Consider the following 68,565-nt stretch of genomic DNA (forward strand, 5'->3'; position numbering starts at 1 on the left):
TGTCCATTCTGGCCTTCCTCACCTCCAGGGCTCCCCTGTGTCCACTCTGTGGCCAATTCTTATTTCCCTGGCTGAACAGCGCATTGCTCCTTCTGGCCTGGACCACCTTTTCAGTGAGGCCATCCTGATTGCTTGGAGCCTGTTTCCACCTATAGGCCATGGAGTCCCTCACCTGCTCCAGTGGGTCTCTATCCCAGAGCCTCAAACTTGAGCACACAGTTGCCTAAGGGATTTCTGAGCCAAGCACTCTATCCCCAAACTCCATGCTCCTGGGATCATCATTCTGAAGTGGGGCCAAGGTTCTGGGTCCATCACTAGTTCTGGGATGATGCTGCTGCAGCTCCAGCACTCAGAGTTCCTGTCCTCCATCTCTGCCCTCACTGATTCCTCTCAAAGGACCTGCAGCTATACTTACTTCTTATCTTTCTTACATCCCACGGAATAGGGATCTTGCTCTACACTGTGAGAAGTTTAACAACTCTGCCTACCTCCGCTGGTCTAGGTGTCCAAAGGGCTAATGCTGGGACTGGAGACATAACACAGTGGTAAGGCCTTGAACGCAGCTGACCTGGGACAGACCCGAGCATTGCATATAGTCCCAGATTACCAGCATTCCATATGGTCTCCTAAGCTTGCTAGGAGCTATTTCTTTTTCTTTTTTTTTTTTTTTAGGAGCTATTTCTAAGTGCAGAGGCAGGAGTAACCCCTGAACACTGCTGGGTGTGGCCCCCAAACCAAAAACAAACAAGGGCTATTGCTGACCGGCCATCCACCCACCCACATACCCACATAAACACACACCTGTCTCCTGGGTTTCATCACACTCAGTGGCTTGGCTCTCATTGATGTAGATGCTTCCATTGCGAATAAGCCACACGACCCCACTCAGCAGCTGGATAAAGGGGTTCTCAGTGTCCAGCACCTCCTCCTCAGACAAGTACCTGACATGGGCAAACGCCAAGCTCACTCATCTGCAGCACAGCTGTAGGAAGCAGGGCTCTGCCTTTCTCACTGACCCTGCCCACTCCTGTGCAAGTTAACATAAACAGCCACCTTGAGGCAGGCACCTCACGCTCCTCTGTGGCTTCCAACCTCCCAGGTAGAATCCTTGAACGAACTGTCCCTTAAAACCCAAAAAGCTGCTGAAACAATTTCACTTATTTATTACTGTGTTAGGAGCCACACATGGTACTACGTAGGCGCTACTCCCAGTTCTGTGCTCAGGTGTGTGTGTGTGTATAGAAGTCACATAGTGATTGAACCAGTTGTTGACCATAAGAAAGCAAGTGCTTTAACCCGTGTGTGTGTGTGTGTGACTTCTGGTGGCGCTGGGGGGACCAGTGTTACTTAGACGACTTGAACTTGGGCTCCCCCCATGGCAAAGATATGTGCCGGTTCACTCTTTCGTCTCTAGTGTTTGACATTCAACCTAGCACAGAGCAACAAAAACTCCACTGCGAAAAAACAAAGCAAGGAAAGCAATCTTGTCCCCACACCTGCAACTACAGGTACGAGAAGCTGGGCTTGAACCCCGCTTGCCTGGGTGGAACCCAGATTTCCAACCCTTGACAATGTCTGGCCTTCCCCGCGACCTCCTCACCCGGTGACCAGGGTCCCGTCGCGGCGGATCCCAAACTGCGCGTTCTGCAGCCCCCCGGAGCTGCTCACCATCCGCCCGTCGCTCACCACGTTCCCCAGGCACTCGCCCGTGTCCATGCGGAAGAAGCCGCCGTTTTGGGCGACCAGACAGCCAGCAGGCCGCGAGGTCTCCTCTACGGTGGCTCGGCGCTTGTTGGAGCAGCCGCCGGGCCCGCCGGGCTCCAGCACCGAGAAGGTGCGCGCGGGATCGGAGACCCATGTCAGGTGGCCGCTCACGGCGCGGAGCCCAAAATGAGACACGAAGGCATGCACATCCGGGTCGCTGGCACCGGGGGTCCCCGGCCAGGTTTCGTGCTCGAGCCGGCCGGTGTGCACGCGGGCGCAGTCCCGGGCGAAGCGCGCGCGCGTTAGGGAGTATGGCAGCAACACGTCATCCTCGCGGGAGGCCCTGCAGGGAACAGCCGAACGGCCGTGAGTCTCGGGTGCTGCACCCCGGGAAGAAGGGCCTCTAGGCCGACACTCTCTCCTCGCGCCACCCCGGGGAGTTCTACTCACCCCGAGTCCCCCGATGCCTCCCCGAGGAGGCTGAGCAGCGCGAGGAGTAAGCGAAGCCAGAGACCTATGGAGGCCGCCATGTTGGATGCGGACGTCCTGTCACGTGGGCGCGCCCCCACGTGACTCATCAGGCCCCAGGCCCCAGGCCCAGCTCGCAGGTTGGCCGCGGTGGGTGAGGCTCTTCTGATTGCTTAGTGGAGAGGAGCCGGGTAACATTGTATTTAATTCGAGACACTCAGGTCGGTTAAGAATAGGAAGAGAGGTCAAGATGGCGGCCTCCATGTTGAGTAGGCAACTGAGCCGCCTTTCTGTTATTTCGCCCTTCAAAGGGACCTACGGAGTTCAGGTTACCCACAAGAATCTCTGTACCAAAGCCCCTCCTGAGGAAGATACTTCACATGAGGTTCCCATTTCCCCTTATCAAGATGAACCCTGGAAATACCTGGATTCAGAAGAATACCAGGAACGCTATGGATCTAATCCAGTATGGGCCAACTACCGACGCAACCACAAAGGTGGAATACCTCAACAGAGGACCCGAAAGATGTGTATTCGAAAAAATAAGGTTGCTGGGAACCCTTGCCCCATCTGCAGGGATCACAAGCTGCACGTCGACTTTAGGAACGTGAAGCTCTTGGAACAATTCATCTGCGCCCACACTGGTATCATTTTCCATGCTCCTTATACAGGAGTCTGTATGAAGCAACACAAGAAGTTGACGCAGGCCATCCAGAAAGCCAGAGATCATGGTCTCCTCAGTTACCACATTCCTCAGGTTGAACCCCGGGACCTTGACTTCAGTACCTCTCATGGAGCTGTTAGTACTACTCCACCAGCACCCGCACTGGTTTCAGGTGACCCTTGGTACCCTTGGTATGCCTGGACACAGCCACCAGAGAGAGAGCTGTCCCGCCTTCGTCGGCTCTATCAGGGTCATCTCCGAGAGGAGAGTGGGCCCCCTCCTGAGAAAATGCCACAGTTGCCTGTCACACCCTCAGCTGAAGCTTCTACCCCTGAGCAGACAAGTTCCCAAAGTACTCCTTAAGCACAATAAAGTGAAAAGCAAGCCTACATGGTTAGGAGATCATGACTACAAATTCCTTGATGAAAATCACTCTGCAAAGTTGTGTTTGTGACTGTCACCTCTTGGCCAGAAAAAGTAAATGATTGTTAGTGAAAGGGAAAAATACACTGGGATGGAGGGAGAGAGCACAGATGTGTGGGAACCCCCAATTCTGATACGTTGTAAATAGATGGTCTAAATAAACACTTGGAGCATGTCATACTGTAAAAAAAAAAAAAAAAAAAAAGAATAGGAAGAGAGGGCCCGGAGAGATAGCACAGCGGCGTTTGCCTTGCAAGCAGCCGATCCAGGACCAAAGGTGGTTGGTTCGAATCCCAGTATCCCATATGGTCCCCCGTGCCTGCCAGGAGCTATTTCTGAGCAGACAGCCAGGAGTAACTTACCCCTGAGCACCGCACTGCCGGGTGTGGCCCCCCCAAAAAAAAGAGTAGGAAGAGAGGGGCCCGAGAGAAGCATGGAGGTAGGGCATTTGCCTTGCATGCAGAAGGATGATGGTTCGAATCCTGACGTCCCATATGATCCCCTGAGCCTGCCAGGAGCTGATGGGTGTGACACATAAACCAAAAACAAACAAACAAACAAACAAATAAATAAAGGAATAGGAAGAGACCAGTGCAACATTCCCACCACCCAGACCTCCCATTTCCCTCCACCCACACCCTCTGCCTGTATTTTGAGTCAGTCATTCTACTTCTCTCACTCATTAACATTGTCATGGTTGTTGTTAGTGTTCTAACTGCACTGGTGAAGGGGAAGTGGGGTTCTTTTTTGTGACTGAAACCCAATTACAGCCAAGTTTGTAATCACGGTGTTTAAATAAAGATTAGAAAATAAAGAATAGGAAGAGACAAAAATTGAATTTTTTGTTTTGTTTTGTTTTGTTTTTTTGTTTTTTGAGTCACACCCGGCAGCGCTCAGGGTTACTCCTGACTCTTCGCTCAGAAATCGCTCCTGGCAGGCTCGGGGGATCTTATGGGATGCTGGGATTCAAACCACCGTCCTTCTGCATGCAAGGCAAACACCCTACCTCCATGCTATCGCTCCAGCCCCATGAATTCTTTTTTTTTTAATTGATTCTTTCACTTAAGGTTTGGGTTGCCAGTTTAACTTTACACATTTACTTTTTGTTTGTTTGTTTGTTTGTTTTTGGCCCACACCCGAAGGTGCGCAAGGTATTTACTCTTGGCTCTGCACTCAGGGATAACTTTTGGCAGAGTTTGATGGAACCACAGTGCAATGAAAGTGACCCACCTCGGCTGGAGAGATAGCACAGCGATAGAGCGTTTTCCTTGCTTGCAGCCGACCCAGGAGGGACCCGGTTCGATTTCTGGCATCCCATAGGGTCCCCCAGCCTGCCAGAGGCGATTTCTGAGTGCAGAAGCCAGGTGTAACCCTTGAGCATCGCTGAGTGTGGCCCTCAAAACAATCAATCAATCAATTAAGTTAAAAAAATAAAGAACTTGACCCACCGATTGTCTAGCGCTTAGGCTCCAAATACACACATTTGTTTCTTCAGCATTTGCCACCACGTGCAGACGTCATACTCCATCATGTCAGTAGCTACATATCCTTTAGACTGAGGACATTTTCTTACTCCGCTGAGGCACTTGGCTTACTCAGATGGAATTCTAACCAAGGGGCATTGGCCTTTATTTATTTGTTAGTGGGACCACAGTCTGCAGTGTTCTGGTTATTTCTGGTTTTATGGTTCACACCCGGTGACGCTCAGGGGTTACTCCTGGCTATGCGTTCAGAAATCGCTCCTGGCTTGGGGACCACATGGGACGCTGGAGTAGGATTGAACTGCGGTCTGTCCTAGGCTAATGCTTGCAAGGCTGACACCTTATCTCTAGCACCACTGTTCCTGCCCTCTGGTTATTTCTGGCTCTTTGCTCAGGACTGACCCAGGGGCCACCTGGTGGTGCTCTTGGGCCCATAACTGGTACCAGGGATCCTCAGAATCTGGGTCTGTGGGCAGCTCCTGTGTTATTTCTCCAGCCTTCTACTCTAATGTTTATATTTAATATTTCCTCACTGGTAGATACCATCCAGCTGGGCCCCAACATGGAACAGTCACATCATTACTATGCCATTTTTAGGCTAGAAAACAAAGTAATTCTGGGACTAGTGTAAGATGAAAATTGGTGTTGAAGGAGCTGGAGAGATAGCATGGAGGTAAGGCATTTGCCTTCATGCAGAAGGTCGGTGGTTTGAATCCCAGCATCCCATATGGTCCCCTGAGCCTGCCAGGAGCGATTTTTGAGCATAGAGCCAGGAGTAACCTCTGAGTGCTGGCCGGGTATGATCCAAAAACAAAACAAACAAACAAACAAAAAAAAAAACAAAAAAAAAGAAAGAAAAAAAAAAGAAATTTGGTGTTGGGGAGTAGAAAGAGAGCTCAAAGGGCTGGTGTGCATGTGCTTGGGTTCTATTTCTGGCACTGCATATGGTCCCCTGAGCACTGCCAGGAATGACACCTGAAGCACCAAGCAGGCAAAAAGCCCTGTGCAACTACCAGGTGCTGGGAAGTTTGGGTTTAGGCTGGAGGTCACAGGTAATGATGCCAGAGTTCAGAGACCTGGGAACATGGTGAGAGTAAAGGTGCTGGAACTGTGAGGCGAACTGAGGCCACAGCTCTGCATGAGTTCAGAGCCAAGGTCACTGAGGAATTGGAGAAGGATTAGTGTGGTGCTGAGAGCATCTTGTGTCCCCCAGCTCTAGTGGGGAAATATCCTTCACGAAAGGGAAGGGGGTGAATATGAACGGCGAAGGAAATAATATTGAAGAAAACTATGACCACACACGAAGTATGGGGACAGCACGTTTCTGGCAGACATGTGACAAGTTTATTCTTCCAGGTTGGGTGTGTATATATAGGGCAAATCCACAGTAGGCATGAAACAGTAGGCATGAAAGGAATTTCCATGTTGACAAACGCAGGGGTTCAAGAAAAATAGAAACATTAACAGTAGGGCCTGTTGGTATTTACATGACAAAATGACAGGCTAGGCTGGGTTAGGCTGGTTTTTTTTTTTTTTTTTTATAATAAAAGAGGAAAAACTTATTTGACTGCTATTTGGGGCCTGGACCCGGATGGCAGTCTCTGTAGGCTAGCAGTGAAGGTAGAAACTCTGTTTACTACTTAGAAGCTGAAGCCAGAATAGCAGGTTTTGCAAGCTAGCTGGCTGACTTGGCTTTAAGATGTAAATACCGCTGGCAGAGAGGAAGCTAGTCTTAGTAATCATTGGTGCTGGGATTTCTCTGGGCAAAAGAGTTTGATTGAGGCCATATTTCGGTCTGTGATTTTACAAGGGAGAAAATAGGCCAATTAAATATGAAAGAAATGTAATGTCAGTACCATGGCATGAATCTTAGAAATATTGCCAGTAATCCACATAGGGGCAAAAACATCCACAAATGTTTGCTGGACAAATATTTTTGTTTGTTTGTTTGTGGTTTTTGGGTCACACCCGGCAGTGTTCAGGGGTTATTCCTGGCTCCAGGCTCAGAAATTGCTCCTGGCAGGCACGACACCAGGATTCGAACCGATGACCTCCTGCATGAAAGGCAAACGCCTTACCTCCATGCTATCTCTCCGGCCCCTGTTTGTTTGTTTGTTTTGTTTTTGGGTCACATCTGCAGCACTCAGGGGTTACTTCTGGCTCTACACTCAGAAATCGCTCCTGGTAGGCTCGGGGGACCATATGGGATGCAGGGATTCGAACCACTGTCCTTTTGCATGCAAGGGAAATGCCTTATCCCTAAGCTATCTCTCTGAGCCTGACAAATATTTCTTGGGATGAATAAGCTCTCCATATCAGGGGGTTCAAAACACTCGACTGCCAGGCCTGCTGTTTTCCCCTAAAAGCCTTATGCATGGTGTGACAGTGTAGAGAAGAGCAAATTGTGTTGGCGTGGTGGGGATTATCAGGCTGAAACTGGATGCCCACAGGGCTCCAGGAAGCCAGTGTGGATCCCAGCCTCAGTGAAAGGGGAAATCACCCCCAGTTTGATGTCCTGTTTGGAACCCGCCATTAGCCGTGAGTTGGACACGTGTAGGGAAGTTGTGCAATGATGCTAGAGAAGGTGTGATGACTTGGGAGAGCTCAGCAGATCCATGGTTTTCTGGGTCTGGGTGGGGATATTGCTAGCCTGTCGCTGACAGCAGACTGGCTTGTGAGCGCCCTCTTCAGCTTGGATCCTGCAGATGCAGCCTTTGTGGTCTCTTGGCCTTGTCATGCAGTTGACAGGCCCCAAGGTGCTCTCAGTAACATGATTCTGGGACAGAGCTAGTACCTTAGTGGTTCCTGCTGAGACATGTGAGCAAGTCAACACCTGATTACTTGATAGATGGAGGGAAGAAGGACTTTCTTTTTTTCCCCTTTCCTTTGCAGTGCCAGGCACAGAGCCCAGAGCTCACCCGTGCCAAACAAGTGCTTTATGAACCAGCCACATCCGGGTGTTGTGTGTGTTTTTTTTTTTTTTTTTTTTTTGAAAGTGACTTAAAGCTCAGGTTTCTCTGGAGTCAGTCCCTCCCAGATTTAAGCCCTTTCAGAATCATGACTGTCAAGTCTGAAAACTAATCCGCCCCAAATTCAGAAAGGGAGAAGGAAGGGCTTAATCCCCCCCTAATCCCCCCAAGGTTGATGGAGTTTCTTTAGGACTTGTCTTAGAAGCCCTTTCTGGGTGATGTGGAAGAAAATCCTTGAGACATCCAGAATGCCAGCTGGTTGTTAGTTAAGCTTTGTCTGCTGGACCCTCTCTGTAGAGCAAATTAAGTGCACACATGGGTTTTTGGATGGCTCAAGCTCTCAACCTGTCCCCATGGCCTGACCACCCCAGGGTTCCAGGCAGCAGCAGAGAAGATCAGATCTGCATGTGCAGGGAACTCCAGCCACTGGGGAATATGTAGATGACCTTCTTCCATTACTCAGCTGGGCAGAGGACACGGAGGGCACCTTAACAGATTTCCATAGGAAAATTGTCCTCCAGGATATCTGGAGTCTAGGTCCCACTTTGAAGCAGAGCAAGATGAGCGACTTAAGCTCTGGGGCATCAGTTTATTCATCATTTTCCACTGGATCTCCCTGTTCCCCTTCACTCAATCCCACCAAGGGAACAAGGGTCTGCATCTCTGCTCATGGGGCCTCCTCCTCGGGGTGGAGCTGGGCTTAAGGACAGAGGAACTGTGGCTGTTCTGCATAGCTTCTCAGTAGTCTTGGGTCGCTGTCCTTGGGTCTAGCCCCCCTAACTCTTGGGGATGGTCCACCAGGGCATAGAGGAAGCCCCCCAGGGCCGAGACGGCCACAGCTGTGTTGTGTGAGGAGCAGCCATCTGTGGAGAAAATGGAAAAGATGGGGCTGGCTCAGGGACCCCACCAACTCCCTCAGACCCTGAAGGATAGTGTCTGGTTGCTGTCCTTGTACTGTGGGGAGGGAGACTGAGGTCCAGTGACCCTCTCCACCTAGAGGGACCCCTAAACCTGCCTAGAAGTTTTTCCCCCCAAACAAGCTCTCAGATCTGACAATAGCCCCCAGACCCAGGACTCAATGCTGCTTGGTTTCCACTTTACAGACGAGGAAACTGAGACCTCAAAGTGGCACCATTTTTCTGATTCTCTCCCTGGCATCTGGAGTCTTATAAACCCCTGTGGCTGATGGGGTACCAGCACTCCCACCAGATCCCTTTTCACCAGCATATCCATCTCCCTCCCATCACCTGAGAATTGTTTGTCTCGCCGTTTCACTCTTCTCCGAAAATGGTGCTGGGTCTGGCTGTGCTGGGGGTCAGGCCCCTCTTCATCTGTGGGGAGAGTGGATGGTGCCTTGCACCACCCCAGCCCCCTTAAACCCCCCTTGCAGCCGCACTCTGCTCCATCTGCTGGCACTTGTCAGATCATGGCTTCCCTTGCCTCACTTGCTGGGGAGAGCACAGCATTGTGGGCATGTGCCTAGCATGGGCCAGACCCGAGTTTGAACCCTAGGTGAAGTCCTGGGAGCCCCAGAAACACAGGGAGTGATCGAGGGGATCTCCAACATCCTCTGGGTATTTTCACTGATTGACCAAGAATCACTGGTGGGGCCCCTAGGCCTGAGCATCGTTTGAGTCCCCCAAATGCTGCAGTTTCCTCAGCCCATTGTCAGCCTGGGAACTTTCATTCTACACATTGGTATTTCTTTTTTTGGTGGGAGGAACCTGGCGGTGCTCAGGGATCCCTCCTGGTCCTATGCTCAGGTATCATTCCTGGCAAGCACCTTTCCTGCTGTACTATCACTCTGGCCCCTATATGCCCCTCTGCTTTCTTTAGGTGCCACCGATAGTCCAGGAGCCTCACAGGCCCACATGCTCTGAGCCCGAGCCTCTGGTCCAACTCACTTCAGAGTGGTTTTCCCCTCCTGCAGAACTTGGGGGCTGCCTCCAGCAGACACTGGCCTAGTGGGTGCAGGGGGCCTTGCAATGCTCTCCCACCCAGGAAGGCAGTTGTATAGCTCAGTCCTTCCAGGCCCAGTGGGATCCTGCACAGAGAAGTACCATGCTCACCATCAGCCTCTCTCTCTGCCCGGCTTTGGGGTCACCTGCCTCTCACCCTTCTGCCCCAGATTCCAGTGCTGGAAGGAGGGGGCTCCTCAGGCACTACTCAAGGTTGGCATAGGTTAGAGAATGCAGGTGGGGGGCACGTCTTCCCAAACCGTCTCCTACCCTGCACAGTCTGAGCTCCCCAGAGCCATAAGCCTATTCTGCATGTGCATGTATGCTGTGCATGTGTGTACATGTGACTGTGCTGCTTGGTTCTCTGCATGGGCATTGTAGCACCTCCATTCTCCCCCCCCCCCATCCTCTCTGTATCCTTCACTGTCTGTCAGCCCGGAACAGCTCACCAGGCAATCCGAAGCATCCTTCCTGTGCCTTCTGCCAGCTGAGAATGGCCCGAAGCCACCTGGGCTTGTAGAAGTCCAGGAAGCCGCTGATCCCGCAGAACATGACTGGAAACAAAGGCAGGTGTAACCTCCAAAGGCAGGAGGATTCTTTCTCCCCAACCCCGGGACTAGGCTTTCTTTCTTTTCTTTCTTTCCTTCCTTCCTTCCTTCCTTCCTTCCTTCCTTCCTTCCTTCCTTCCTTCCTTCCTTCCTTCCTTCCTTCCTTCCTTCCTTCCTTCCTTCCTTCCTCCCTCCCTCCCTCCCTCCCTCCCTCCCTCCCTCCCTCCCTCCCTCCCTCCCTCCCTCCCTCCCTCCCTTCTTCTTTCTTTCTTTCTTTCTTTCTTTCTTTCTTTCTTTCTTTCTTTCTTTCTTTCTTTCTTTCTTTCTTTCTTTCTTTCTTTCTTTCTTTCTTTCTTTCTTTCTTTCTTCTTTCTTTCTTTCTTTCTTCTTCTTTCTCTTTTTGGTTGTTGGGCCACACCCGGCAGTGCTCAGGGGTTACTCATGGCTATCTGCTCAGAAATAGCTCCTCCTGGCAGGCACGGTGGACCATATGGGATGCCAGGATTCGAACCAACAAGCTTAGGTCCTGGGTTGGCTGCTTGCAAGGCAAACGCCGTTGTGCTATCTCTCCGGCCCGGTACTAGGCTTTCTGAAGGCTCTGCCTGAGCTAGGGGTTCCCAGACAAGAGTTGGGTCAGTGGTGGGATCTGAAAACCCAGACCAAGCAGGGTCCCCTCAGAACCCTCTCTTCTCTTTTAGACAGGTGGGTTTGTCTGTCTGTAGGCAGGCTAGTCATCCAGAACTGTCATAGCGGCTGTTTTGGGGGTGACCAGCGGATCACTAATGTCCAGTTAACTTTGAGGGTTTCTTTGGGGGTCACACCCAGCAGGGTTACTCAGGGGTTATTGGCTCTCCTTTCAGAAATCGTTCCTGGCTGGCTCAGGGGACCATATGTGGTGCCAGGATTTGAACCACCATCCATCCTACATTGCCTTCATGCAAGGCAAATGCCCTGCTGCTGTGCTATCTCTCTGGCCCTAAGTTTGTGTTTTGAGCCAACAGAGTCTAAAATGCCCCGTGTTGGTATAGCCTGAACAGTGCCCAGTGCACCCAAACACTACCATGTATTCCTGGTGGATCTGCAGTTCAGGTTTAACTGGGCTCCAAGTCCTTTTAGTTGCTAAGACTGGCACCCCTGCTGTTGTGCCCTGGGATGGGACACCTTGCTGTCTGCCCCTGGAGAAGAAGTGCTCACTATTTTCACAGAAGATGTCCCAGGCGATGTAGGGGTAACCCCCAGCCTCCACCCTGCGGTTCAGATACAGCATGTTGGCACAGAAGCGGTCCATGTAGTGCTGGCTCTGGTCCAGCAGCCCCTCTGTGCACCCCATCTGCAAACACGGGGTACAAAGCACTCAGGGGGGCTCAGGTAACAGCTCTCAGGGGCTGCAAGTTCTGAGTGTTTCCTACATTTCTTCCTAGCTGCCCGCCCAGCCTCCCTCACCTGCAGAGCACCCCGCATGCAGCAACATAAGAGCTTCCTCCTCTAGCTGAGCTAAAGTCCCCCTTCCTTAGGGGCTCATTGTGGCTCCAGATAACAGAGGTGCGCTCTGCAGCAGTCAGCTACTTTCTGGAGCTCACCAGCCCCAGATTGAACAGGTGATAGGAAAAGCCTTGGAGACTCTTGGCAAAGTGTCAGAGCTATTTTCTTTTCTTTTCTATCTTGCATGAAACAGACCAGGACTAAATCTTTGGCACCCAAAATACACCCCCCACCCCAGCTCTGCCAGGGATCACTCCTGAGCACAGAGTCAAGGGGTAAGCCCTAGGCCCTGAACCCAGCCTCCTTTTGGTCCAGGTTTAACTTGGAGGAGGAAAGCAAGTCCTCTCCTGATGCCAGCCTCGTGCACCCCGCACCTCGCACCCCACATCACTCACCATCCTGGCAAAAAGGAAGAAGAGCAGCTGGTGGGACAGGCCATAGCCCAGGCAGCCCGGCTTGGTCATGAGTGAGTCGCAAAAGCCGGAGAGTGCGCAGGGTCCGCTGCTGTTTATCCTGGGAATGGGGTCCAGGCGGGATCCAAACGGGGCCCTTCCAGGGCTGGCTCCCTCCTCCATTCCCCACTGAGCAAATGCAACCAGGAGGCACAGGTGCCATTGTCTCCCCTAAGTCCCACCCCAACATTGCAAAGGCAGTTGGGGAGGCGCCAGGGTCTGTGGTACCATAGAAACTCCAGGACTGATTCTCCCAACAGTGCGGAAGTGGGATTTAGGGGGTACCTAGTCTTTGACAGAGAGAAACACTCTGGGGTCTGGGGGTGGGAAATGGAGATATTAGACCCTGACAGAGAGAAACACTCTGGGGTACATGGAATGCAGGGGTGGAATTTTAAATTTAGCTAGTTTCCAACACAGAGAAGTACTGTGTATGGGTAGATTTGGGGGTACCTAGTCCTGACAGAAAGAAACATTCTGGGGTACGGGGGTGGGATGGTGCATACCCGGTCCCCAGCAGCTGCACCAGGCACATGTCGCTGTGCTCTTCTGAGAACGAGTCTTCCATCTCAAAAGTGGGGTACACCAGGGAGGCATTGGTGTGAGCCCAGATGCGTGGGAGCTTCCAGAACCCGGGCAGAATGGTGGGCTGGAAGTCTGGCAGAGAAGGGGCTTATGGGAGGCTGCACCCTGCCCCTTGGCCCTGGGGAAACTGTCCTTCCCTATAGCAGTTTCTGCATCTGTACGAGGAGTTGAGGGCCCTGGGCTGCTACCAGGGGTGCTCTTGCAGTGCTGGCTTGACTTGTGAGGTGCTATTAGGGATACCCAAATAATTCTGGGGATCAAACTCAGGGCCTCCCCTCACCCATTTTAATTTAGTTTGCTTGTTTGGGGCCACACTCGACGATGCTCAGGTCTCCTACTCTGCACTCAGGTATACTCAAGGCAGTGCTCTGGGGATCATATGGCATACCAGGTATTGAACCTGGGTCGACTTGTGCAAGGCCAGAGCAGTACCCACTGTCCTATCCTATCTCTCTGACTCCCCATTTTACTTTTTTAAACTCACACCATATTGAGGATAGACTCTGGGAAAACCCTCTGCAGCCCCAGGACCCTGAGAGGTCAAGAGTTTTGAGCTTGTGGCTGGGTGAGCCTGGAGTGTCCTCCAGACACCTGACCTCCAGACCTGACACTGACTTCTGTCTGGTATCAGGGGAGACTCAGAGTATTTGGGGACCTGCCCAGACAGGCATCCTTGCAGGCCTAGAGTGAAGCTCCCTCAGCTGCTGTGAGCAGGTTACATGAACATAGTCGGGGGTGAGGGGCCTGCTTCAGTGTTCCCCTCCCCTGCCTGGGTTGGGGCGTCCCCCCACTCCTACCTCTCAGGTACTGGGCATCACTGCGCTCCAGGTGGATGGTGACCTCATGCAGAAGGCCTGCCAGCTTCGCTGCCAGCTGCTCCACGCGCAGGCTCAGTGGCCGGGTCTTGGGGTCCCGCGCCCATTTCTCCTGGATGCCTTTGAGTTGTACTGGGGCATGGTTGGGGGCGAGGGGCCCCAAGTTAGCACTTCCCTACCCGTTTCATATTCCCTCATCAAAAAAATATGGTCGCTCAGGTGAGTGCCAAAACGGTGTTCAGAGGTTCAGACGTGTCCCCAGTTCTAAGCTGATTTGATACTTTATTATGGTCAGAGAAAGTCACTTTATTTCTCTGTGTCTTGGGCTGGATTATGGGGTTCCTAAGCACAATCCAGGGGGTTCAGAGGGTTGTACGTCTGGTTCTTGGGGGAGCGAGACAGCTTCAAAGTCCCCAAGAGCTCAGCAGGACTCAGTCCTGTGTTCTGTCTCCCACCCTGACTGAGCCACAGGTGAGTCTAGACTTCAAGGAAACCAAGGCCCGGGTCTGACCTTCCTTCCTTCCCTCTCTCTCCCTCTCTCTCCTCCCACATGGGGGGAATGCTTCCTGGAGCTGGGGCAGCTGGGAGTCCTCCCCTATCTGGGGTCAGTGTCCATGTGTCTCTCCTAGACAAAGGAACCAGGAGTTGGGCATTGGAATTCCCCGTCTGTATTCTCCCCCTCTAAAGGATGCCATTGTAGTGCTCCCTCCGGGAGTCATGCTGACTTGGACACCAGTGGGGACTAAGAATGTGTCCACCCCACTGGACCCAGGCCCAGCTCTGAACACCCACTGTGAAGGAGAGGAGAGACCCCTGTGGGGCTCAGGTCAGATCTCAGCTAGAGGGAACCATGGCTCCTGCGTGAATGACCAGGAATGCAGAGACACTATCTGGGGCCTGAGCAGGTACATGCTTGACCAGAGTGTTCATGTGTGTGATTGTCTATTTGTGAGCACATCTGTGTGTGGATATGGTATGTGTGTGTGTGTGTGTGTGTGTGTGTGTGTGTGTATATATATATATATATATGTCTATGTATGGGTGTGTGTTAATTTATGGGTGTTATGTATGTGTGTCCCTAAGGGTGTGTGTGAGTGTATATGGGGTGTGTATGTATGTAAGGGGTATGCCTGGTGAGTGTTTTTGTGTTCCTGTTTGCCTTGGCCTGTTTCCAGTGCTCCTCTGGGGAATCTCATATCCCAGAAAGCTGAACAAACACTCAACTCTTCTGGGGATAGGCTGCAGATCTGGAGTCAGTTTTGTCTCAGTTCCACCCCCTGCCCCAGGCATGACCCCTCCCATGGCTCCTCTGCCCATCTGTGGGGGTCAGTGGGCAGGTGGGACCACCATATGGCACTGACTTTTCCTTCCCCAGGAAATCCCACTTGGTCCTTCCCAGGTTCTCTCCAGGTCCTTTACAGCCTGGAGTAATTGATAAGGCACCCCCCCCCACCATCCCCCATCTTTTCCATCTAAGGCATCAAATGGGCACTGGTATGTGGCTGGCCCCATGTTCAGTGCAGGCAAGTGACCCTCTGAAGGTGGTCTCCTGGGGGGTTGTCCTGGGATGGCTGCACCCACCTTCTAGCACCCGGAAGCCAACTACGCCGTCCAGGTTGATTTCTGACAGCCGCTTCTGCAGAAAAGAGGTGGCCCTCTCCAGCGAAGTGAGGATGGTGTCAGCTGTGACGGTGTCTTCCGGAGCCCATGAGGCGGGGCACATTGGTGGCACTGCCAGCAGCCAGAGCAAAGTCAGGAGCCCTAGGCAGGACATGGCTGGTGTGGTTTGAGGCTGCTAGAACTGCCTCAGTTCAGGCCCTCCCCGCCCACTGCCGCCTCCTTTCCCTCCCCTGCAGTGCACAAGCAAGAGGCGGGTTCTGCAGCCCAGAGTGCCAGGGCCAGCGGAGTAAGGACCACCCCAGTGGTGAGGCCAGCCCTGATCACAGCTGCAGAGAAAGGCACCACCCTCTTCTGCCTGTCTCCCAACCCCCAAGCCATAGTTTTCATCAAGATCTGTAGCTAAAGTACAGGAATCCCAGCAAAGCAAAGTTGCTTTGCTAGCAAAAATCCTAGCAAAGCAAAGTTGTTGGAAAATAGGTTTTAGAACCTGGAGTTGACTCAAAAAGGGTTTGTGCACCAGCTTTGTGCACAGGACACAGGTTTGATCCTGCAAACAAAGAACACTGCTGGCATCACTCCAAAACCTCAAACATTGTAAGATGAGAGAATGTTGTAGAGAGTGGGGTCCCACTCTAATAACATTCTGCCCCATGGATCACCACATTGATCTAGTCAGATAATCAATCTTTTTTTTTTTTTTTTTGGTTTTTGGGCCACACCCGTTGACGCTCAGGGGTTACTCCTGGCTATGCGCTCAGAAGTTGCTCCTGGCTTGGGGGACCATATGGGACGCCGGGGGATCGAACCGCGGTCCGTCCAAGGCTAGCGCAGGCAAGGCAGGCACCTTACCTCTTGCGCCACCGCCCGGCCCCATCAATCTTTTCAAATTTAAAAAAGTGGATAATTCCACTTTTCTGCTACTGTGAATAATGCTCATAGCAACCTTAGCTACTAGTTTTCTGTTTAAGAACCTGACTCCAACTGCTACGGCAGCATTTTTCAACCACTGTGCTGCGGCACACTAGTGCTCCATGAGATATTGTCTGGTGTGCAGTGGGAAAAATTTCTATTTCATCCCATAACATGCGGCTTCAGTTCACAAATAGACCAATATAAAATACTTTATTATTTCATAACAAAGTAATTATAAAATGATTTATTTGTGTTTATTTGATTCCCATTCAAGGGAACTTATATACAGTCAATATAGGCAGAGTTAAATTTTTTTAACACTTTTTTTTTTTTTAACATTTTCTTTTCTTTTTTTCTTCATCAATTTTTGGGTCACACCCGGCAGCACTCAGGGGTTACTCCTGGCTCTACGCTCAGAAATCGCTCCTCACAGGCTCGGGGGGACCACATGGGATCCCGGGATTCGAACCACTGACCTTCAGCATGCAAGGTAAACGCCTTACCTCCATGCTATCTCTCCGGCCTCCCCTCTTTTTCTTTTCTTTTTTTTAACATTTTTTTGGGCCACACCCGGCGTTGCTCAGGGGTTACTCCTGGCTGTCTGCTCAGAAATAGCTCCTGGCAGGCACGGGGGACCATATGGGACACCGGGATTCGAACCAACCACCTTTGGTCCTGGATCGGCTGCTTGCAAGGCAAACGCCGCTGTGCTATATCTCCGGGCCCTTTTTAACATTTTCTAATGGTGGTGTGCTTCGTGATTTTTTTCATGGAAAAAAAATTTTTTTTTTTTTTTTGCACAAAAAAGGTTGAAAAACACTGCTCTAGAGATTCTAAATGGCTCCAGCTGGTAGCAGCTTCACTTTCATAACCCTAATTCCGCAGGCACCTGCCCTAGAAGCCAAGCCCCCTTGGCCCCGCCCACCCCGGAGATGCCTTCTGCGGCTGCGCAGAACGCGCTGACCTGATCACGTGACCGTTCTCGGCCTTTTCCAAGATGGCGGCCTCCAGCGTGGCCGTCCCGGCCATGATCCTCTTTCTGCCGCCGCTGCTGCTGCTACTGCTGCTGGTCGCCTGGAAGCGCTCGCGGCGGGGAAACGCGGCGCGGCACGTGGTGGTCGTGGTATTGGGCGACATAGGCCGCAGCCCCCGCATGCAGTATCACGCACTGTCCCTGGCCAAGTGCGGCTTCTCCGTGATCCTCCTAGGTTTCTGCAGTGAGTGCTGCAGGGTGTGAGAGTTAAACTAGTTCTCGCAGCGTCCCACCCTGGAGGGTCCCCCCTTTCTCATTCCTCCCTCGGGCAATGCTTACAGGTTGGGCAAGCCGGGTTCTGGCAGGGACAGTAGTTGCCAGGTCGTGCACAGCTCTATTTGCTGGAGATGGGTGAAGTCATTCATTGCATAGCCCTACAAGATACTCCTAGTAAGTGGGAAGACGGAATGGTATCCACGTATGTGTGACTGGGGTGCCTGCGACGTAGAACTAAGGAAAGCTTGATATGACCCAACCTTCGTGGGTGAATAGTTTTGTGGAATCTGGACCAGGATCCACTCCGTTTTTTCTGGCTACTGAGGAAGAGAGAGTTTTTGGGAAGGTCTTCTTTTCCAAACCCCTCTTCTCTCCAGCTGGGAGATCTTTGACTTTAGATCACCCTTTCTCGTGCCTTAAAAGGGGACATTCTTTTCAGGCTCAAAACCTCGCGATGACCTCTTGCACAATGACAGAATCCAGATTGTGTGTTTGACAGAACTCCAGAGACTCGCAGGTAGGATGCGGTGAACTTCTGTGATTCTTGAGTCTTGCACATGTGTTTGCATTTGGAGATGAGGTGGGTGGGGCTACAAGTTGCTGGAAGCTTCTTGGTAGTGACTGCTTGTTCTGACTTGCAGTTGGGCCCCGCCTTCTCCAGTATGGGGTCAAGGTTGTCTATCAGTCGGTGCATTTGATGTGGAAGTTGATGTGGACAGAGCCAGCTTCCTACATCTTTCTCCAGGTATATGTCTGCTCGTCTTCGTGACAACCACTGCTAACAATTTTCCTGACTTTTCCAAAACCTTTTGATAATGCACATTAGTAGGTAAATTGCATATGTCTGTGTGTGTAAGTTTTGATAACCTGAGTAGGTTTTATGACATTAGTTTTTCTGTCAATGATGCCTGTCCATTCATTTTACTTTTTTCAAAGACATTACAGATGGCCTCACTGTTTATCCTGGGTGTTTGACATGGAAGAATTTACTAATGTCTCACTGAGACCTTAAGAAGTAGGAGCTTCTATTATCTACATTCTAGGGTCTGGAGACCTGGAACTAGAGAGGATTTATAAGCAGCTCTTTGAGACACCTAAAAGTGTAAAGGGCAGGAATGGAGTCAGGTAGTCAGGTGCTGGGGTTTTCTCACTTTCTTCCCTTTACCATTTTTTTTTTTTTTTTTTTTTTTGGTTTTTGGGCCACACCCTGTGACGCTCAGGGGTTACTCCTGGCTATGCGCTCAGAAGTTGCTCCTGGCAACATATGGGGACCATATGGGACGCCGGGGGATCGAACCGCGGTCCGTCCTAGGCTAGCGCAGGCAAGGCAGGCACCTTACCTCCAGCGCCACCGCCCGGCCCCCCCTTTACCATTTTTTAACATACAGAGACACATTGAATCCTGATATAAGTAAGTGTTCTTTTTTTTTTTTTTTTGGTTTTTGGTTTTTGGGCCACACCCGTTTGACGCTCAGGGGTTACTCCTGGCTATGTGCTCAGAAATCGCCCCTGGCTTGGGGGGACCATATGGGACGTCGGGGGATCGAACCGCGGTCCTTCCTTGGCTAGCGCTTGCAAGGCAGACACCTTACCTCCAGCGCCACCTACCCGGCCCCTAAGTAAGTGTTCTTAATGTATTGATTTCGAGGGTGGAATGACAGCAGTGAGGGCTTGCATGCAATAGACCCAGGTTCAATCCTGAGCATCCTGTACAGTCATCTGATTACTGACAGTGGTGATTTCTGAGTGCAGAGCAAGGAGTAAACCCTGAACAATGCTGGGTGTGTGGCCCTAAAACAAAAACAAACAAAAACAGCAAGGTATTTAAATTTAGTCTGGTCTGAGTGTACACTTACATTCTGATGATTTTAGACTCTCCAGGCTGGTTCATTTTGTTTATTTTTTTCTGCAGTTTTGGTGAGAAGGGCTTACTGAAGAGAAGGGTCTGTAAAAACCAGTTGGTTCTCCACGTATGTGGTGCTTTTTTGCTGGTCTACCACAGTGTAGCCTCCCTTCTCTTCACACAAATCTTTCTTTTCCAGAACCCCCCGGGCCTGCCAGCCATTGCTGTTTGTCTGTTTGTGGGCTGTGTCTGTGGGAGCAAGCTTGTCATCGACTGGCACAACTATGGCTACTCCATCATGGGTCTGGTTCATGGCCCTCACCACCCTCTTGTTCTCCTGGCCAAGTGGTGAGCATGGGGGGTTAGGGTGCAGCTGAGGCTGACTCCAAATCCTAATGGGAAGAAGGGATGCCCTGTGTACTTTGAGAAATCTTAGAGAACTCTTGACATTGACAGAGCCAGAGTTGCCCCATCCCGCTTTCTCTGCATGAGAGTGAACAGTTAGCCGTGATTCATCTACGGCAGTTGGGACCTGAGTGGCTTACACTCTGCTCACTGTGCACCTAGCTTTTGAGCTCCCTTTGCAGCATGTGGTGCTCAAGCAGACCTCAGCCACAACTGGTCCTTGTGCTGTGGGGCCGTGAGTCCCACTCAGATCTTCTGCCTCCATGGAGACATGCAGAGTATACCCTGAGGAGCTAGTGCAGGAACATAGTGTAGGGCACTCTGGGGTGTGCAAACTCGGTGTGTTTGCCTCCAAGTGTGGGGCCCTCCAAGATGTAGGACTGATTGGGATATATCTTTGCAGGTATGAGAAGGTCTGCGGGCGCCTATCCCACTTGAATCTATGTGTGACCAATGCTATGCGCGAAGACCTGGCAGAGAACTGGGCCATCAGGTAGGGTGGGGTGGAGATTTAGCCACTGGATTGGGGATGCTGGGGAAAGCGGGGATGCAGACCTGGCCCCTCCAGATCTGCATCTGTAGTCATCAGTTACTCCCCAAGGCTTGGCCTCCTCAGTACCCTCTCTGCGTTTCTCATACCCTGCTAGGCCCTCCCTGCCCAGGGCCTCTTTGCAACCCCCATGGTCTCCCACTATAGAGCTGTGACCGTCTATGACAAGCCAGCCTCATTCTTCAGAGAGACACCCTTGGACCTACAGCACCTGCTCTTCATGAAGTTGGGCCGCACCTACCCTGCTTTCCGGGCCCCGTAGGTATCCTGGCCATGATGCCTATGGGCACCCTTGCTATGCCAGGCAAATCCCCTCCTTACTGCACTCCTGACACCCCACTCCTCATCTTTGACTGTTGTTCTCTCAGACACTCATGTTCATTCTCACACTGTCTCATTCTCATACATTCTCATATTCATTTTTTTCATATTCTCTCTTACTCTCACTCTCTCATTCTCATGCTCTCTTACACTCTTTATATTTTCTCTCACACAATGACACTTTCTCACACTGTCATTCTCACACCCACACATTTTCTCACTCACACACTTACATTGTCTCTCACACTCACTGTCGTTCTCTCACTTATATTCTTTTTTGGGGGGAGGAACATCTGGCAGTGCTCAGGGGTTACTCCTGGCTCTGCACTCAGAAATCACTCCTGGCAGGCTTAGGAGACCATATGGGATGCTGAGGATCAAACCTGGTCCATCCTGGGTCACCAGTATGCAAGGCAAATGTCCTACTATTGTGCTATCACACCAGCCCCAAACACACTCACATTCTTTTTTTTTTTTTTTTTTTTTTTTTTTTGGTTTTTGGGCCACACCCGTTTGATGCTCAGGGGTTACTCCTGGCTATGTGCTCAGAAATCGCCCCTGGCTTGGGGGGACCATATGGGACGCCGGGGGATCGAACCGCGGTCCGTTCCTTGGTAGCGCTTACAAGGCAGACACCTTATCTCTAGCGCCACCTTCCCGGCCCCACATTCTTTTTTTTTTTTTTTTTTTTTTTTTGTTTTTGGGCCACACCCGGCGGTGCTCAGGGATTACTCCTGGCTGTCTGCTCAGAAGTAGCTCCTGGCAGGCACGGGGGACCATATGGGACACCGGGATTCGAACCAACCACCTTTGGTCCTGGATCAGCTGCTTGCAAGGCAAACACCGCTGTGCCATCTCTCCGGGCCCACACACTCACATTCTTATATACTCTAACTTTGACCCTCTAAGGGGAAACTTCTGCCCCGGGGTATGATGGTAGCTGCACCAGGGTCACAGGGGACATAGGACCCCCCCCTTTCTCCAGCTGCTCATGTCCCCAGGGGATGGTTGGCAGTGTCTGAAGTGCCCTCTCATGACAGGCCTCTATAGGCTATTTGGTCCTTGTTGGAGTACCTATTGATCCTTGCCTGGTGGGCAGTGGGAGTTTGTGTCACCCTGTCGCTCTGGCTGAGGCGACCTGGAGCTAGCTCATGGCACCCTCTTGTTTCCAGTGCAGGCCCCTCGGACTCACGCATTGAGAGGTCAGCCTTCACGGAGCGGGATATGCAGAGTGGGGTGGTGACATGTTCGAGTGGTCGGCCGGCCTTGCTGGTCAGCAGTACCAGCTGGACAGGTGTGGCCTGGGCGCTGGGTGGGGTTGGTGAGTGGCTCTGCCAGCTGGAAGTGGCACGGGCCTGATCCTGTTTCCCTCCCAGAGGACGAGGACTTCTCCATCCTGCTGACAGCGCTAGAAAGTAGGTGTGTGCTGTGTGTGCTGTCAGGGATGTGGGGGACTCAGTGCTGGAGGTCGAGGTTCTGAGGACCCAAGGGGGTCAGTCAGTGACCAAGACCTAGGGCTGCCTTGGCGAGACCTAGTTTGGGGGAGCCGGACCCCATACACCCACGTGGGTGATGTGATTCTCTTGTGCTTGTTTGACAGAGTATGACCAGCTCCGATGTGATGGAGAACGTCTGCCTGCACTCGTCTGTGTCATCACAGGTACCAGATGACCCCTGACCCCATAGATACAGAGGCTGAAGTGTGTGTTGTGTGCATGTATGTGCATGGTGGGTCACACAGCCTTTTCTATATCTGTCCCATATGTACACTCTTATTTATTTATTTATTTATTTATTTATTTTTTTGTGGTTTTTGGGTCACACCCGGCAGTGCTCAGGGGTTATTCCTGGCTCCAGGCTCAGAAATTGCTCCTGGCAGGCACAGGGGACCATATGGGACGCCGGGATTCGAACCGATGACCTCCTGCATGAAAGGCAAACGCCTTACCTCCATGCTATCTCTCCGGTCCCTATTTTTATTTAAAAATATTTTTTGGGGGACCAGACCTGGATGTATTTGGGAGACTTTGCAGTGCTGAATTTGGGGTTTAACTCATGGCTTCTGTACAAGGCCTACTTTTGCCTTCCCTCAACTGTAGAACTTTCTCTCCTGCCCTTGACCCTTCTGGTTTTATTTATATATTTATTTTTGGTGTTTGGGCCACATATGGTTCAGGGGTTACTCCTGGCTCTGTTTTTAGGGGTCATTTTTTTTTTTTTTTTTGGTTTTTGGGTCACACACAACAGTGCTCAGGGGTTATTCCTGGCTCTGCGCTCAGAAATCACTCCTGGCAGGCTCAGGGGACCATATGAGATGCCAGGATTTGAACTACCGACCTTCTGCATGAAAGGCAAATGCCTTACCTCCATGCTATCTCTCTGGCCCCCTTAGGAGTCATTCTTGGTGGGCTTGGAGACCATATGAGATACCAGGGATGGAACCCGAGTTAGCTGCGTGCAAGGCAAATGACCTCCCCAGTGTGCTATAGTGCCAGCCATTATGGTTTTATTCTTGTTTCTGGGCCACACCTAGCAATGCTCAGGGGTCCATGTGCTGGGTATAAAACCTGGGTTCTGGCCGGCAGAACTTGCTCTTAGGCCTTTGAGCCCTCCTTTACTGTGCATTGGGAATGTGACTCACTTCTTGTCCACCAGGTAAAGGGCCTCTGAAGGAGTTCTACAGTGGCCTCATCAACAAGAAGCACCTGCAACATGTCCAGGTCTGCACCCCATGGCTGGAGGCTGAGGACTACCCCTTGTTGCTGGGTGAGAGTGAGGCAGGTGGCCGTGGGGTGTGGAGGGAGACCACTTGGGCCTGTCATCACCACCTCTTCTAGCCTGAGTCAGTCAGAGGCATGAACTCTAGCCACGGCTCATGCCAGTAACTTCATTACTTACAAAACATTCTGTTCAGTTGGTTTTGGGGCCACACCTGTTGGCGCTCAGGTTATTATTCCTGGCTCTGCACTAAGGAATTACTCCTAGTACGCTTGGGGAACATATGGAATACCTAGATGAACCCTTTCCACTGTGGTATCTCTCCAGCTCTACTTTTAAGACATTCTTATTTTTTTTGGGGGCCACACCCGGCGATGCTCAGGGGTTACTCCTGGCTGTCTGCTCAGAAATAGCTCCTGGCAGGCACGGGGGACCATATGGGACACCAGGATTCGAACCAACCACCTTTGGTCCTGGATCGGCTGCTTGCAAGGCAAAAGCCTCTGTGCTATCTCTCCGTGCCCTTTTAAGACATTCTTATCCCACCAACTAGAAACTCTGAACATTCAATGCAGGCTGGGCAGAGTGCTTGCCTTGCACAAAGCCCACCTGAGTTCTATCTCGGACATCCCATATGGGGGTCTCCTGATCCAGCGCCAGGACTCAGCCCTGAGCTCCACCAATGTGACCCCCAAAACAGAAGTAGAGAAAAATCTGCTGAATGATTGCAGAAGGGTTTTCTGAACAGGGCGGGGCCTGCCTCTGCCTGCCAGCAGCCAGTGGGGCATGGAGTTGGGGGCTCTCACCACAGGCCTGAGTCCAGGGTCCCAGAATGGGTGGTCATGCTGGTGGGCCCTTCCCACAGGATCGGCGGACCTGGGTGTGTGCCTGCACAAGTCCTCCAGTGGCCTGGACCTGCCCATGAAGGTGGTGGACATGTTCGGCTGCTGCCTACCTGTGTGTGCCGTTAAGTTCCGCTGGTAGGAGTGGGTCAGCCCTGGGAGGTTTCTGGGATAGGCTGCAGGGACTTCGAAGTGGGTGTGGCAATCTCCTTGCCTGGTTGTGTGTGTGGGGTCCAGCCCATGCTGTGCTGAGTGCTCCATCCATGCAGGCGAGGGATGGGGTTCAGGGCTGGGGCCCAAGCACCCAGCTCAGGGGACACTCTCAAGATCTAGTGACCCATGCAGTGTAGACCTGAGATGTAAACCACTTAGCCCTAGAGTGAGTGCAGACTACAGAGTATGAAGTTTCATGTCTTCCGGGTCTGCCCAGCGGGGATCTGGGTCTCTACTCTACCTGATGGTGGAGTGTGTCTAGCCACTGGGGTGTGTCTTGGAACAGTGGCGCCGAATGGGGAATACAGAACCTTATGCGAGTCTGGTGGTAGGCTGAGGCTGCTGGTTAGCAGAACTGTCCGTCTGACATGTTGCACCTCCATGTGCCTGTGTGCGTCCGAGCGCTTACCTCTGTGTATTCATATCTGCGTATGATTCTGTGAGCATGTGCATCCTATACACGTCCTGTGTACATGCGTGTTTGTGTGCTCCTGTATGTACATCTTAGTGTCAGCATTACTCTGCAAGACCGGCTACACTGGGCATCACCCAAGTCCCTAGGGATACCTCTCCTCCAGAGATCTGGACTTTCCCTGTGTGCCCCTCCAGGTCTTGTTGATTCCTGGTACTGAGTGTCCTACCCAGACCCAGTGTGGCCAGGGGCCAGGACACACACAAGCATGCATACATATCTCTCTGCAGCTTGCATGAACTTGTGAAACATGAAGAGAATGGCCTGGTGTTTGAGGATGCGGCCCAGCTGGCCACTCAGCTGCAGGTAGAACACCCTGTTGGAGGACTTAGAGGGGACACTGAAGGCCTCAGATCTTGGAGCTGGCTCCCTTGGGGTGCCAGAGCTGGGTGCTGGGAGCCATTTAGCAGTGATTTGTGGACCCAAGGGAGTGAAGTGGGGAGGTGAGTAAAGGTTTCAGGGGGCCAAGGTGATTGTTCCCCTCCGGAAGCCTGGAGTCTGCAGTAATCCAACATTTAAATAAGAAAGGGAGGTTGCATTTTAGGTTTTTAGGTGGTGCTGGTGGGAGTGATTTTCTGGCATGTGGGGTTAGGACTAAACCTGAGCCACCTGCTTGAAGAGCTGTACCACAGCCTGTGGCACTGTGCCCACCCTGGGTGTTGGTTCACCTCGTCCTCTAACCATTGGACTCAAACTAATTACCAGACCCATTGGTCAAAGACATGGGCACACTGGGAGTAGGAAATCTTGGGGAGCAGAGGGCTGGCGGTGGGTTCAGATACTGGAAGCCTGGCTCTGTTCAGCTGGGCTGAAAAAACACATGGTGTTTCCTAGCATGTGGGTAGAACCGAACCAGGCAGAGGTGTGAGGACTGAGAGAGAGGGAGTGAGGGAAGGGCAGAGGGCCTTTGGTGGAAGGGCATGCTTGTAGCCTGCAGACCTGGCCAGGTGGGCAGCAGGGAAGGAGAGATGGAGGCTCTGTTCTTGGAGGGACCTTGGCTGGACAGTGCTGATGGGCTCATTTTTGGTCCTTTCTGTCTAGACGCTGTTCTCGAAATTTCCTGATCCTGCCGGCAAACTAAGCCAGTTCCGGAAGAACCTTCGGAGCTCAAAGATCCTTCGTTGGGATGAGAGCTGGGAGCAGACCGTGCTCCCTCTGGTGGCTGGCACCTGAGTCCAGGTGGTGATGGGTGGAGCCAGGTCCCTGCCCAGTGTCTGCAGACAAGCAGCGCCACCCAGCGGCAGGGATGGGATGGTGGCCTTGGACCTTATGACAATGCTCCCAGTGTTTTCCTCTGTTGGTCCAGGAGCTTCACAACACCCGTTTATTTCCCGGTTTCTCATCTGTCTTTCTCCTGGTGTCTTGGACCAAACCTCCCATTTCAAGCACACACAAAGTTCTTGAGCAACACAGACTTTATTTGAACGTTTGGGGTTCCCCGTGTGTCTCCAGGGAGATTACATCCTGGGCTGGGTGGTCTCCTGCATTGCTGGGGACTCTAAGCGTCAGCTTCAGGATCGCAGTCTCCACCTGCTCTTCCTCATAGGGAAACAGACTCTGGCTGTGCTGAGGCACCTTTTCCCATGGGATCCCAGCCAGGCCTGAAGCAGAGAGTATCTATCTCAGGGGGACAGGCAGAGCTGGTGTCACTGTTGCTCCCTGTTTCACTCCCAGGCACAGCTGTCCCAGAAGCTGACTTTGTAACGTGATGGGCAACAGCACACACTTGGGCTTGGTCCTGGCCATACCCAGTCACTCTCGCTGTCCCCCTGCAAGCGGATGCCAACTTCTTAAATAAAAATAGGTTCAACTGTGCCGGCCACAGGACTTGGCTCATCAATAAATGGTAGTGTTGCTGTTCCGTCACAGTAGCTCCTGAAAGGAAAACCTGTCCTCTGGGCCTAGCCCACTCAGGCAGTAGGCTGGACTTTGTGGGGGACAGTGCTGGGCACCAAGCACTCCAGTGTTTATGGGAGGTGCCCTCACTGAGTGACGGACACCCTCTCCCAAGTACCCCAATCTACCTGACCCGGTATCTGCCCTTCCACTCTTAGGTGTGGTTGCAGAGTATGGTCACCCCCAAGGCTGGGAGGCCACCTGTGTACCCCAACACTCTGCCCAGACAGGCCTAGCGAGGCCCACGGCTCCAAAACCTTGCCATACACTTTAGTGCTGCCCTCCAACCTTGTCCTCCGCCCTGTTCTGTCCCTAGAGTCCCTGAATGCTTCCTCCTCTTTGGTATCCAGGCCTGAGAGTGGCAGTGTAGACGTACCCAACTCCTCGACGAACAGCTGGCAAGTTTCTGGGTTGCGTGCAGTAAAGGCCACATAGGCAACAGGAGCCTCCTGGTGTCCCCAACACTCAGCTAGCCGCTGCAGGGCCCTGGCCAGGGAGTGCGTGGTCTCTGGGCAGTACAGCACATCTGAGAGGCAGAGCGAATTACTTGGGGGGAATTGGATGGCAAACAGTTGGGCCAACATCTCTGCCCACCCTCCTGTCCCCGTCTATGGACCACACTAGTGCAAGTACCCTCTAGTAGGGACAAGGCTTTGGGCTGTGGTGCTGTGGATATTGACTGGGCCACCGCAGGAGTAGCCCTGCCAACTGTCCCTTCTCTCAAGGAACTGAGTGTGGAGCAAAGGACAGATATGTGGAGAGTGCTCTGAGGGGACAGGCGTGGGCTGAGCTGTTCCCTGTCCATGCCAAGGGCCCTTGGTGGCAGAGCTAACAAGACACCAGGTTTTGGGAGCTGCTCTGGTCACTTCATTCAGGCTCTGGCGCATCTCTCCCCTGCTCCGGCCGTACCTGCAGCAAGGACAATGTCTGACTGGAAAGCAGCGAGCTGAGGGCCCGTCACCACGTCCCAGTCCAGTTGCGCCACTGCCACACGGGGCTGCTTGGTGTCATGGGGGTGGGGGCTGGCCAGGTCAGTCTCTGGTACGAGGCCATTGAGCAGGACATTGGCCCGGAGCTGCTGGAGGACGTGGTGGTGGCCATCGCTGAAGACGAAGGCACTGGGCTGGCAGCCCTTGCAGATGGCAAGGCCGGTGAGGCCAGCTCCACTGCCCAGCTCCAGCACCGACCTGGGGAACGAGGTACAGGATTAGGGGACCTTGTGGGGCTAACCTCCCACCTCACCTCCTGGGGGCCCATTGAGTGTTCCAGCCAGTCACCTGTGTGCGAAGGTGTCTGGGTTCTGCAGGGCCCACTCGGCGAGGTAAAGGGCAGCGGTCCAGGTGACCAGGCCTGTGGTACCGTGGGACACGATGGCCGGGTTCTCCACGAGTGTAACCGAGTCCCCTGAGGGCTGCCCCGACCGATGGGGACAGAGGGGAGCCAGTGTGAGTGTGGCAGGGAGGCCACCTTCACCCAGCACACACACTGGTCACGCCAGTCACATCGGTGTCCATGGATATATGGGTGTAGTACATGGCCCCTCCTAGGGCAGTTTCTGCACCAGGCCAGAGGGGTGCCTGGAGGCCCCCTCCCATGACTAATCAGGAATAACAAAGACCACTGAGTAAAGGAGTGGGTGCTCAGATTGCTGCCAAGTGCTCATGGGATAGTAGCTGAGGGCACTTTCTCCTCGGAGAACAGCATTGCTGGTCACCACAGCACAGCTGCTAGGAAGAAACTGCCTGCCTGAGATTTGAGTGCTGAGCTGTGAGTGCCCTGGGAGGGAAGAAGAGATGAGGGCTTCCCGGGGGATGCATCTCACCAGTAGGTAGGTCCGGTGGTGCGATGGGCCTTCCTGGGCAGTCAGGACTCCCGCTAGTGCCTCATACAGCTTGTCCAGGGGTTCCGATTGTGTGGCTTCATGCTGGGGCATATGGGTGGGAGAAGTTGAAGCTTGGATCACAAGTCCTGCTAACTACACAGGCTTGTTTTTTGGGGTGGGGGCCCTGGGCTGATCCTCCTGGTGATTCTCGACCAGGTGGGTGGTTTGATGGGGTGGGGTGAGGTGGGGGCAAGGGCCCAGGGACACACTTGCAGCACTGGGACAAGAGTGCAAAGCTGCACTGGGTCCCATCTGTCCTTGGAGGCTGTGTGTGGCCCCCCGACAGGGCAGGTTGGGAATGGGGTTGGTGTCTCACCCTGCGGATGAGCTCAGACAGGAAGCTCCGCCTGTACTTCACCGAAGGTGGGTGCTTCATGCACATGGGGTGCCTCACGGTCTGTGACGAGGAACACAAGGTGAAGGGGCAGCGTGAGGGGCCACAGCAGGGACATGTTGGGTTGGTTCGGGGTGACCCACAGGAGCAGTGGCTTGAAGCGCCGTCCTCTATGAGACCCTTATAGTGTGGTGCATACAGGCAATCACAGGGCTTTTGCCATATAATGACCTGGTGCAAGACTGTCCCAAATGATCCAAGATGGTCTGTGGGCAGAGTCTGCAGGTGTCAGGGCTGTAATGGTGGGGGTGCCAAGGTGGGATATAGGTCTGCTGAGCCACTTGGACACTGCTCAGGAACTTTCTTCCCATGCTGAGGGCTCTGGGGGCCACTCCAAGCAAAGCTCAGCTTGGGGGGCTGGCTCGTTCAGGGTGGTACTGGGAATGAGGACCTGCACCTTGGCGGTGCTCACCCATTCTTGACTTCCAGTGCACCTTTCCTGGGGCCAGTTCTGGTGCAGAGCCAGGCCACAGTATGAAGGGTGGGGTGTGACTCTGCCCCCCCTGCACAGATGCACCTCAGATCCTGGGATTTGGGTGGTGACTGTAGGTGGAGAGGGGACTTCTCACATGGCCCCGTAAATAAGACAAACCAAAATCTACCTCCCTGAGCCAAGCAGCCAAGAATGATAGGAGCGGATTCTGGTCTCCTGTCTCCACAGCTGGAAGTGTCCCCATTCATCAGTTGCTCAGAACATATGTCCAGAGCCCCTTCTCCAGGCAGGAGAGTCCAGTAAGGGCTGAGAAGCACTGGAGTGCTAAAGGGTTAGGAGCTTACACCTCTTACAGGGAGCACCCTCCCCCCCCCCACCTTGTACCCCAACTGAGATAGCCATGCTACTCAGTGAGTCCAGGCTTCTGACCTTTTGCAAAATGCCCAGCAGCACCTCAGAACCTGTTGGCCCCTTTAACTTCTCTTCTAGAACCTGTATGGAGAGAGAATCCATGAGTGCTTTAACGGAATATGCAACAGGGAACACACCATGCATACCACTTAGTCTTGGGTCTTGGGTTTGGGCTGGCTCATCAGTGGCGGAATAAAATAAGCTACTGGAGATGCTTGTCGTCCCCCCCTCCCCCAGAACCCCATCTGCAGTGTGAAAACTCAAAGCAGACAAAGGGTCAGAGAGGGTCATAGCTTGACTAGGGCTGGCTGGGAGTCAGTCAGCAGTGACCCCGAACTCTGCTGCTGTATTCCATCTGTGGTCAGGCCTTCATGAGTTACACGCAGGGGTCCTCAAACTTTTTTTTTTTTTTTTTTTGTGGTTTTTGGGTCACACCGGCAGTGCTCAGGGGTTTTTCCTGGCTCCGTGCTCAGAAATTGCTCCTGGCAGGCACGGGGGACCATATGGGATGCCGGGATTCGAACAGATTGACCTTCTGCATGAAAGGTAAACGCCTTACCTCCATGCTATCTCTCCGGCCCCGGTCCTCAAACTTTTTAAAGAGGGGGCCAGTTCACTGTCCTTCAGACTGAAGGCCAGATTATAGTAAAAACAAAAATTATGAACAAATTTCTATGCACACTGCATATATCTTATATAGAAGTGAAGAAACAAAATGGGAATAAATACAATATGTGGCCCGCAGGCTGTAGTTTGAAGACCCCTGACAGCATCCCACATTACAGCACCCGTTGTGACCTCGTTATAGCATCCCACTTCCATTGTAGGAGCCTGTCCAAGGCTCATTTCCTTTTCTTTTCTTTTTGGGCCATACCCGCAGTGTTCAGGAGTTACTCCTGGCTCTGGGCTCAGCAGGTTTGGGAACCTAATGGAATGCCATGAATTGAACCGGGTCAACTGCATGCAAGGTAAGCATAATTTTCATTTCTTACAATCGAGGTTGATACTGATACAGGGCCTGGAGAAAGCGGTTACAAAGGCTTCAATTTTGGGTCAAAAAAATTAAGGGGAGAAAGTTCAATTGGCTGTGCATGACTTTTGCATGCAGGAGGCTGGGGTTTTATCAAGTACATGATTTCCCGGAGAATCTCTGAGGTTGACCCTGAGTACTGGCAGGACACCACCACAAAACAAGAAAAATATTGACATATTCTTCTGGTGTCTGGGAAATGTTGTGTGAATAAACCAACAAAGTAGTGACCCTTTCCATCCCCATGATGAAGCAGAGGAGATGGTAGCTAGATAAACCTTTGATTCTAGGGTCCAGCCCAGCGCTGGTGCGGGGCTGCTGGCTTGCAACGAGAGAGGGCAGACTAATGGGCAGCTCTTGGCCTGTTCTGGTTCCTGCACCAAAGCCATAAGGGCCCGAGATGATCTTGTTCAAGGAGGACACCAAGGCCCGGGGGGTCTCAGACCTGTCACCAGGCACAGCCACGTGGGCTCCCCACTGTGTGGAGGAGACCTCGCTTCCTAAAGGGGTTCACAGCACCAGGCTGGCTACCCGGCCTCTCTCTCTCCGCGAGCCCCCTCGGCCCACCTGCCAAGGGAAGGAGCGCAGCGCGCGGGCGGCCAGGAAGCGGCGCTCGAAACTCTGTAGCAGGGTCTGGGTCTCTGCATCCTCCTCCGGCGCCATGACAGGAGGGCGGGGCCTGGTTATCACGGAGACGCGCCGGAAGCCCGGCCTGGCCAATAGGAGGAGGGCCCGAGAGGGCAGGGGCATGGCTGAGCGCTTGGGGGAGGGGCTTACTCGCGCTCTAGGCGTGGAGGCGGGGTCTGGGCTGGGCCAACTCAGGTTCAGCGCTGGGGGCGTGGCCTGAGGGCTTGCACATGGCACTGGCGCGTGTGGTGGGAGGCGGGACCTGGCTTGTGATTGGGCTCGGAGGAGGAGGAGGGCGTGGCCTGGGACCTGACATCTATCTCTGAGGACCCTGGGAGGCGCGGAGGAGGGTCTGACACGTGGCGTAGAAGAGTGGGCGGGGTTGGAGAGGTGGCGCGGAGCGGTAAGGCGTCTGCTTTGCAAACGCTAGCCTAGGACGACCGCGGTTTGATCCTCGGCATCCCATATGGTTACCCCAAGCAGGAGCGATTTCTGAGCGCAGAGCCAGGAGGGAACCCTTGAGCGTCCATCGGGGTGTGGTCCAAAAAAAAAAATCAACCCGAAAATTAGGGGGGCCGGAGAGATAGCATGTAGGTAATGCATAAGGACGGTGGTTCGAATCCCAGCATCCCATATGGTCCCTGAGCCTGCTGGGAGCGATTTTGAGTGTAGAGCCGGGAAAGAAGCCCTGAGCGCTGCTGGGTGTGACCCAAACCCCCAAAACCCCCCAAAAAACACCCCCCCCAATAACCCCCCCCCAAAACAACCCCTCCAAAAGAGGCCCCTGGAGCCTGGCACCTGGGAGACAGTGTAACTGGCTGGGGCCTGGAACGTCAAAGAGGAAATTGGGGGGGGGGGGACTGGCTCCATGGAAGGCTTTCAGGAATCTCTCTTGCTTGGGGCCTGGCACGTAGCTCTAGGCACCAGAGAGTTGGGGCTTGGAGGGCCTGGCACATAGGAAGCAGGAGTCTGGAATCTGGCACAAGGAAGGCCTGGTCTGGGGTCTGACACAATGGAAGGGGGATCCTGGGACAGGGAAAAGTGGAGGCTGGTGGGGCCGAGTTTGGTAGAGTGTGTGTGTGTGGGGGGATTAACGGGCTTCTAGAGCAGCATGGGTCAGGTAGGCTGGACCTGGTGATCCTCCAGGTCCCTGGGAGGTGGTGCCTGGGGAGGCAGAGAATGGAGGGACCTGGAGGCAGGACACTAGGGACAGGACCAAAGCCCAAGGCTGGTAGGGGGACGTGACTGGAGATGGGGATGTGGCTACAATGCTGGGCTCACTCGATCTAGGTGCATTCGAGCTGTGGAACGGGTCGCCTGGGGTCTGGCGACTGAGGCCTTTCTTGGGAGTGTCCAGTCAGCCTGGGGCCAGATACTGTTTCTGAGTTCCTACCCTTACATGGTGGCTTGGGGAGGGACTGTCCAGGCCCCGAGAGAGGGGCACGACGCTGTTGGGTAGTGGGTGGTTGTGGACACAGACTCTGGCCTCGAATCTTCTTTAATTTTTTTATTTATTTATTTATTTATTTATTTATTTATTTATTTATTTATTGCTTTTTGGGCCACATCCGGTGATGCTCAGGGGGTTACTTCTGGCTCTGCGCTCAGAAATAGCTCCTTGCTTGGGGGACCATATGGGATGCCGGAGGATCGAACCACTGTCTGTCTTAGTCTAGCGCAGGCAAGGCAGCCGCTTTACCATTTGCGCCACTGCTCTGGCCCTTCGAACCCTTTTTTATTGCACGGGACTCCTCGGCGTCCAGTATCACCTGCACCCTTATGGGTCAACGTGAGCGCTGTCTGCGAGGCTTCAGAACTTGCTTACTTTTGGGGACTGGGCTGGAGCTCTTCTTCCCTCTGAACCGTGCTGCCCCTGCAGAGACAGGACAGGAGGGGACAGGGACCCAGGACCATAAGCAACTGTGTGTTTGTGGGGAAGGGGCAATAGGGTGAGCCGGGGTCACTAGGATGACACACCCCATCCAGTAAGAGCCCCCATCTCAGCTGAATCTGAGGTTTTTTCTTTTTTGGGTCACATTCAGCGGTACTTGGGGTCACTCCTGGCAGGCTCTGGGGGGACTATCTGGGATGCTGAGGGATTGAACCTGCGTCGTCCAAATGCAAGGTAAACTCTCTCCCTGCTGTGCTGTCTTGCTCTGGCCAGCCCCATACTAAGGGTATTTAACAAAAGTGAAAATCCCCGGCCTGGGTGAATGCTCATGTACGGCCAACACATTTTGAACATGCGTTGACATGATTTACACGTGCTTTGCACTTGAGAGGTCAAGGTTTTAGTCTGAGCACCGTTTGGTACCCTGAGCACATTCATATGGCAAGGTGTGTCCCCTAGATTGAAATTAAAAAATGGGGTCGCGGGCCCGGAGAGATAGCACAGCGGCGTTTGCCTTGCAAGCAGCCAATCCAGGACCAAAGGTGACTGGTTCGAATCCCCGGTGTCCCCTATGGTCCCCCGTGCCTGCCAGGAGCTATTTCTGAGCAGACAGCCAGGAGGTAACCCCTGAGCACTGCTGGGTGTGGCCCAAAAACCAAAAAAAAAAAAAAAAAATGGGGGGTCGCATTTTTGGATGCTGGTGGCTGCAGGGAGGCACCATGGCCAAGATAGGAGACAGGTCTGTGAACACGTGCTGTGGAGAACCCCCATGGTTCACCAGTTTTCCCTGTGGGCACAGGACACCTTCTAGGAATCTTGTGATTGGTATGGACCTGTCTTCTCATGGTTGATGGATTTTGTGGCTTCCATTGAAAAGGACCAAGTGATTTTTTCCCAAGTGTTGCTGTTGGCCACAGAGATCATTATAGGTCATGTGTCAACTCATGAAAATTGTATAGTTCAAGTCTAAATTCTGTTAAATATGCACCAAACCTGGTGTGTAAACGTAAGTTGAGTTGTGATTTGGACTGCTGATAGGATTTGGGAACCTTCCCAAACTTTGGGGTTACAGAAGCAGGAGGTCATTGGGGGTGACCAGGAGAGGTCGGGGCTATGTATATGGGGTGACTGCTGAGATGTGGAAAGCAGCCTGGCAAAGCTTTTGTTGGGTGGCATGTCTGCTAGAGACCCCACCCACAAGAGAGGTGGGAAGTGCTAACCTGGCACAGGGAATGAGACCTTATTCTGGAAGCAGAGTTTTATTTTCTGGGGGTCCTAATCTCCCGGGACCCACATCCTTAAAGGGGGGCACCCTTTGAACCAGAGAAATGGGAGAGGACTGCAGGACTGAGGGGCCATGAAGATGGAAGAGAAACCACCACATCTTTGTGTTTTGGGGTCCCACCCGGCAGGACTCAAAGGCTATTCCTGCTTAGTGCTCTAGGGGTTGCTCCTGTTGGTGTTTTATGTCATGTCAGGATCCATCTTTCCTGCCCTGCAAAGTATGTGCTCACCCCTGTGAGGTCCCTCCCTACCCTGGAGACACCCACCCAGGCCAGGATGTCCAGGAGTTGTGCATGTGGAATTATAATCAGTACCAATGACTATGGTTGTTATCCTCCTGGTGTCAGGTACAGAATGCCTAAACCCTTAGAATTTCAGAAGTGCTAAGAAGAGGTTAGGTTGGAAGGGGGGTGAATTAGGGATCTATCTTACGCTGGAAATTGGGCCAATGAACCCCCAGAGGACTGGCAGACATTAGAGACAAAGAGGAGTGGAGGCTTCAGACAGCTATGGGTCTTGGTTTCTAGAAGGGTGGACTTCAGGGTCTCTGAGACCATGTTTTTTTTTTTTTTTTATTTTAAGTCTTCCAGCTTTACTGCAGTGACCTCATGAAAGTAAGACAATTGCACATAGTTTTCAAAAGTCCAGTGCAAAGTGAAAATGTTATAAAAATATTCAAGAATTGGGAGGGACCGGAGAGATAGCACAGCGGTGTTTGCCTTGCAAGCAGCCCAATCCAGGACCAAAGGTGACTGGTTCGAATCCCGGTGTCCCATATGGTCCCCCGTGCCTGCCAGGAGCTATTTCTGAGCAGACAGCCAGGAGTAACCCCCTGAGCAACGCCGGGTGTGCCCCCCCCCCAAAAAAAAAAGAAAAAAAAGAATTGGGGTCAGAAAAATAGCACAGTGGCGGGCATGTGCCTTGCATGCAGCCAAACCTGGATAGACCCTGGTTCAATTCCCAGCATCTCATATGGTCCCCTGAAACCTGTCAGGAGCGATTTCTGAGCACAGAGCCCAGGAGTAACCCCCTTAGTGCTGCTGGGGTGTGACCCCAGAAAAAATAATCAAGAGTTCTTGACTGGGTGTCAGGAGCTTTTTGCCTCACATGTACCGTGTGCCAAGTTCTCTAAGGGCACCCCAAAGCCTCCCACTCCCTACCCAAAGTCTGGTCATAGCCACAGAATCCCTTGAGGACCACAAAGTGTGACCTTGATGGGCCTTAACATTGCTGTGCCCCATCAGGGCCCCCTCTGGGCCCTCACATTGACCCACCTGGCCTGTTTGGCCAAGTGTTCACTTGAATTCTGCTTTCCAGCTTCCCACTCTCTCCTGCCTCCCACTTACTTCTTTTTCCTCCTTGACTGCTGTGTAAGTGACTGCGGTAAATGAAGAGAAGCACCAGAACTCCCATCACGGTTGCTGAGGCCAATGGCAGTGTTCTGGAGAAGAGACCTGGGCAGTGGCCTCCTCGCCTGTTAAAAAGTCAGAGTTGTTTTCTTGGTCCAGTTATTGGAGTCAGGTCTGGCTGCTTTTGGGTCCCAGGATGGGAGATCCCAGCCAGGTACCAGTAACTTGATTATGGGCATAAAATGTGCATTACTTGAGAAAACGCAAACCACAGATGAGAGCAATGATTGAATGGCGATTTACTATTGAACAACTCCCCAAATGACACAGATGCCTAGTGACCCCTTTGCCCAGTGACCTTTGCTGAAGTCATTGTGTCCTTCTGGGTGATCATGCTCCCTCTGCAGGCTTATGTGGGGGGGCTTAGTCAGGTCACATTTCTCCCTCCATACAGCCCTCTCTCCACCTTGTTTCCTTCCTGTAGTCCTGTCTTCCTATTATCCCTAGCATTATGCCATGGCCCCCTTGGAACATCCTGAGGTCTACAGGAGGCCATATTTCCTCCCCCCAATTTAGAGGCACTGAGTTAAGGAACCTAGGTAGTAGCCAGTTGCAGCAAGACTCAAAACTTAAAAAAAAAAAAAAAGCCTCAATATTTTGATGAACTGGGTCATTCCTGTAATCAAGCCAAGGACCTGTTCCTTTATGCTGAGAAAATAAAAAGGTGAATTGCGGGGAAAAAGGGGGTACAGATAGCATATATCTTTGCTGCTCCGAGTCCTTAATAAATTTGGCGAAGGGAGAAAAGACTAGTGATGTTGTCAAACAATTTAATTCCTAGGGATACCCTATGCTTTTGGCACATGGCCTCGGGGTTTAGTACGTGGAAGAATCGGCATTTACTGGAGCCCCAGCCCCTTGTTAGCAAAGTTTTGTTTCTCTCCCATGAGCCTCCTGGCTGATGTGCTTCCTGTGAGGAATGCTGGGTGTGTTGTGTGTGTGTGTGGACAGGCCGTATACTGCTCCCCAGGATCCCAAGTAATGTCACTTGCCTTTCTCTGCCATTCTTCTTGCAAAATCTATAAAAATGACCCCTGCAAGTAGAGGAATTTCCTGCAGTCTGATCTAGATCTATTATCATCATTTTGCTTAGGGTGCCTCAGCTGTTAGTTATGGTCATTCTTTTCCTTGCTTCCTTCCCCTCAGGAACCCCCTCCTAAGAGTCTTGCCTTGATCGGTGCAAACATAACTTGGTGCTAATTTCCAGTGGCCACTTTAGAATCTCAACCTGATGGCTGGTCAGAAGAGTCCAGGAGCAATATCCTGGGTGATGGCCAGGGAGCCCAGTGTTGGGCTCAGGGGTCACCACCAAGAGCTTACACATGAGTGGGTAGATGTGGATGCTGTCAAAAACCCTCAGCCAGGTGATTCTTCTTGAAATCTGGTCCAAATGCTCGGAAGATGTTCTTCATGTCCATGTAGTCATTATCGAAGCCATGATCTCCTTTGTTGAAATAAATGATCAGTCGCTGAAAAAGAACAACAGCATGTGGGTTCTCTGGATTCCAAACCTGCATTGAGCGAAAAACCATTCCTTTGCCATCCAGCTGGTGGAACTCATGAAACCTTTGAAACCCTTTGAAAACACAAAATGACAGAGAAGGACTTTGCTCCTCTGTCAAGTGGTAGAGACCTCGACCATGGCCAGAGGAGCCCCTAGGAGATGAAAGGGAGCCTCCCTCCTAGGCACAGCAGGAAAGGAACAGGGTGGCTCCACTGTGAGCGACTTACTGTTGGCCAGGAATTGTGCTGAAGATTTCAGGAATATTCATCAACACACTTGAGAGCAGTCAGCCATAGTACACTTATTGTCACCTCTTTCAGAGTAGAGGAAACTGAGGCACAGAGAGCCAGGTTGAAACTGAATCATGAAGGTGTTAGAGTAGGTCTTCAGAATGCAGTATGTTAATATTCTGTTGATCATCGTGTGTATATGTATACAAACTTGTATATATATACTTCTATATATACACAATATATTTTGGAGCCACCTCTCAGTGGATGTCAGGGCTTCCTCCTGGCTCTGTTCTCAGGAATTACTCCTGAGAGTAATTCTCCTGGTGGAGAATCATATGTGGGCCAGGATCAAACTGAGAGTTGGCTGTTGGCCCTGGCAAGTACTCTCCTCGTTTTCTAGATGGTTCCTCGTATTGAACTATTAACACAAGTTCAGGCCCTTAGTCATGTCTGGGATTCTCGTTATCTTATTGTAGTGCTTCTCAAAATAGTGGGGCGCCACCCCCCAGGGGGGACGCGAGGCTCCGTATAGGGGGATGCGTTTGACCTTGGCAAACACTGTCAATAACAACCCAAGCCCCGTGTTTATGTCTCTGTATGTCTCTGGAACTGAGAGTTGCTGTGTCCTGCTTCAAACCCCGCTTCAAAAAGCTATGCATCGCAAAACCGTGTCATTGGAGCCATTCATCCGACATCACCTTCTGATTAAAAAATCAGCCCAAATTATTTTATATATTTTTTTGCTTTGCAGGGTTAAAGTATTTTAAATACTTCCTAGGGGGGGGCATGACAGCAGAAAATGAGAAGCACTGCCTTATCACCATGATAGTGACCTAGAACTCTGTTGATTGGGTTTGGTGAGGGACACTAAGCGTGGAGACAATTAGGAAATAGTGGCTTGTCAGTCATCCTATACTGACATTTAATTCCCCACTCTTCCCTAGGGGCCGAGTCCCCAGGTCAAGAGGGCTCCGTGGGCACCAGCTTCCACTTACCCCGCTGATGTGGTACCCGAGGTCGGCGTAGACCAGGATGGGCAGGACCCCGCTCATTATTGGCATAGTGGAAGCGCTTGGAAACTCTTCCCTGCGGTAGACGTGGAGGTGGGGGTGTGCGTTCTTGAGTGCCTGAGTACACAGCCTCCTCCTTCCCTGGCTTGGGGCAGGATCATCTCGAAGCCGCCATAGTCCACAATGTCAAACTTGATCAGATCATTGAACTTGATGTAGTTGCGCAGGAGGATTCTCGGTGACATTGGGATTCTTCATGATGGTGGTCATGCCGTGGTCTGAGGTGATGATGACGTTGAGGCTGTTTGGTCAGCCCATGGTCCCGAAATGGCGTCCAGCAGGTAACCCAACAGTCCTGTCGATCTGCCGGATGATGTCCCGCCCCGTTTCTCCGTCTCAGGCCCACGCTGTGCCCCACATTGTCTGGCTCGCCATAGTACAGGGTCACAAAGTCGAATTGTCCTCACGGGCAAACCAGCCCCAGGACGATGTCAATGTTCTCGCGCCACTCGGTCTCATTGCTGTCGGGGTGGGTGTAGGCTTCAATTACTGAGCGCTGCACTGGCTCACCCTGATATGTGGAGGCACGCCAGGGTAGTGAGAAAGACCCCGTCTTCCTGCCCTGCAAGTAAGATGGGAGCATGGGCAATGCCATCAGGGCTTCTGTACCACTCTGGTAGATAAGTGAAGGCCCCTTGCGTCAGCACGCTACCAGAACCCCTAACCCTGTGCTGGCAATCCACCAAGAAATGCAGAGCCTGCTAGGGCCATGAGAGGCAGCTTGGCCTTAGGGAATGAGGTATGGAGGAAAATGGGTGAGGGAACCCCCAGATTCACTCCGTTGTTCTGTGGGTTTTCTGTGACCTGGGTTTCATCTCCTCGAAAGCATCTCCCCCAAGCAGAAATATGTTGTTTTTTCCTGTCACTATGTTCTTCCCTAGACTGGGAGTTTCTCCATCTGGCCAGTCAGTCTTTCCCCCTTGGGACCTTGGGAGAAAAGAAGGGGTGTGTGTGGCCTCAGTGTCTGTTCAATCACCTAAACTTCTGTTTTTCTTTTCTGTCATACCCAGCAAAGCCAGGGGGCAACTCCTACCTCTGTGCTCAAGAATTATTCCAGGAGGTGTTTGGGGAACCATATGGAATGCTGGAGATTGTTGTCAGCTGTGGTGCAAGACACAATCTTCCCTGCCATTACTATGATCCTGGCCCCCTTAAACTTCTCTTTTTGTGTTCCAGGGTCTAATCTGTAAACTCCTCAGGTAACACCACTCCTCTTTCTTTTGAGAATAAACCCTTGGCTGCTTTGGCCCTGCAAAGCCCCTAATATTTATCACTTTTCTGATTGGCATTGGACACCCTTCTTCATATTAAGCAATGGTACTTTGCTTCACATACAAAAAATGCACTCTGCACCTTAGAGAGAACTGGCTTCAAGGACGATTTTGATTACTGAAAGTAAGATCCGCTGACTCAGACATTCCAAGGCCCCTAGGCAGGCTCCGGAGAGCCCAGTGGAGTTTCCTAGTGTTTGCATGTTAAATGTTGGATATTTGCCACTGAAAATTGTTTTCTTGTACTGGTCTTCATGGTTTTGTGTTTTTGCAGCACTTTGAGTTGCTGTCCAGTGTGGTTCCTGGGAGTTGTTCTCAGTGAAAATGGGGAATGTACGGTGCTCAGGAATGGAATGCAAGAACTCTTAAATACAGAGTATGTGACAGCCCATTTTTGGGGGCCTCATCTGGTAATTCTCAGAGTTGCCCCTGGCTCTGCATTCAAGAATTATTCTTGGTGGTGTTCAGGGGCATATGGGATTCTGAGGATTGAACTCAGGTCAGCTGCTTGCACGGCAAACACTCTACTTCTGTGCTATTTCTAGGGTCCCATGACAAGATCCCTGCATGCCTGTGTTGTGTTTCTGAGCATGCACATGCCTGCTGAAATTGTGCCCCACACTTCTGCATTTTTTTTTGTTTTTGTTTTTGGGTCACATCCGGCGGTGCTCAGGGTTACTCCTGGCTGTTGTCTGCTCAGAAATCGCTCCTGGCAGGCACGGGGGACCATATGGGACGCCGGGATTCGAACCAACCACCTTTGGTCCTGGATCGGCTGCTTGCAAGGCAAACGCTTTGCTCTGCTATCTCTCCAGGCCCACACTTCTGCCATTTAAGATATTTCTTATTTGGTCTTGTAGACATTTTAGGAGCTTGTTGCTCTATGAAATAAATAAATTCCACTCCCCCCCTCTTCCCTCCCTCCCCCCCCAACTTATTTATTTAGAATTCATAATAACCAAAAGTGCTATTTTCAACAAATGCTCCTGAGAAATGATCCGAGCTCTTTAATTGGATGCAAAAGAGTATTTACTATTTTACCCTTTTAATTAGCATCACCAAAGTTTCTGGTTCCCTTTGTAAGTGGTTGGTTTATTAGGCCCATCACTCCCCCTGGTGGCTTCCCAAGCTGCCATTGCACTTGTTGGCCTCTTAAATAAGAGCTGCTATACTCGCTCAGGGATGCTGCGGTGCAGAGACCACTTTGATTCTTCAGAACCATTAGTGAGAGGGAAAGTTTCAGTTTTTATTTTTGAGTTTTTTTTTTCTGGAGGTGGATGTTTGAGCCACATCTAATGATGCCCAGGGCCAGTTCACTATATGTGGGTATTAGGGATGGAACTCGGGGCAGCCGTGTGGAATAGCAAGTACCTCCCTTCTGCCTCCCATGTCTCCCACATTTTTAGGGAGGCCCCTGGGTTCCTCACAGGTGTGCGTTGGTGGGGGAGCAGATGCCTGGGGGATGTGGGTGGTGGCTGCTGAGATCTTCCTTGTTTCTCTGCAGAGGCAACCTTCCCATGCCTCTGTCCCTGCAGATGCCAGAGCTCTTTGCCTAGTGACCTGTTCTTATGGGCCGAAGCCTGCTGTACTTGCACACCACCCCCTTCCGACTCTGGAGCTGTCATCCAGAACAATGCCCTGTTCTGGGATTAGGGTGGCTCCTCCCTGTCTCACGCTCACCCTGAGCCACAGGCCAGCATTCCAGACTCTTGGGGGGGTCCTGGAGGGGTCTCAGATCCTCTGTCTCACTGCCATTTCACAGTGCTATGCTTGATACCTCTGGGTGGGGGCTAGGAGCCCCATTGGTGGTCTATGTGGACAAGGCCCCTAGCAGGGTAAGAGGTTTTGATTTTGGAGGAAGTTTATTTAAAAAGGGAATGTATGCCTAGAGTCTGGTGTGCAGATAGGGATTGTTCAAGGCCAGCCTGAAGTACCCGCCCAGGAATGAGTGAAACCCAAGGGATGACTGAGCCCTAGCCCCATTCACACACACACACACACACACACACACACACACACACACACACACACACACACACACACACACAGCCTACCAGCCCAAACCCCAGACCCTGTTTCTGCACTCAGGGAGACGGATACTGCTGGAACTTTGAATCTGAGCCTGTCTCATCGTCTCTCAGTCAAATCTACCCAGCAAAGAACATTATCATGGTTCCCTCCTTGGGGTGTGTTTGTACCCCATGTGTGGATTGTGGGGCTGGGCCTGGAAGGGCCCCAGAAGCCTCATTTTTATGGTACCTGTCTTTGGCTGTGATCCAGAGTGGCAACACCCCATTGTCCCACCACTCGTTCTTTCTCTGCGTAGTCTTGAAGGAGTATTTCCAGCCCGTCTCTGTGTTGAACATCATGTTGTGGATGACCCCGTGGTCCTCGATCCAGCGGCCTTGGGGACAGAGAAGGGAAAGGGCTATCAGAGCTCTGGATGCTGTCAGCTCCCACCCCCCACACACTGTAAAAACTGCTCTACATGGTGAGTGAACTTCCTATTTTCTCTCTTCATTTTGTTTTTTCTTGGGCCACACCCCGTTTGATGCCTCAGGGGTTACTCCCTGGCTATGCGCTAAGAAATCGCCCTTTGGCTTGGGGGAGACCATATGGGATGCCCAGGGGATAGAATCGTGTATCTGTTTTAGGCTAGCGCTTGCAAGGCAGACCGCCTTATCTCTAACATTACCTCTCCAGCCCCTCTCTTTTAATTTTTTAATAATTACTTTTTTTTTTTTGGTTTTTGGGTCACACCTGGCAGTGCTCAGGGGTTACTCCTGGCTCTACGCTCAAAAATCACTCCTGGCGGGTCCGGAGAGATAGCACAGCGGCGTTTGCCTTGCAAGCAGCCCAATCCAGGACCAAAGGTAGTTGGTTCGAATCCCGGGTGTCCCATATGGTCCCCCGTGCCTGCCAGGAGCTAATTTCTGAGCAGACAGCCAGGAGTCACCCCCTGAGCACTGCCGGATGTGGCCCAAAACCCCCCACCAAAAAAAAAACTGCTCCCGGCAGGCTCGGAGGACCATAAGGTATGCTGGGATTCGAACCCACCATCCTTGTTCTGCATGCAAGGCAAATGCCCTTCCTCCATGCTATCTCTCTGACCCCAGTAATTACTTTTTTTAAGCAACCATGATTACAAAGTTTGTTCATTGATTGAGGTCCAGTCACACAATGTCCACCAAATGAATGTCCACACAATGAAACACAAATGTTTCTCCAGTGCACATTTCCCACCACCAATGTCCCTAGTTTCTCTCCCACCCTCCCCCTGCCTCACTCTGGGGAATTTTATTTCTCTTTCTACTCTCTCTCAGACAATGTATTTTGCACTATTGCTAATGAAGGTGTATCATGCATATCATTCTATCCCCCTTTCAGCACCCAATTCTTTTTTTTTTTTTGGGATTTTGGGCCACACCCAGCGTTGCTCAGGGGTTACTCCTGGCTGTCTGCTCAGAAATAGCTCCTGGCAGGCACGGGGGACCATATGGGACACCCGGGATTCGAACCAACCACCCTTTGGTCCTGGATCGGCTGTTTGCAAGGCAAACGCCGCTGTGCTATCTCTCCAGGCCCTCAGCACCCAATTCTTGTTCAGAGTGACAAGTTTCAACTCTCATTGTCGCACTACCGTGGGACTGTCCTTCTGATCCTCATCTCTATTGTCTCTGGGTATTATTATCATGGCTATCTTTTATATTTCGTAATATTGCACAAATGAATGAGATTATTCTATGTCTATCCTTTTTCCTCTGACTCATTATACTCAGCATAATAATCTCCATATCCATCCATGTATAAGCAAATTTTGTGACTTTATTTTTCCTAACAGTTGAATGGTGTTTTTATTGTGTAGTTGTACCACCGTTTCTTTATCCACTCATCCGTTCTTAAGCATTTAGGTTATTTCCGATGTTTTTTAGATTCTTGTGATTTTAAATAGTGCTATGACATTGAGGATTGCGGAGGGCCTTTTCTGCATGACGATTCTTGGTTTTTAGGGAATATCCCTAGCAGTGTATTGCTGAATTATATGGAAGCTCAATTTCTTTTTCTTTTTTCTTAGGGGAGAAGGGAGAGGAGAGGAGAAGGGAGAGCAAGGGAAAGGGGAGAGGGGAGGGGAAGGGAAAGGGGAGAGGAGAAAGAAAGAAGAGGGAGAGGGGAAGAGGGAAGGAAGGGAGGGGAGAGGAGAGAGAAGAGAGGGGGAGAGAGAAGAGGGAAGAGGGGGAGAGGGGAGAGGAGAAGAGAAAAGGAGGGGAGAGGAGAGAGGAGAGAGGGGAGAGGAGGAGAGGAAAGAGGGGAGAGGGGAGAGGAGAGACGGAAGTTCAATTTCTAGTTTTTTGAGGGACTATCCATATTGTTTTCCAAAAGGCTGGACCAGTTTGCATTCCTACTAGCATGGGAATGAGAGTCCCCGTTCAAACTCCTTATTTCTAGTAAAGCATTACATACTTAAAATGCCTTACAAGCAGTATCTTGGGTTGTCAGTCTCATTACAATTAACCAAATCATGACATTTCCACCTAGAGCACCACAGAATTGGATGAAAGAAGGGCCAGAATGGGGCTGGAGCAATAGTCTCAGCAGGTAGAGCATTTGCCTTGGCATTCCAGATGGACCCCCGAGCCTGCCCAGGACTGATTTCCAGAGCTCATGAGCCAGCAGTAACTCCTGAGTCGCACTGGTGTTGGACCCCCTAAACAAACAAACAAAACCAAAAGAAAAAAGGGTCAGAAGGAAAGTAGAGGGTGATAACTGCTCACTTGGTTCAGGTCAGTTTGAGATCAAGCCTGCAGCAGCTCAGGAGGCAAGCAGCAGTCTCTGTCTCTCAAATGGGGCTAAGAGGGGACAGAAGGGAGTTTTTCTCATCCAGGCTCCCTTGCTGTGGTAGTTATGACATTCATGGCATTTATGGTGTCCGTGGTGTCGGTGGTATTCATGGTATTCCCTGACACTCATGGCTCTTCTGGTTGTTCATGGTTTTTATGATATTTGTTGGTGTTCATGGCATTTATGTGTGTTCATGGTGTTTGTGACAGTCATAGACCCGCAGCTTCCACCCACTGAATTTGGTGGTAAAATTTGTATGATTAAATATAATCTTAGTTTTTGGGGGATCCTGTGCACCAAACTATTCCTGGGGACCTCTTCTGTCAAGTCTTCTGTCTTAGAATGTTCACTAGCCCAATGCCTTTGGGCCTGGATTACTCTACAGGTCTTTCCCCCCCTTTGTGAGACCCTCTCTGACTCTTGGGGGAAGTCCAGGAAAAGGGGTCCTCTTGGTCTCCTAAAGCAGGTGGCTGAGGCCCTCGGCTTGTCACTTATGTTGAACGGTGCAGTGGTGTGCACCAAGGACATGGCTGATTGGGTGGGGGGGCCACTGCAGGCCCTTTCATCAACATTGGTGTCAGGCCTCTGAGTCTGATGAGGAGGTCTCTGGTGCTGGCAGGACTACTTTTTATCCATTATTTTCCTAGTACAGACAATTCTTCTCATGTCCAACTCTGACAGAGGTCAGCTTGGGCCCAGCTCATGAAGACAGATGTCAGGAGCTAGGCTCGGCTTCATAATGCATCAAGATCAGGGACAGGTTCTAGACTCATGGCTTGGCAGCACTCGGAATTGGCTTTTTTTTTTCTTGTTTTGGTGTTTGGGGTCACACCCAGCAGTGCTCTGAGGGTTACTCCTGACTCTGCACTCAGAAATTACTCCTGGCAGGCTTGGGGGACCATATGGGACGCAGGGATTTGATCACACCGTCCTTCTGCATGCAAGGCAAAAACCCTAACCTCCATGCTATCTTTCCGGCCCCTCAGGGGTTACTTCTGGCTATGCGCTCAGAAATCGCCTCCTGGCTTGGGGGACCTTATGGGACACCGGGGGATCGAACCGTGGTCCGCTTCTAGGCTAGCGCTCGGAAGGTATATGCCTTTACGCCCCTGCGCCATTTCTCTAGTTCCTCTGCTGTTTTTTAACTTCTTGCAGGCTCCCCAGAAGTATCAGAGCCTCCTTTGTACTCCATTCATCCAGTCCCTTGTGGACAGCTATTTTTAGGTATTTCCAGCTTCTTATTTATTTATTTATTTATTTTGGTAGCTCTGGGAATTGAGCCCAGATCTCCAACATGCAAGGTAGGTTTCCCTGCTAAACCCACCTCCTGGGTCCACATCCACTTTCTTCTGCCATGATTGAATGCAATGAATACCTTTGTCTGAAGCACTATCTTTTCACTGAGCGAAGCCCTGCACCTGAAGGTATGACCTGCATCTGACTTCCTCCCACCTCCACGGGCCAGTAAGACTGGGGAGGGCTGTGGCCAGCTGGGGATCAAAATCTTTTGTTTGCCCTATGTGAATCTTCCCAGGAATACACCAGGTGGGTGGGAGGGGTCTGAGTCTTTACTCTCTTGTACATCCACGCTCAGGGACTTGGGATTTGCCCATGGAGAGCCTTTAAAACTCCCCGACTGAACCATGCTAAGACGTGGGTTCTCATTCCTGTTTCCTGGCACTAAGAGATCCCTAAGGATTCGGGCTCCTGAAGTTTACAACGTCCCAAAGGCCCCTTTCAGCACATCTCTGAATGCTGCTTCAGCTTCAGCTTCATTTTTTTATTTTTTAAGTTTCTGACTTTGTTGGAGGGCTGCTGGAGGCAAATGAACCTCTCCCCCACCAGCAGGCGTCTGCTGTTTGCTTATCTTTTCTGTCCTTCCATCCTTCCGGGTGCCCTTGGACCCGAGGGAAGCCACCTAGGCTGCCTGGCCAGCCGGAGTCTAATTTTCCTGCTGAGACACACCTTGGGGGTGCCAGATTCTATGTGGCCAGGGATTCTCTGTTTTCAGGCCTGGCCCATGACAGGGCAGCTACCCCTGTGCTCAGTCTGTGATCCCTCCCCTCAGTGATCTGGTCTGTGGTAGAAGAGTGTGCTGGATCCACAGCTGGTCCGACCTAGCCCATGGGGGGCATCCCAATGGCTGCCTCCTCCCCCATTCTGTCCAGTGATCTGGGGCTTCAGATGGCCATCCTCCCTCCCTGTCACAGAGCTTGCTGTATCCTTTGTCCAAATGCTTTTCCTCTGTCTCCAGGAATACAGCTCACCCTATCTCTGTTCACACCCCAACCATAAACCTCCACGGACTCAATCCCTTTTTGCCCCTGTTCTTCCCCTAAGTCCCCAATTTTATCAAGTTAGTTTGACCTGGTCTTTGGGGTCTGCATCCCTGCCTAATGTCTGTCAGCCACACTGCATTCTGCTTAGTGGTAAACTGAAGGGAACCCCCCTTGTGCAGGGTCTAACATGGACAGAAAAGCCCTTAGTGATCTGGAGAGACACTGAGGAGGGGAAGAGGAAACTACCGTGGCCCAGAGATAGTGAGCTGCTATCTCCGGCAGACTCCCTTCTTTCCTTCCTTCCTTCCTTCCTTCCTTCCTTCCTTCCTTCCTTCCTTCCTTCCTTCCTTCCTTCCTTCCTTCCTTCCTTCCTTCCTTCCTTCCTTCCTTCCTTCCTTCCTTCCTTCCTTCCTTCCTTCCTTCCTTCCTTCCTTCCTTCCTTCCTTCCTTCCTTCCTTCCTTCCTTCCTTCCTTCCTTCCTTCCTTCCTTCCTTCCTTCCTTCTTCCTCCCTTCCCTCCCTCCCTCCCTCCTCCCTCCCTCCCCTCCCTCCATCCTCCTTCCTTCCCTCTTCCTTCCTTCCTTCCTTCCTTCCTTCCTTCCTCTTCCTTCCTTCCTTCCTTCCTTCCTTCCTTTCTTCCCTCCCTCCCTCCCTCCCTCCCTCCCTCTCTCTCTTTCTCTCTTTCTCTCTCTCTCTTTCTTTCTTCTTTCTTTCTTTTTTCTTTCTTTCTTTTTCTTTCTTTCTTTCTTTCTGTTCTTTCTTCTTTCTTTCTTTCTCTTTCTTTCTTTCTTTCTTCTTCTTTCTTTCTTTCTTTCTTTCTTTCTTCCTTCCTTCCTTCCTTCCTTCCTTCCTTCCTTCCTTCCTTTTATTCCCTTCCCTTCCTTTCTTTTCCTTTGTTTCTGTCTGTTTTTTGGGGGGCCACACACAGCAGTACTCAGAAGTTTCTCCTGGCAGGCTTGGTGGACCATATGGGATGCCAGGGATCAAACCCTGGTCAGCCTGTGTACAAGGCAAATGCTCTACCCATTGTGCTATGGCTCCTGCCCATTGTAGTCCATTTCAGTCTGCAGGCCCAGGCATCATGTCTAGTGGGATTCTAGAAAGAGCCCTTAGTCTCCCAGGATGATGGTAGCAACTGCTTCTGCAGGGGGTTACTAAACTGCCCCAGCAGAGTGCAAGTGCAGGGCAAGTGGGAGGAGCCCACTCCCACCTGCCTCTGTAGCCCCTGTGATGGTGGTGGGGCAGCTTACCTGTGATGATGGTGAAATGGGATGGGGAGGTCATGGTGACAAAGGGTGGTGTGACGAATTTGGCTTTTACGCCCTCCCGGGCCAGCTGGTCCAGAAACGGAGTGTCTACATCCTGGTCGTAGTCCCAGCGAAAGCCATCAAAGGAGATGAGCAGCAGCTTGTTGAAGCTTTTAGTCCCAGGCCTGGGGTGGCCAAGGACCTGGCTGAGCAGGAGCGGCAACAGCAGCACCCCCAGGGCCGTGCGCCCCGCCATGCCACAGCACCTCCCCACACTCAATGTGCCACGTGCCCACTGCCATAGCTCCCCTTTTTTATCTGCACCGGAACAAAGTCCAACTTGATAATCCTGCCCAAACGTTGCCATAGCCTGTGCTGGAATGTGATGATGATGAGTGCCATGTTTCCTTGGGCAAAGGCTTCTGTATGAGGGTGGTTTGAGGGGGTAGACCTGGGATTACACCTTAGGAAGTGGGCTAGGATATGGCTTTTTATTTTTTATTTTTTTTGGTTATTGGGGTGACCCAAAAACTGGGTGACTCCAGCAGTGCTCAGGGGTTAATCCTGGCTTTGTGCTCAGAAATCATTCCTGGCAGGCTCGGGGGATGCTGGGACTCAAATCACTGTCCTTCTGCATGCAAGGTAAACACCTTACTTCCATGCTGTCTCTTCGTCCCGAGGCTATGGGTTTATAATGAACTGTTTATATGGGTTTATAATGAACTGAACTGCAAGGAATATGGAACTAAAATGTGCAAGTTACTGTGGTGGAGATGGGGGCAGATTGGATGGTGCTTCCTTTGCTCCTTAGATGCTGATTTTATTGGGATGACAATCCACTATGCAGCACAGCTCCCAGCAGTTATAGGCCTGCACTATTGATTCACGATCTGTCCCATCTCATGTTTTTTTTTTTTAATGTTTGGGAGATTAGTAGTTGAAAATTTTCTATAAGAAATTTTTAAAAAGTTGCCATCTAAGGGGCTGGAGAGATAGCTTGGAGGTAAGGCGTTTGCCTTTCATGCAGAAGATCATTGGTTCAAATCCCAGAATCCCATATGGTCCCCCGAGCCTGCTAGGAGCGATTTCTGAGCATGGAGCCAGGAGTAACCCCTGAGCGCTGCCGGGTGGGACCCAAAAACCAAAAAAAAAAGTTGCCATCAAACAAAGCTAAAACTCACCACTTGAACAATTCAAAAGATCTAAGGACATTTACTGTGATGTTGCAACTACCAACACCAAATTAGTTCCAAAATCTTCTCATCACCCCACCGGAGAATCCCTACCCTCCATCCTTCCTCTCTGGGATGCCTCGGACTTACTCAGTTAATTGTTTCACCTGGTCATCTCATCTAAGTAACCCCAGACAGTATATGACCATTTGCATCTTTCTTCTTTGGCTCAGCACAATATTTTGAAGATGGGTATTTTTTGCCCTTACACTGCCCTTCCGGTGTCACCTTCCAGTGTCAGGAGTCACCATACTCAGTTCATCTGGTCCTGAATCTGGGATTAGATGAATGAGGAATACAACAGTGTTGAGCTCCCAGGCCATCATTGTCTGCTGGTTCTGGAATTTCTGCCACATCAAACCTTAACTTGGCATTTCTTCTCTCTTCATCAAGGTTTAGACAGTCTCAGGGGGGGAAAGAATGGGTCTGGGTGATGGCTGAAGTGGATCTCCCCACTCCCATTTTATTGTAGTCCCAGGATTTTTAATACTGCCAACTATACTTTTCATGCATACATTGTCCCAACCTCAACTCATCCCCAGAGAGCTGACTTCTGTCCACCACCGCTGGGGCGGGGGGGGGGGGTTTGACGAGACACATCTGGAGAGAGATTCTCATTCCACACACACATCTTCTGCCAGTCATGGAACCCCAATAGTGCTTACTCAGCAAAGAGGAATGGCAGCCCTTGCTTGGTGCAGCCCCAAATCCATTCAGGAGTCATTTGCAAGACCCATCATGGCCACCCGCCCATCTCAAGCCCTGACACACGCAGCTGGGACTATACATAAACGACAAACACTGAGAATCTAGCCAGCCATCTCCACAAAGCCCTGCTGACTATACCAACTGCCGCATCTGGTTGCTGCATATCAGTTGGCTCTTCCTTTAGCAGAATACAGAGATGCGTGCCAACTGATCTGTTCAGAGCATGTGAAGAGCAAAGGCATTTACTAGGGTCTCACCCCTCCCTGGGACCTGCTCACCAGGGAGGGACTCTTTCTATACCATAGTCCACCTGTCATGAACCTGCTCTCACACAACTCTCCTCTCAGCCCAGCATCCACGGAGCAGAGTCTGTTGTTCACGACCACTGGGGGTATCCAAGGACACAAACTCGAGGAGATACTGATTTTTTATTGTCCCCTGATCAGCTGTCCCTCTCTGCGCTGCAACGCGTGCCAAGTCCAAACTCTCTAAACACGAAATAGCATCACTGGGATCCTCAGATAAGATAAATCCAAGGAGATACGATTTAATCATTTCACATCTGATGAGCACTTGCCATTCCTAGGGATTACATAAGTGCTAATATTTGCCAGGACCCACGAGGTTAAGCCACAGTTAATAAGTGAGCCTCTGAGTCTCGGGAGCTTGGGAACAGAGAGGCTTACACTTCCCAGGCTTCATTGTTTACCCCTGATTTGGTGGGGGACTGTGCCCACTGAGTAAGCATCTCAGAATTGACAGATACCACCTGCAGAGGCATCCCTGAAGGGGCCCATGCATAGCCCAGGTGAATTCTGGCTCTGCCCTAGGTTAGTGCATGTGCCCCACTGCTTCTCAAAGACCCTGCTGCTCAAGGGTTAGTGGGTTTTGATCTTTAGAAAACAGTTTTCTGGGGCCGGGCGGTGGCGCTGGAGGTAAGGTGCCTGCCTTGCCTGCGCTAGCCTAGGATGGACCGCGGTTCGATCCCCCGGCGTCCCATATGGTCCCCCAAGAAGCCAGGAGCAACTTCTGAGCGCATAGCCAGGAGTAACCCCTGAGCGTCACAGGGTGTGGCCCAAAAACCCAAAAAAAAAAAAAAAAAAAAAAAAAAAGAAAACAGTTTTCTGAGCTTATGAGGGTGGCGCTATGGCTGGGTTTCTCTGCTAATAGTGTTTCTGTGAGTTCTGCTTGGAAAAAGCCCATCGGGGTCTCTAGGCCAGGACCTGCTCGGTGCACGTGACAGGTACCAGCAGTTGGATTCAGGGCCTCATGCTTGCAAGGCAGGTGCTTCTTATCCACTGAGCCTCCCCCAGACAGCGCTCATCTCTATCACCTGAGAGAATTTACTCAATAAAATGTTGATTCCTAGCCTTTGCCTGGGACCTGTATCATAAAAATTTTGGGCCAGAGAGATAGTACAATGGGTTGGGTACTTGCCTTGCACATGGTCAACCTGGGGCTTCATCCTTGGCACTTCATATGGTTCCCCAAGTCTTGCCAGGAGCAACCCCTGAATGCAGAATCAGAAATAAGCCCTGAGCACTCCTATATGTCCTTATACAAAAACAAACAAAAAAGCCCAGAAAATCTTGGACCACATTTTTGTTGCACTTGAGTCTCTGAGTGTGGTCCCAGCCTTTGCTTCTGGTGGTGCCCAAGGATTACAAAATGTCAGGATCAAACTTGAGTTACCTGCATGCAAAACACAGACCCAGGGTTTGTGTTCAGCTCTTAGTTTCCATATCCCTGGCCTGAGAATCTGCATTTTATCACTCTTCCCCAGTGACCCTGATATGCCCCAGAGCCTGGCTCCTATGGAAGAGATTCTCTCTGTCATAAAGTCATTCCTACTGTCCTTGGGGAAGGTGTCTTGCTTATAGGATGCACATCTTTATATTTCTAAGCAGGTGTGTCTCTGATGGATCCCTGGAATGACTTTAAAGGGACGGTCCTGGGCGCGGAGAGATAGCACAGCGGCGTTTGCCTTGCAAGTAGATGATCCAGGACCAAAGGTGGTGGTTCGAATCCCGGTGTCCCATATGGTCCCCCGTGCCTGCCAGGAGCTATTTCTGAGCAGACAGCCAGGAGTAACCCCTGAGCATCGCTGGGTGTGGCCCCCCCCCCCCAAAAAAAAGGGACTGTCCTGACTCCATGTAATGACATTTGCTCATCTTCATCTCCTCTCAGTCTGAGTTTCATTAAGGACTCTTGCCTGCACTGTTCCCTTGGAGTTCAGCAACTGGCAGGTGACTGAGTGAGAACCAACCTAGTGGCTGGGCTTGAAGGCAAAGGCAGCTCCTTTATCCCCTGCAGCAGACTTGGTGTCATGGCTCAGCATTCTCCTCTTTGTTTTTTGTTTTTGTTTTTGTTTGTTTTTGGGTCACACCCGGCAGCACTCAGGGGTTACTCCTGGCTCTATGCTCAGAAATCGCTCCTGGCAGGCTGGGGGACCATCTGGGATGCTGGGATTCGAACCACCATCCTTTGGCATGCAAGGCCTAAATGCCCTACCTCCCAGCTATCTCTAGAATCCGCATTCTCCTCTTTGCATATGAGTTTCCTCCTGTTTCCATGCTTGCCTGCTCAGTGCTGGAGGTAGACCGGGAGGTCATCGCTCAAGGGGCAGCTCTCAGACTACTGCAGAGACACCTGCCTGGGGCAGGCATTTTACTTCACTCATTCTCTCTTTTTTCTTTTTTGACATTGTGGATTGCGTTACTGTTAATGAAGGAGTGCCATGCATGTCCCTTTCGTAGTAGACCCTTCTCTAATTGTAGTATTTGCTCTTTGTGGCAGTCTCTACCTTGGATTTACCTTCCTAATCCTCCTCTCTTTTGCCTGTCATTCTCACATTGGCTTTTATTTTCCTTATATACCACAGATGAGTGGCATTATTCTATGTTTATCCCTCTCCCTCTGACTCATTTCACTCAGCATCATATTCTCCATGGCTATCCATGTATAAGCAAATTTCATGATTTCATTTTTCCCAGTGGCTGCACAGTATTCCATTGTGTAGATATACCAGTTTCTTTAGCCACTCCATCTGTTGTAAGGCATCTTGGTTGCTTCCAGATTCTGGATATTGTAAATAGTGCTGCTATGGATATAAGAGTGTGGAGGACATTTTTATATTGTTTTTGTATGTATGTGTTCCTAGGGTATATCCCTAGGAGTGGTATTGCTGGATCCTAAGGAAGCTCAATTTCCAGTTTTTTAAGGAATATATTATTTTCTGAAAGGCTGGACTAGACGGCATTCCCACCAGCAGTGAATAAGAGTTTCTTTCTCCCCACATCCCCGCCAGCAGTGGTTCTTGTTCTTTGTGATGTGTCTGTGGCAAGAGATGATATCTCATTGTTGTTTTGATTTGATAAATAATGATGTAGAGCATTTTTTCATGTGCCTTTTAGTCATGTGTATTTTTTCTTTGTGGAAATGTCTGTTCTTCTCCCTAGTTTTTTGATGGGGTTAGATTTTTTTTTTCTTGCTAAGTTCTGTCAGTATGTTGTATATCTAGATATTAGCCCCTGATCTGACGGGTACTAGTTGAGTATTTCTCCCATTCCATTAGTGACCTTTCTACACTAGTTGCTTTTTCCTTTGAAGTAAAGAAGCTTCTCAGTTTAACGTAGTTCCATTTATTTATTTCTGCTTTCACTTGCTTGTGTTTCCTCCTTGAAGATGCCTTTAGTCTCAATGTCATGGAGTGTTTTACTTCTGTTTTTTCTCTATGTACCTTTTGTTTTCAGGTCTGATATCAAGGTCTTTAATTCATTTTGATTTGACCCTTGTGTATGGTGTTAAAGAGAGGTCGGAGTTCACTTTTTTGGTATGTAATTGACCAGTTTTCCCAGCTTCACTTGTCAAGGAGACTTTCCTTGCTTCACTTTGTATTTCTTGCCCCTTTATCAAAGATTAAGTGGTTGTATACCTGGGAGTCAATCTCAGATATTCAAGTCTAACCCATTGATCTGAGAGTCTGTCTTTTTTCCAATACCATGCTATTCTCATGACTATTGCTTTATAGTACAATTTAAAGTTAGGGAAAGTTTGGGAGGGCCGGAGCAATAGCACAATGATAGGGTGCTTGCCTTGCATGAGGCCAATTTGGGATGGAACCAGGTTCCAACCTTGGCATCCCAAATAGTCTCTGAGCCTGCCAGGAACAATTTCTGAGCACATAGCCAGGAGTAACCCCTGAGCACCACCATGGCCCTAAAATAAAATAAAAAAAAGTTAGGGAAAGTGATGCTTTTCATTTTAACTCCTATCACTGTCTCATGTCCTTTATCCTTTTAGTGCTTATTGTCATCACCTCCTCGGTGGACCACATATATCCCAACACTCCTGGAGCTTGATGTGCTCTAAGTGGCATGAGTAGGTCACTTCACTGAACATGGAGCCCAAACTCCTGGCATCTGGAAGATCCAAGGCTCCTTTTTTGGGTTTTATATAGTTTTGTTTTGGGCCCACACCCAGAGTTGCTCAAGGTTTATCCTCTGCATGGAGCTCAGAGTCACCCACAGACAGTGATCAGGGGACGGTTGCCAGGCTCTTTCATTCGAAATCTGCATTCCCTCCCTGCATCGCCTCTCCTTTATAGTGTGGGGTAGATGATGAGGAGGTGCATGGTGGTGGTAGGGAGTCTGTGGAGTGGGGCGAGCTTCTGTCAAGTCCACCACCTCTCAGTTCCACACACTTGTGATGCTGCTCATTGAATATTTGAGACAATCCCAACCCCATTCCTGCCCTGGCTCTTCCTGACTTGGTTTTAGCCTATTGGTACGGATTTGGGCTGAGCTAGTAGTGTGAACCCCAGCCAAGACAGATTCGTCCTTGAGGGATACCCTTTCTCCCTGCTGCCTTTACCCCGAGCCACGCTGTCTCCTGAGCCAACCTGAATCTCAGCAAGAAGCTTCTTCCCAAATGGGCTGGGAGCAGTGCATGAGTCAGTGTGGGCAACGTCCCTGGCAGGGTGCCCAGCGGACAGCAAGAGTTCGCACCCATTTCCCTGTTTCTTTCCAGGTGCCAGGTATCTTAATTTGGACCCTGCCACCCATCTTTGAGCCTGGGCGGGTCTCAGCTGTCCTCTGAGAGATAAGTGGCAAGATTAGGCTGATGCTGTGGGTGGCCCAGGGACAAAGGTGAGGGAGGAGAAAGCTCCCAGGGTCTGCTGTCCCCAGGGCTGATTGACCAACAGCACTCTTTGCCAGGTCCCTGGGGTTGGTTTGAGTCAAGCTGAACAGGATATGATGGTTGGGGGTGGGTGGGGTGTCACCGAGTTTTCACAGTGAGTTTTAACATTCAAATGTGAATGTGAGTGAACTTAATGGAGCTGGAGACATAACAGTAGGGAGGGCATTTGCCTTGCACACAGCAGATCTGGGTTTGATCCCCAGATCATATGGTCCCTCAAACACTCTCAGGAGTGATCCTGAGTGCTGAGTCAGGAATAAGCCCTGAGCACAGCTAGGTGTGGGCCTCCAGTCCCCAAAACTAATCACTGTAGGTCTGGAAGCCTCTTTGCCTGGTTCATGAGAACTCATCTCTGCTTTCCTCCCTGCTAGAGTCCAGGAAAGCAGAGCAGTGGAGGGCTCTGTGGGCAGAGTGGGGGTCCTTTTAGAGTGTGTGGGAGCCTAGAAGAACAGACTGAGGCTCCAAAGTACGTTCATTCTGCATTACAGGGAGAGGGCAGAGCCCAAAGGAACATAAAGGTATATAGGGAAAATGTTCCCATGGTCAGTGGGTCTTTAACAGAGGCTCCTTGCCAATGAATGGCCTTTATGTTGTGCAATGAATCCGGGAAGGTTCCCTGCAGTGCTCAGTTTCTTCCCCTGGTGCCTTGATTGCTACTAAGACATCAACCGAGTAGTAGTTCTCAAATTGAACCACTGGAATTGGACATGGGCCCTGAGATTCTAAGGTTCCATCTCTGCCCATGCTTTGCTACTGAGCACCACAGGGTATCATTCCAGGGCCTTCTTCACCCCAGTACTGCCAGGCCTGGCTTTGGTGGCCTCAGCTTGCTATGTGGTTGCCTGGGAAACAGAGAGAACCTCCTTAAGTGGCATATTCAGCCTTCAGATCCCCAACTCATGCCTCACGCGTGCTTCACCAGGTTAGCCCTGAATCATCTTCTCCATGCAAAGATCCTTAACTTGGGGTAAAGTGACAGTACAGTGAGTAGGATGTTTGCGTTGCATGCGGACAACCTGGGTTTGATCCCCGCCATTATATATGGTCCTCAGAGCCTGCCAGGAATGATTTCTGAGTGCAGAGCCAGGAGTAAACCCTGAATGCTGCTAGGTTTGACCCCAAAACCAAAACTAAAATCAGACCCCAACGCCCCACCCCCCCCCAAAAAAAAGCCTTAAGTCCCCTTTGCTGCGTAAAGTGACAGTCAGAAACTCTAGAGGTGGGGCCGGAGATATAGCATGGAGGTAAGGCATTTGCCTCTCATGCAGAAGGTCAGTAGTTCGAATCCCGGCGTCCCATATGGTCCCATATGGTCCCCTGAGCCTGCCAGGAGCAATTTCTGAGCGTAGAACCAGGAGTAACCCCTGAGCATTGCCGGGTGTGACCCAAAAAACCAAAAAAAAAAGAAACTCTGGAGGTGAGAATATGGACATTTTAGAGGATATTGTCCTGACTTCCCCTTAGTGATGAAGAATCCTGGGTTAGGTTGTGGTGCTCCTTTTTTCTTTATTTTTATTTAAGTGGATACAAAATTGTTCATGATTTTCAGTCATAGACTGTACACCACCCTTCACAGTGCTCCTTCTAGTCAGAGCCACACTGTCCATTGCTTCCAGTGCCATTGCCCAGTGAACCAGCTCCTGATGAGTTTTAGATCGTTTCCTGTCTCTCCTCTGGGTAAGGGACAGGGCTCCACCAACCCTTCTGCTGCTCTTGAGGTAGGCTGTACACCAAAGGATGAAAGTGCCTGGTTGAAGGGCTTATATTATAATGTTACTAAGTCTCTATAAAAATTAATTTTGGGCCCGGAGAGATAGCACAGCGGTGTTTGCCTTGCAAGCAGCCGATCCAGGACCGAAGGTGGTTGGTTCGAATCCCGGTGTCCCATATGGTCCCCCGTGCCTGCCAGGAGCTATTTCTCAGCAGACAGCGAGGAGTATCCCCTGAGCACCGCCGGGTGTGGCCCAAAAACCAAAAAAAAAAAAAATTAATTTTATCATGGAACATGTCAAGCACAGAACAGTTGCAGGCAGTCTCTGTGGCCTGCGTGTCTTTACCAACTTGGGAAAATACTGTTACATCTCCTGCCCTCCTCTGGCACACCCCATTCCAGGAGCAAGTCCTGGCTGTCAGCTCTCACAGTGTTAAGTACATTCTTGTGGAGAGAGTCCTCCACTGGGCCTTTTTGAGAATCCCTCTGTTCCCCAAGAGCCCGGGGCGTGTCACTTGCTGCCTTTATCACCGGGATTATGACCCCTCCACCCGCTGACAGGACAGAATCTCAGCCATCAGCTCTGCTCTGTGGATTCGCCCAGATGATGTCCTGGAAACCAGCTGACTCGGCAGCTGCTTTGGAACTGGAGAGAGCACCGGCCAGGAAGCAATAAAACAAGTGGCTTTTTGACCCATGTTTCTGCAGTTATCGGGGAGCAGCAGAGCAGTGAAGCCTGTCCCCTCTTATCTGAGGTTCACACCACTCCCCCAAGTGATAATGTTGGAGGGAAGAGATGTTTGTGTAGTACTCAGAACTCAGTGGAGCTGGACTCACTGTGTTTATGACCGGCCCCAGGGTGGGACTCGTTCATCCTTGTCCCTTCTCTGGATCCCCTGAAAGCAGACAGGTGATGTCACACTCAACGTCCAGGGGTGAGTCAGGGGCAGAAGAACCATGGGGTTTATCTTCCCCCATTCTGGGCTCCAGGATACAGGTGTCTGTGAGGGAGTCTTCCCCACTGCTCCCTCCCCTCTGATTGGCCCCTTTGCTTTTCCTCTTCCTTCAGCAGTGGAGGCTCTTGGGAGCTTCGGTGGTGCTGTGAGATGTGGTTTGCGTCCATCCAAACCATCGGCATTGGCACTGCTGGAACCATCTCCCCTGAACAGGAGCAACATCAATATAATCTATAGTCAGTTCTTGAAGCTTGTAGTTCTAGGACAGCAGGGAGAAATGTAAGCAGGTAGGCAGCTGGGTCTCCCCAGGGCCACACCCTGCAATTCTGCTGCTGGTCCAGATCTCTATTCTTCCATCTGCTCTAGCGGAAGGTCAGCAATTTTTGCTGGTGATCCTTTGAAACTACCCCTCTTTTGTGGTGGGATTATTTTGCTCCCCACTTCACTGACATGAGCTAGTTTTAGATGCTCCTACAACCCACAGAGACTCACACATCTTTCTAATCTCCACTCAGTCCAGCTCTCAAAGCTCTGAGCTACCTACCATCGGGTACAGCTCTCTCCTTATTTCCAGGTGGCGAGCAGAGCAGAGCAAAGGGAGCAGTGGGTCTGTGCTAGGCTGTTCCTGGCCCATAGCTCTCAGCCAGGGCTAGGCATGCTCTCAGAGGGAACTGCTGCTGGGCATCGGAGCTCAGTGCCCAGGCCACCGCAGTGACTCACTGACCCCTCCAACCTCACTGTACTTTTTGTTTTTTGGCCACACCCAGCAGTGCTCAAGGGTTACTCCTGGCTCTACACTCAGAAATCACCCTTTACAGGCTCGGGGGACCATATGGGATGCCAGAGACCAAACCCAGGTTGACTGCCTGCAAGGCAAACTCTGTACCCCCTGTGCTATTGCTCTCGACTCTCACTCTACTTTTTTTGTTTTGTTTTTATTGTTTCTTTTTTTTTGGGGGGTGGTGGTCACACCTGCAGCTCTCAGGGGTTACTCCTGGCTCTACACTCAGAAATCGCTCCTGGCATGCTCGGGGGATCATATGAGATGCCGGGATTCGAACCAATGACCTTCTGCATGAAAGGCAAACACCTTATCTCCATGCTATCTCTCTGGCCCTTCACACTACTTCTATTTTTTTTGTTTGTTTTTTGGGTCACACCTGGCAATGCTCAGGGGTTACTCCTGGCTCTATGCTCAGAAGTCACTCCTGGCAGACTCAGGGGACCATGTGGGATGCTGGGATTTGAACCACCTTCCTTCTGCATGCAAGGTAAACACCCTACCTCCATGCTATCTCTTCAGCCCCTTCACTCTACTTCTTTTTTTCTTTTTTTGGTTTTTGGGCCACACCTGGTGGTGCTCAGGGGTTACTCCTGGCTGTCTGTTCAGAAATAGCTCCCGGCAGGCACGGGGGACCATATGGGACACCGGGATTCGAACCAACCACCTTAGGTCCTGGATCGGCTGCTTGCAAGGCAAACACCGCTGTACTATCTCTCCGGGCCCTACTTCTTGTCACATCTGACACAGCCCACAGTCTCTTATGCCGAAAGCCGTGTGATGGCAGTGTGTGAAAGTGATGCTTGGAAGGAGGCTCAGCTGGGAGTGAAGTGGTCAGAGGTAGAGGAAGTGGAGCTTCTAAGAAGCTGAGGACCAGCTGCTGGTTGCACTGTTGTTTATGTTCAGGACCGGGCACTATCTTCCCTGCTCACCTCTTTTCTTGTCTTTTCTTTTCTTTTCTTTCTTTTTAAATATGGAACGCTTCACGAATTTGCGTGTCATCCTTGCGCAGGGGCCATGCTAATCTCTGTATCGTTCCAATTTTAGTATATGTGCTGCCGAAGTGAGCACTTTTATTTCTTTTCTTGTGAGGCGGGGGGGGGCGGGGGGAGTTCCAACAGTTCCAGAACTGTCCCCGATGGTGCTTAGAAGACCACAAGGCACCAGAGTTCTACCCACGACCCTGAGCATGCCAGACATGCTCTCCTTTGAGCATCACTGTGGCCCCCACCACTTTCTTTTCTTTCTCTCAATGGCAACCCGCCACCAGAAGTTAGAGCCAAATGCAAGTGTCGAGCCCCTTGGGGATGGCCTTTTAGCACATGTCCAGTTGCTTGGCAGACAGTGCTGCTGCCACTGTCTGTTGCTGTGTTCAAGCAGTGTTTGAACTGCGTGTCCCTGCTCAGCCCTCCCTCCCTTCAGCTGTCAGCAACACATTTCAGCACAGTTCATCTTAATGCTTAGTGTTCTGGAGAAAGGCAAATTCCTGTCACTACAGGAGACATTAAGAATAGAATGAGCGAAAGTACCAGTGGGGAGGGTGCTTGCTTGCCTTGCACTTGACTGACCCTGATTCCATTCCTGGCATTGCATATAATCCCTCAAACACTCCCAGGAGTGATCTGTGAGTGCAGAGCCAGCAGTAACCCCTGAATCACCAGGTCTGGCCCCAAACCAAACAATAACAACAAAGAATAGGGGTAGAATAAGCAATCTGTGATGAATGCAAAAGCCAAAAAATAAAGGGTGTGAGTGAATTAATCTACATGACAAGATCTGTCTATCTATCTATCTATCTATCTATCTATCTATCTATCTATCTATCTATCTATCTATCTATCTATCTATCTATCTATCATCTATCTATCCATCCATCTATCTATGTCTGTCAATTTTAGTAGTAATTTAGATTTTTTTTTTTGTTTTTTTTTTGTTTTTGGGCCACACCTGGCGGTGCTCAGGGGTTACTCCTGGCTGTCTGCTCAGAAATAGCTCCTGGCAGGCACGGGGGACTATATGGGACACCGGGATTTATTCGAACCAACCACCTTTGGTCTTGGATTGGCTGCTTGCAAGGCAAATGCCGCTGTGCTATCTCTCCAGGCCCTTAGTAGTAATTTTGGTCATGGTTTTTCTGTTTTTAGTTTTCCCAGTGTCACTTTCTTTTTTTTGGGGGGGGGGCACACCCGTTTGATGCTCAGAGGTTACTCCTAGCTAAGTGCTCATAAATTGCCCCTGGCTTGGGGGGACCATATGCGATGCTGGGGGATCGAACCACGGTCCTTCCTTGGCTAGTGCTTGCAACCTTACCTCTAGCGACGCCTCACCGCACCCCCCCCCCCAGTGTCTTTCAACTAGCTCTCTTCTGGCTGTGGGTTTCTAACCTTGTGTGATGGCCAGAGTCACAGTCAGTACAACACAGTTGGAGGATTTTGTTGAGGTTTCTTTTGCACACACACTACCTGCAGGTAAGAGGAATGTGGTGGACTTTCTGTGACTAGGAGAGAGTTTTAAATTCTCAAGGCCGCAAGCAAACCAGTAGTATACTTGACGTGTAACTTCTTTTTCTCAGAGCCATCTATGGGAATCAGACTGACAATTGATAACATTGCTAGGACAAGTAAACCCCAAAATCTCAGAGGTTTCACCAAGGAGTCACAGACCACTCATGTTTTAGCCCAGTATGGATCAGGGGCTTCTTCACCATGGCTCTTTCCATTGGTTTTTCAGAAATCTGGGGTTTTTTTTTATGTATTGAAACTCTTCCACCTCCATTTCTCATGTACAGCTCAGTGGTTGGGAAAGAAGAGAGTGTGGGGAACCCCACTCTATTAATGACCTTGCCTCAGAACCCGACATACGATGTGAAATTCAACTGGTGGAAACAAGACATGTGGTCTCCTAATCAGAAAGGATTCTGGGAATTATAGTCTTCCAACTTGTCAGGGCCCAAGGCAGTGGGCGCCATATTGGATCTGGCACACCAAAAGTTGGCTTAGCATTTCTTCCTTCTTGGGGTATGGGTGTCCAAGATATGACTCACACAGCCCATGACTATGTTGTTTGGCAAAATTCTCTGGGGGATTGTTTTCTTTTGGCAAAAGATCCCAGATTCCCATCAGGAGGAAGGAACAATGTTTTGCAGTGCCATGGAGTCATGGAATGACAACACTTTACTGAAGACCCTTCCCCTTCTTTTTCCCAGACCAGACAAGCCCGAAAGAGGGTAAGTCAGTGGCCCCCTGAAAGTGTCAGGACTGAGAACAGCAAAGCACTTGTTCTGCTTCTTTGCATCATGTGTCTTCTTGTTCCTCCATCCTCACTGGGCTGCTTCATCCCAGCTTCTCCTATGGCCTCCCAGTGCTGGTGATTCTTCTGAACAGCTCACAAAAGTCCTTTCCTGGTTGGCACTGGGAAAAACAAGTCTCAGGGGATTTAAAACAAAACAAAACACATCAAGTATTCCCAAGTCTGCGAGTGTGCCCAAATTAGGCCCTTTTCTCCAAACCCCTTACTCCCAGAGCAGAGTTGCAGAAAATACACCCTAAGATAAAGCACGTTTTAGAGAAAGGTTCTCTCTCTTCATTACATTATCTATTCCTCTAATGAGCACAGGAAAGGGGAAGGGCTATGCTCTCTGCAGCTATTATTACTTCCACTATAGAGTTGACATACACAAGCTCATTATTGCATTATGTTTTATTCAACAAAATAACTTTAATGCTGTAGCTTAAATTGAATTCGCTAAAACATTTTCATCTCCAGCCTAATGTGCCTCTAGTGCCTTCTTGGGGCTGGAGTCTTCTCCAGAATTATCCTGCCGAAGTGTGGTGGAAGTGGTGAAATGATATGCAATCTACAAAGTGATGTGGCCATAACGTGGTAATTGGCCTTCCACATAATTAAAGGAGCATTTCCTCATCAGCCTGTTCCACCAGAGACCTAAAGGCTATCGAGGTACAAATCATCCACTTAGGGAAACCTTTATTCCCAGAACCCTGAACAGATCTGGTTATACAAACAGATTTGCCTATTCAGTGCCATTAATGGTACTGCACAGTTAAAAGATAATCAAGGTGGTTGACCTAGCATATGCCTTTTCTGTGACTGAGTGCCATTTTATTTGGATGGCAGAAGGTTTTCAGTTCTGTGAAAATTATTCACCATTGGCATTCCAGGCAAGGGAATCTCGGAGCATAGAAACCTGTGCATTCCCAGCCTATGAACCCACAGAATGTCACTTCAGCTAGGCCAGAGTCTCTAGCGAGTTGGAAGGCCCATGGACCACATTATTGGTCAGGATGGGGCAGACTAAACCAGGAGTGGGGACCCCTAGGATTGGCTCTGCCAGAGCCCCAGGCGAGCGAGAGGTGCACCTGTGATTAGGGGCATAGACAAAGTCCCCCAGGAGATGTTACCGAGTCCATCATAACGTGACATAGGTAGTATCACATTGTCTACTGGTCATGTATGTTTCAGGTGTGACAGTAGATGGTATTACTCATGCACATGAGTAAATCAACTACCATTCATGCCATACTCGGTTTATTATAATTTCTAATTCCATCCTCCACAGAACAGCTGATACCCCCTGATTGCCAAGGGATTTTTGGTTTCCCAAAATGAACAGTGATTTCCAGTGCACCTTTCCACCTCTCGAAATGAGGTATCAGTAAGATGCCATGTCAGTTAGCAGCTTTGAGCAGAAAGTCAAAGTCAAGAAACACACACAGGGGCCGGAGAGATAGCACAGCAGTAAGGCATTTGCCTTACATGCAGAAGGTTGCTGGTTCAAATCCCGGCATCCCATATGGTCCCCTGAGCATTGCCAGGTGTGACCTAAAACAAAACAAAAAAAAACAAAAAAAAAAACAAAAAAAAAAGACACACAGAGGTGCCTATCTCTGGAAAAAAAAATGATGAGTTTTGGTGCTGGAAGTGCTGGAGTACGAGATGTGGGGAAGTATGCATCCCTTGGTCCCCCCTTGGGGGGAAACAGAAACCCAGAAACCCAGCATCTATTTAGTGTCACATCAAACCTGGAGCCTGTGGCAGGAGGGCTGCATGGAGGTAGGCAGCACAAACCTGATCCAGGCGAGAGTTCTGTACAGACATATTTCACAGGTCTGTTTCTTTTCCTGTCTGTATTATTCTGCATTGTCCTGGAGGGTGGCCTGTGCGACTTTTAGCATTAAATATATGTGGTGGGGCTTGTAGAGAGAGTGGACAGGGTTAAAACACTTGCCATACATCCCACAGACCCTGGTTAAATCTCCAGAACTACATATGTTCTCCCCAAGCACTTTTAGAAGTGAACACAGAGCCAGGAATAGTCCCTCCGTACCGCAGGGTGTGCCACCCAGCATATACGATGTGGGTGGGTCGGTTGAGGGGTGCAGCAACTTCACAGCTCAGGCAGGGCCAGGTTTTTAATTAGCTATTGATTTGAAAGATTTGTGCATGGAGGTTAATCAGGTCCAAGAATAGATAACTTGGCTTCCTCTAAACCTAAGTCCATAAATTTTAGCATCCATCAGAGCTGGGTTGTGTGTGTGTGGGGGGAATCGATATGGACCTCGTGCTTCTCCCCGGTGTGAGAATTCAAGGTGTGGGCATTCCTCTCTTGGGTCTGGAGTACCCCAGCTGTGAGAGCAGCAGCCCCCCCCCTCCCACTTTGGAAGGGAGGATACAGCCTTGCCCCACCGAGGAGACACATGGCAAAGAGAACACAATGGGTTTGAGGGGAAGCAGGCATGGTGGATCAGCTCACCTTCGGGTTCAGTCTGAGGTTCCGTGACACGTGCACCCCGGGAGTCATTCCAGCTCTGGCTGTGTGTCCCTGGGCCAGTGCAGAGACTGGATTTGTTTGTTCCAGGGTGAATCGTAACCACATGGGGTGCTATTGAGCCTCCCAATAGACACCATGACTCGCACCCTTTATCCCTAAAACACAAGGGCCCACTTGGCAGAACTCTTGGAGTTGGGGACAGGTTGGAACATAAAGGACAGCTTGGGGGTGAGGCATGACTCCAGGAAACCTAGTGGATGGCTTTGCACATGTGGGGATGGCAGACTTGGGGTACAGCCCCTGTGCTCTCCTTTGTCCCTCCTTGCTTCTTAAGTTCCAGGGTGGCAGAAGGGAACCCATGTTCCCTTTAGTGGTGGCTGAAAGCATATCAGGTAGCCTGGTGGGACCCCTCCCAGGGCATTTGGAGAAAGGGCCTCTACAGGAATGGGACACAGAGGCCACCACGCACAGGTTGAGGACTTCAGGGTACCAGAGATCTGATCCATGGCCCACTTCCTGTCTTCTTCCTCAGGCTCCTGATGCTGAAAGGATGGATCCTAGACTCCTAAACATTGGCATAAACCTGGACTGGCTTCAAAGCACCTTGAGGTCATAACTGAGTCAATCTGATCTCACGGTGTCCGCCCCCCCCCCCCAAATGTTCTGGATGATGGTGACTGTCTCTGGCATCAAGATGTAAACCCAGCTCCTTCCTATGCAGGCCTGGGAACCTAAGGCCAAAAGTCATCTTTTCAGAGATACCTTCTCACAGACCCGAGTAGTAACATCTCCCCAGCATCTCCTTGCAGACAAAAAGGCAAAAACTTGGGGAGCTGTGAACACAGGAGCATCTGGAACATGCCAGGGAACGTGGTCAGGTATTGAATGAATGCACCAGCCACTAGTGACCATACTCAGGAAGGTGCCACATGCCATTCATCCTAGCCCCTCTGGCATATGATGCAGCCCAGCCTCCTGCTCTTGGTATGAGGGAGAGGCTGGATAGTGTGGAGCATCGCGTCCATGCCCACACTCACTGTCCCCAGGTATGTCCAGCGTGGGAGCAAGGGCACAGTGGGGTCATGGTTGATGTCAGAGGTCATGGATGATGTCAGTAGTCACAATTGATGTTGGATCACAGCATATGTTGGGGTCAGGGCTGATATGGGGTCACAGCTGGTGTTGGGGTCATGATTCGTATAGGGGTTTGATGTAGGGGTTGTGACTAATGTTGGGATGTGGATGGCTGTAGAGGGACAGAGGCGACTCAGGATCTAGGGCTGTGGGCACCTATAGCTGGCGTGTCCTACCGTACCTGGATAGGAAGGTGCCAGGGTCTGTGTCTGTAGGAAGTGGCGCCATGGTCCTTCGAAGGGGCAGGCACTTGGGAAGTGACTACCGTCTCCAGGAGCCAGGTCTGCCACCAGCACAGAAGTGGGGTGCCTGGTGTTGGGTCCTCCTTGCACCTTCCTTGGGGAAGCTGCCTGTCCCCTGATTCATCACCCGCTTCAGAAGTCAGATTCTGCTGACTACAAGTCCCTTTCTGACTCTAGCGAGGGGCCACAGGACCCCCTCCTATCAAGGTCATTCCTTCCCCATCACACCCAGAGGCCTTAAGATCCCTGAAAATCCTTGTTTGGTCTCTGCCCACAGCTGGGTAGGTGCCCATACAGTTGCCAAGGCTATTTGGGGGGCCATAACTAGCACCCCTCCCTGACAGCAGGCCTGGTCAGTCCTTTTCCTCTTCCTCAGCCTGACCCCAGATCCCCTCACTACCTATTCCTTTACACCCTCAGAACTGGTCTTTGGGTGGTCCTGCATCCTAGACCTGGCTGTCAGCAGCCACTCTGGCTGGGGTTATCTCCTACCCCCAAGCTGACACTCCGAACTGCCCAGGACCCCTGTGGATTTTGCAGGGAGAGTGGCCCGCAGTCAGGGTGGTTTCCACCCAGCATCTTTCACAAAGAAATGAGGCAGCACCCCTGACAAATGAAGTCAGGGTCTCTTACCTGGATGAGGTCTCTCTCTGTCCGCTTTCACCTCCGCCCTGCTAGGACCTGGGGCCTTCTACTCTGTGTGCTAGGAGCACATAGATGGGACCCTGCTCCATGGTGGCTGGTGTTGATGCCCGCCAGGACGCGGGTCTCTTCTCCCGACCTCCCACTGGTCCTAGGTCCCATGTCTCATGTCCCACATCCCAGTTCCCAGGTCCCATGTCCCGGTCCCACGTCCCAGGTCCCATGTTCCAGGTCCCATGTTCCATGTTCCAGGTCCTATGTCCCATGTTCCATGTCCAGGTACCACGTCCCAGGTCCCAGGTTCCATGTTCCAGGTCCTATGTCCCATGTTCCATGTCCCGATCCCACGTCCCACGTCCCAGGTTCCATCTTCCAGGTCCTATGTCCCATGTCCCATGTCCCACATCTCAGTTCCCAGGTCCCATGTCCTGGTCCCACGTCCCAAGTCCCAGGTCCCATGTTCTAGGTCCCATGTCCCATGTTCCAGGTCCTATGTCACATGTTCCATATTCCAGGTCCTATGTCCCATATTCCATGTCCCAGTCTCACGTCCCACATCCCAGGTTCCATGTTCCAGGTCCTATGTCCCATGTCCCATGTCCCACGTCCCCCATCCCAGGTCCCATGTCCCAGGTCCCAGGTCCCAGGTCCCAGGTCCCGGTCCCACGTCCCAGGTTCCATGTTCCAGGTCCCAGGTCCCATGTTCCAGGTCCCATGTTCCAGGTCCCAGGTCCCATGTCCCATGTCCCACGTCCCAGTTCCCATGTCCCAGGTCCCATGTCCTGGTCCCACGTCCCAGGTCCCATGTTCCAGGTCCCAGGTCCCATGTCCCATGTTCCAGGTTCTATGTCCCATGTTCCATGTCCCGGTCCCACGTCCCACGTCCCAGGTTCCATGCTCTAGGTCCTATGTCCCAGGTCCCAGGTCCCATGTCCCAGGGTCTCCCCGGTCCTCCTGCAGCTCTCCCGAGTCGCCAGTAGGGGGCGCCCGAGAGTCAGCTCGGGCCGGAGCATCTCTGGGAGCCAGAGCCCGCTCGGACCCCGCTCGCTCGGACCCGCGCCGCCCCCGACCAGACTCCCCCCGCGCCCCGAGCCATGGCCAGTGCTCCGGGCAGCCCAGAGGACGCCGAGGACGCCCCGCCCGAAGGGAAGAGGCTGAAGCTGCGTTTGCACCGAGCCGGCCCCGGGGACGGCGGCCCCTGCACAGATGCTGCGGGCCAGGGGGTGAGTGGGGCCCCGGGGTCTGGCCCCCACGCAGAGGACCGGGACTGGGTGCGGGTCGGCCGGAGCCGGTGGCCGCCGCGGAGTTTCCCATCCCGCCTCCCCGACTCGGCCGGCTGTGTGCAGAAGTGTGTGTGTTGCATGTTGGACTATTCTTTGCCTGTTGTCCCACCGTGACCTTCCAGCTGGGGGCGCTGTTGGCAGCCGAATAAATAGTTTGGGAGCCAGATGTTGGGGTCTTTTGGGAGAGTTTGCTGGGTGGCTCCAGGTGTTTTTTGGAGCTGGCAACAGGCTGACAAAGGACTCTCAGCGCCCAACCTTTGACCCCTTAACCCTCCTGTCTGTGTGGACTATTTGCTGCGGATAAATAGTACCAAGATCTCCTTATGACTCAGTGGTCCTCAAAATATGGCCCGCGGGCCACATACTGTATTTGTATCTGTTTTGTTTCTTCATTGCAAAATGAGATATATGCAGCGTGCATAAGAATTCGTTCCTAAGTTTTGTTTTTACTAGAGTCAGACCCTCCAAGGGTCTGAGGGACAGTGAACTGGCCCCC

General features: G+C 51.1%; 4 protein-coding genes, 1 non-coding gene and 1 pseudogene across 5 annotated transcripts; 2 read left to right on the forward strand and 4 right to left on the reverse strand.

Moving 5' to 3' along the window:
* The first annotated feature begins 2,422 nt into the window (after window positions 1-2,422).
* LOC126001277 (28S ribosomal protein S18b, mitochondrial-like) lies at window positions 2,423-3,460 on the forward strand. Its single transcript, XM_049768512.1, has one exon. It carries the CDS (start codon window positions 2,423-2,425, stop codon window positions 3,197-3,199), a length of 777 nt encoding a protein of 258 aa, XP_049624469.1. The 3' UTR covers window positions 3,200-3,460.
* Window positions 3,461-8,447: 4,987 nt separating this feature from the next.
* C2H16orf89 (chromosome 2 C16orf89 homolog) lies at window positions 8,448-15,349 on the reverse strand. The gene is made up of 8 exons (XM_049768879.1): window positions 15,131-15,349; window positions 13,532-13,681; window positions 12,656-12,806; window positions 12,093-12,210; window positions 11,410-11,545; window positions 10,117-10,221; window positions 8,957-9,040; window positions 8,448-8,572 (listed from the first exon to the last, which is right to left on the reverse strand). Exons 1-8 carry the CDS (start codon window positions 15,321-15,323, stop codon window positions 8,448-8,450), a joined length of 1,062 nt encoding a protein of 353 aa, XP_049624836.1. The 5' UTR covers window positions 15,324-15,349.
* Window positions 15,350-17,064: 1,715 nt separating this feature from the next.
* On the forward strand, window positions 17,065-25,994 carry ALG1 (ALG1 chitobiosyldiphosphodolichol beta-mannosyltransferase). Its single transcript, XM_049768475.1, has 13 exons — window positions 17,065-17,298; window positions 17,770-17,847; window positions 17,972-18,075; window positions 19,373-19,521; window positions 19,982-20,071; window positions 20,276-20,386; window positions 21,622-21,743; window positions 21,826-21,864; window positions 22,050-22,109; window positions 23,105-23,215; window positions 24,033-24,147; window positions 24,925-25,000; window positions 25,736-25,994. Exons 1-13 carry the CDS (start codon window positions 17,079-17,081, stop codon window positions 25,865-25,867), a joined length of 1,407 nt encoding a protein of 468 aa, XP_049624432.1. The 5' UTR covers window positions 17,065-17,078; the 3' UTR covers window positions 25,868-25,994.
* Window positions 25,995-26,100: 106 nt separating this feature from the next.
* Window positions 26,101-31,403, reverse strand: EEF2KMT (eukaryotic elongation factor 2 lysine methyltransferase). Its single transcript, XM_049768496.1, has 8 exons — window positions 31,308-31,403; window positions 29,729-29,791; window positions 28,789-28,869; window positions 28,413-28,514; window positions 27,868-28,001; window positions 27,500-27,777; window positions 26,967-27,116; window positions 26,101-26,295 (listed from the first exon to the last, which is right to left on the reverse strand). Exons 1-8 carry the CDS (start codon window positions 31,401-31,403, stop codon window positions 26,111-26,113), a joined length of 1,089 nt encoding a protein of 362 aa, XP_049624453.1. The 3' UTR covers window positions 26,101-26,110.
* A 1,054-nt stretch (window positions 31,404-32,457) lies between these two features.
* Window positions 32,458-48,649, reverse strand: LOC126001600 (ectonucleotide pyrophosphatase/phosphodiesterase family member 7-like; annotated as a pseudogene).
* An 11,298-nt stretch (window positions 48,650-59,947) lies between these two features.
* On the reverse strand, window positions 59,948-60,051 carry LOC126003229 (U6 spliceosomal RNA). The gene has a single exon (XR_007493762.1). It is a non-coding gene; the product is annotated as a U6 spliceosomal RNA (small nuclear RNA).
* Window positions 60,052-68,565: the final 8,514 nt, after the last annotated feature.

Source organism: Suncus etruscus, chromosome 2 (assembly GCF_024139225.1).
Source record: "Suncus etruscus isolate mSunEtr1 chromosome 2, mSunEtr1.pri.cur, whole genome shotgun sequence".
In the NCBI taxonomy this organism is placed as follows: Eukaryota; Metazoa; Chordata; class Mammalia; order Eulipotyphla; family Soricidae; genus Suncus; species Suncus etruscus.

What these genes read in the sequence shown, in the direction of transcription:
- LOC126001277 (XM_049768512.1), top strand. Translation starts at nt 2,423, where the DNA reads ATGGCGGCCTCCATGTTGAGTAGGCAACTGAGCCGCCTTTCTGTTATT.
- C2H16orf89 (XM_049768879.1), bottom strand. Translation starts at nt 15,323, where the DNA reads ATGTCCTGCCTAGGGCTCCTGACTTTGCTCTGGCTGCTGGCAGTGCCA. An exon ending in GTGCAGCTGCTGGGGACCGG is followed by an intron (nt 12,211 to 12,655) that starts GTATGCACCATC and finishes CCCCATTCCCAG; the next exon opens with GATAAACAGCAGCGGACCCT. An exon ending in TCTTCCTTTTTGCCAGGATG is followed by an intron (nt 11,546 to 12,092) that starts GTGAGTGATGTG and finishes CCGTGTTTGCAG; the next exon opens with ATGGGGTGCACAGAGGGGCT.
- ALG1 (XM_049768475.1), top strand. Translation starts at nt 17,079, where the DNA reads ATGGCGGCCTCCAGCGTGGCCGTCCCGGCCATGATCCTCTTTCTGCCG. An exon ending in TGTGCCGTTAAGTTCCGCTG is followed by an intron (nt 24,148 to 24,924) that starts GTAGGAGTGGGT and finishes ATCTCTCTGCAG; the next exon opens with CTTGCATGAACTTGTGAAAC. An exon ending in AGCTGGCCACTCAGCTGCAG is followed by an intron (nt 25,001 to 25,735) that starts GTAGAACACCCT and finishes CTTTCTGTCTAG; the next exon opens with ACGCTGTTCTCGAAATTTCC.
- EEF2KMT (XM_049768496.1), bottom strand. Translation starts at nt 31,403, where the DNA reads ATGGCGCCGGAGGAGGATGCAGAGACCCAGACCCTGCTACAGAGTTTC. An exon ending in ACCACCGGACCTACCTACTG is followed by an intron (nt 28,002 to 28,412) that starts GTGAGATGCATC and finishes CGGTCGGGGCAG; the next exon opens with CCCTCAGGGGACTCGGTTAC. An exon ending in GCTGTTCGTCGAGGAGTTGG is followed by an intron (nt 26,296 to 26,966) that starts GTACGTCTACAC and finishes TCTCTGCTTCAG; the next exon opens with GCCTGGCTGGGATCCCATGG.